Source organism: Cornus florida, unplaced genomic scaffold, assembly GCF_030987335.1.
Source record: "Cornus florida cultivar Cherokee Brave unplaced genomic scaffold, ASM3098733v1 CherokeeBrave_3.0.0_Hap2_Chr03, whole genome shotgun sequence".
NCBI lineage: Eukaryota > Viridiplantae > Streptophyta > Magnoliopsida > Cornales > Cornaceae > Cornus > Cornus florida.
Window position 1 is genome coordinate 10,128,895 of NW_026775573.1, and position 72,089 is coordinate 10,200,983.

The window sequence follows — 72,089 nt, forward strand, 5'->3', positions numbered from 1 at the left end:
CACCACACCATTATGCCTCACTTTCTTACTCGAAAACCCTAAAAAGCAAGTGATAGCATTAATCAAAATTTTGATTTGCACTACATCACCAAAGTTGTTTGACTAAAAGTTCATTTGGACTGTGAAATCAAACACTAAAACGCACATAAACTGTGTCATAATTAACAAAACAAAATGCATACCCACAGGATTTGCGGCAATAAGCTGCTTCCCAACAGCCGAAACAGCATCAATAAGAGCCCCAGCCTGGTTTGTGTGGGGAATTCGCTGCTGCGATATCACTGATCGAAGCAGCTCCGCCGTCTGCTTCGCTGTACTCTTAGAACCCTCAATTTTACTGCGTCCACATAAAGAGGGAACAAAAAATATCAAGGACGCACACAAAAACACTAATTTCACAATGTATTGAACAACAAATAACTCACCGTTTCTTGAGCTTGTTAGTGAATTCATTTACGAGGGCATGCACGTCCGGCATGGTCTCGAGAATCTCAACAATATCACCTGAAATTACATCATTCGTCAATCCTATATCAGTATTCCTCCGTTTGGATGTCAAGAAAGTGAAAGAAAACATAAAGCCTAATTTTCCATAACATTTGTAATCACCTTGGAAACAACTTAGCTGATTCAACTATCAAGCTCAGTTCACGCGTGTTTTCCAATTCCTCTAACAACAAAATCAAACTAAATTGTTACACTCGAATTCGATTTTCTAGAGAGAGAGAGATTGCGTAATTACTAATTACAGCAGAGATTGATGCGAAAGGGTTTTGGTGTGTGGTTTTTTGGGTTTTGTTTCTTGTCACCTTCGTCGGATTTGAGTCCGATTGGTTTGGGTCATGGATTAGATTCGGGAAAGTCGGATCTGATCCGATTTCATATCGCTAGAGCCCAATATATGGCCCAATTTGTCGCCCTTGGTTTTGTTCCTCTCAAATCTCAATTTGGGCCTTTTGGGTCCAAGACAAGAAGATGATCATCTCCGATTTCAGAATCACTAGAGCCCAAGACATGGTCCAAGTTGTCGTGCTCGGTTTGTTTTGTTTAGTAATTAATTAGCCTAATTAGGTAGGGGTGAATCGAACTAAGAATGGGTAAGATAGGAGCACTATGGTGTTAATAGGATAGGGTCCAACTTGTCGCCCTCGTATTTTGAAAAGTAAACCTCAAACTATTCAAGCATGTTTATTTTTTTATTATTATTATTTTTTTTTTATGGACAACATCATAAAAAATAAAAAATAAAAGTCGGATGTGCGACTCTAGATCAACTCATCATTTTCCTATTTTCACACATATTGACCATGGTAGTAATTGGCAGAGCTTCCCAACAAAAAAGTCCTTTCTAGAAGCCTAGAAGGAATTTCGTGAAAACGATTTTAGTAAAAATAGATGTTTGGGAAATTAATTTTTAAAAGTCCTTAAAATAATTAGAACAAATAATGTTAACATTACCCATTATTATCTCTATATGTTTCTTGAACTCAACCAAAATTATTCCATTAAAACTTAATCACCGCTTAGTGCTAAGCAATGAAAGCGAAGTAAAAAGATGAAAGTCTATCTATAGAAAATAATATATTTATAAAACTGATTTGATGCTGCAGCGAACGCTATTTGTTTCATAAAGTATTTTTCTTAACAGTTTTATATAAAATAAAGGGTAAAGTGCCAAAAAAAAAAAAAAAAAAAAAAACCTCAACTATGTCTAAATTTGCAAAAAATCTTCCTGAACTATGTTTTGTACATAAAACCCCCCAAACTATCGTATTTAGTTGCAAAATGTCCCATTATCTTACCTATTTTCATTAAATGACCATAATACCCTTTCTTATTGAATTACACTTGATTTATTTTTCTTGTTAAAATAAATTATAAAAAAAAATTCATACTAATTTGATGAAATATTCTCCATTAAATTTGCATAAGTTTGACTTTAATTTTTTAATTAATTATTTAAATAAAAATCTTAAATAGAAAATTTTTAAACAATTTAAGTAATTTCTTAATTTTCATGAATATATTGCATTAAAAAGAAGATATTTTTTATTTATGTAATTTATTAATTTTCATGAATATTGTTTGAAAAATAAGATATTTTTTTATACTAAATTTTTTTAAAGTGGGTATAATAAATTTTATTATAATAAGTTAATCATTTTAGAAAATGATAGTTACAAATTTATTTGTTTTTTTTCATTTTTATAATCAAATGATATTAATTAGAAAATTAAGGTAAATGGTATGATTAATATTTAAATAAGAGAAAATATAATAAAAATAATTAGTAAGAAATGACAAATTTAATAATAAAGGGTAAAATAGTCTTTTGTGATGGGTTTGTCCTTCATTGCAACAAATCAATAGTTTAGGGGGGATAATTTTTAGTTTAGGGGGTTAATTGCAAAAAGTCAATAATTCAAGAGGGTTTTTTGCACTTTACTCTAAAATAAAAATAAAAACTATTATAAATTACACCAAAATTTCAAACTACAAGCATCCACGCATAAATCTGCATTGAAAACTTTTACCAAATGGTTACGATCAAATTGGTTCTAATTTACTGATATAAGGGGAGGCTAGTACATATCAGATTCAAATGAGAAAATGTATGGATATAACTAGGTAGGTATATAGTATTACCAAATAATATAAGTTTTTTATTGTAGATAAGTTAGCAAGTGCTCACCCATTTCAGTTATATTAGAGTCAAATCCAATCCTTAATTCTATGTCACGCCAAGCGCTTAATCTGAAAAACGTCCGGGTGAGCCACCTGGGTAGACAGAGTGGCCTGAGCCGCAACGAGTGTGTTACGAGTTCAGGTGGGTATAATGTTACAATAGGAGATTTTGTCTCACATCGGATTCAGATAAAAAAATGTACAAGTATAAGTGAATGGGTATGCAGTCGATTCTTGAAGTTTCTTTTTATTTTTTTTAATTCTTGAATTTGCGTTTCATTTAACGATTCTGCGCTTAATTTTAATCATCACATTCTTGATGATTCATAGCAGTCGATTCTTGAAAGAAACTGTACCTGAAGAGCTAAGTGAGCTGTCTAGACTTGGCACATTGAACTTATCGAAGAACCACTTGACAGGAATGATACCAGAAAAGCAAAAAAACTTTGTTAATTTTTGCATTAACAACTTAAGATTCATGTCTACATTCTACTTGTATCATTAGACCTAAATTCTCTGAATCATGTTACCAAAGATTAAAGAAAAGACATGAAATGTCTAATATGCCCTAAGTTTTATTTAATCCTCCCATAAAATAACCAAACTACCCTCTGTTTATAACTATCTTTTTCAATCCCTAGTTGGCCAAAATAAAATAGATCCTTCCAAAAAGAAGTTACTACCTTAATTAGTTCCTCTAATTAAGCATAGTATATACAATAAAGCAAGGGTTAGACCTAGCGGATGACCAAATAATACAACTATAAATTTTTGTTTAGTTATGGATTTAAATTACAACAAATTATATAAAGGGGTATAAAAACTACACTACTACAACCCATTCTCTCTTCTTTTTCCGTCGTCCTAAGGTTTTCGAACCTAGGAGCTCTAATACCACCTGTGACGGTGCTGATTTTTCAAGCCAACAAGTCCTGTGATGAACCGAAGATTGACATGTTGACTATTTAAGATCCCTTAGAGATAACATATGTGAGAGAGTGTATCTTATGGATCACTTGATAGTTACATGTGACTAAGAAATAAGGCAGTTTACACAACTAAGTCCTAAATATATATTTAACAATTACATATGGTGTAATGATAAGAATAAAAAAAAAAATTTAAAAAAAAAAAGAAAAGTGAGAAAGTATCTCAAGTTATGGGCCCTCTGGGCCCACTTCCTTTGGGGCTTCCCCCCTCTACCTACGACCTTTATTTGAAAAGGACAATAGTTACAATATGATATAACAATCATAGCTATAATACGGTAGACCTCATTTTTTAAATTATGCTGAAGTAAATATTAGTATAAAACTAAAAAATGGGCATTGAAGATAATCTGTTGGCTTTCATGGTTTAAGATGCACAATGAAAATCAGTGCCTAAAAAGATAGAATCAGTTAACTAAAAACATGCATTTAAAAAATTTTCATGCCAAGTTAAGGATGATAGCCAGAACATTTTCCTAATCCCCTTTTTGACCAATCTAATGGCTGCAATTCAAACTATTATTTTTTTTTTTTTTAATCCAGAACTCCCCAAGACACGGCCCTTACAGACCCCACCCTGAAGCACCAAACTGGGGATATGGCAGCCTGCCCCACAGCTGCAATACCAGGTAAGTCGACGAAATTAGAATATGCATAGTAGTACTTTCGATCGATCAGACAAATCTTTAATCGATCTCACAGTGATTGATCCAGCCTTATCAAGATGGATCGAGCATCTTGTCCTTATCCCCAAGAATTTTCATCTTCGATCGATTTAACATCTTTTCAATCGATCGAACTTCTTCCCACTTTGCAGTTCATTCAGGTAGTACCAAGATGTATCGCAATTTGAGATGTCAATATTGGTGGAACGGGATAAGAAAGATGTTGCACAATTTGTGGCTAGATATATTATCTTTTATCTTTTCCTTTTTACATGGGTAGTTTAGTCTTTTGCCCCTTTTGTTAGGGCATATAAATACATTGAACTGTAGTAACTTGTTTAAGATTTTCAGACCTAAAACAGACCAACACTGCCCAAGCCCGAAAAATTTTGGACTAAGCTCAGGTAAATTCGGGCTGGCCCAGCCCGAGTTGCATCCCTTCAAAATTTTGAACTTCTTTAAGCGTAAGCACTGAACATCCTGGAAGGGACAGTTTTTATATATATATATATATATATACAATAGTTTAAGTTTTCTTAATAAATGGACGGAATAAATAATTTTAAGTGTTTTTGGACATTGTTGCTAGACAAAGTGAAAAAGCTTGTATTTGGTAGTACAAAACCAAAAAGTTATTACATGATCTCAGAAATATTTGTTTGGGACCAATCACCACTAAATACGTAAGTAATTGTTTCAAAAATGTGATAGACTTTTAAAACTTTTTTCAACTTTTTTATTTGCGTGATGAAGATTGATCGGGATGGAACTACCTTAATTTTTTTTTAAAAAAACACACCTTCTAATGATAGAGATTTTGGATAAACAGAGCTTTTTAATCAAAGTTCAAATTTGAAGAAATTTATTTTTTTGGAACTTGTAAGCTCAAATCTGAGATAATATTATATATATATAGAGAAAAAAAAAAAAAAAGAAATAACAATTTTAACGATGTGTTTTAGACATTATACTTTTGGTCAATATCAAAACTACCGTTTTGTTATAAAAGTGTTTTGGATAAAAATTATTAGAATTATATTGATGATATGAGTTTGAAGAAAAAAAAATTTAATATATTATGAATTATTTCAAATTAATGAGCACAAATTTAAAAATTAATATAAAATCACCAATATCATAACTCGTACCAAAACTACACCAAACGGTCCCAAGCGTCCGGGAATTCAAACTACGAGCGTGAAGGGGACGCCCAATGGATCCGCGTCGATTCACGGAGAAATTTTCCAAAAAGTCACCGAAACCGAGTATTAATGCCTTCGTCAGAATTTCCGGACGCTTGTCTTTACTCTCGCTCTCTCTTCCTCTCTCTAACTGCACGCTCTCTTGGCGCCCAGTAGTTAATATCTTTCCTCTCTCTCTAGGATGAATTCAAATTGATTCGTCAACGCACTGTATTACTTTCTAGGGTTTCGATTCGTATCGAGGAAAGCTCGCATTTTGAAAACTCCGAGAGGGAAGTACAAACTCTTTTCTTCTTGTTTGTATCTTCGACAGTGCCTACACTCCTGTCCCCCTCCTCCCCCTCTCTCTCTTTCGAAATTTGAAAATTTTCTGATTTTAGATTCTATTATTGTTTTTCGTTGGCGGGGTGTCCGATTTCAATATACAGAAGAGACTGCAAAAGTCCAACTTGTTGTCTATCTGAATGCGGATTTGATTTGTGATTGCAACGCCATTTCAAGGTAGTTTCTCTTTCTAAATCTCTATCTTCGTGGATCTGTTTGCCTTTCTGTGTTTTGATTTTTCAGTGATTGTCTAGATTTTCCGTGAGTTTCGGTGATGTTTTATTTTCCTAATCTGTTTGTTGTTGTTGTTGTTGTATTTTTATTTATTTATTTCTTAAAATCTGGACGTTTATGTGGGTTTGAGATTGAGGGTATAATTTTTTCAGTTTTATACCAATATAGATATTTAACTGTTCTGATTAGCCCGATATATTTGATTAAAATGGAGAAAGCAATGTCAAAGGGACATCAAACTTTTACTATATCTATTCCAGATTTATATAATTAGAAATACTCAACAAATGTGCTTTTATTTGCTTCATGGAATTATCATTAAGTTATGGGGTCAGTGCTAATGGTTCATGGTTGAAACGTGTTAGTTTTATATGCAATTGCATGAAAAATTTTCGGTGGAAATGCTCTAATGCAGTACTGAAAGTTGAAGTACTTCGCTGTATAATTGGTAGTGTTGAGACATTTTGGATTTTAATGGGCTAAGCTCTGGCGAAGTATAAAACTAAGAAATGGATAGTTCAAAAATATAAATCTGCTGTCTAAGTTTGATAGAATCTTTTTCATGTAATGAATTTATACGCAAAAAGCATAAGATTTCATTTTGTGATTCAGATAACTGATGAAATTTTAGATTAGAGGCTTCCCATCATATGTGAAGACAAGAATACTGTGTTTCAATGTGGACAAATAATTTTTACTTGGAAACTATCAGAATGTACAAAAGTGGCATCAAATTAATGTTATAGGACACCGTTTGTGTGCATGTCCACACGTGCGTCTCTTTGTATTGATTAACAAAACATAAGTGGTTGTATGAGGAGTTCTAATAGGTAGTTAGGTGCATATATAACAATATTGCTACTACCGTAAAAAAATATATAGAAAGATTCAAAGCAAAATTCATGGAACACTAGTTTTAAGCACACATTGATATAGATAAAGGTGGACACCTTTGTGTTCAATCCCATGACAAATGATGGGTCTGCATCAACAAGTGCGTGTGATTCTGTCCAGCCATTGATCAATTGAAAGAAGTACCGTAACACAGACAACAATGACAACCATCTTTATCTCATGGTCACCAACATTAGGATACATGATGTCTTTACTGGGTGCCAATGGCCAGTTGTTGCGATTTATTTAAATCATAGTGGGAGATGGTTAATGGTGGCCACAATGACAATCATTTTTGTTATGCAAGTTTCCTAATACATTTTTTTTGTTTTTATTTTTTGGGATTCAAATTGGTAGCTAGTCTCTCTCTCTCTTTTTCTCTAGAATGTTATTAGTTACATAGCCAAGGCATTTGTGACTATAGCTTTATTCTCCTTGACTTGATAATGCAAGCATTGCAAGCTTCTAGCTTTAGTTGACTTGACGAGATTATGTCGTGGCTAGGTGCAAGCATCTCTTTGAGAACTAGAGGCGTTCCGCTAGAACTTAATTCAGTTGATTGCTTATTTGATGTTGTTTTTCTCGTTTTCAAAGGTAAAGACGTGGACAATTTTCCAGTGAAAAAATGGACATAATGGTAGTTAAGGTACTTTGTTGTGCAATTGGTGGTATGGTCTTCTTAGTAGCCAAGATCCAAGAATTGACAATTGAATTTGTTCCAAAATGGGATCTCAGTGCTGCATTGAACGGTTGAATTCATCCTCTATGGTATTTACTGTATTTGAGTATAGATAGATGAGGATATAAATTGATTACACTACTAATACACTTGATAGAATCTTTTTGATGCGGGTAAAATTTTTATTGGAAAATATGTTTTGTCCTGCAGTAGATATCTCCATCTTGCGTGGGGGGAAGGGGATCTGTCTTGTTATGGAGTTAGTAGTTATGTTATCAAAATAGCTGGTGGATTTGTTTTTGTGCCATGAGTTAAATTTAATAAAAATTTTGCCTCCATGTTGGTGCTTTTATTTGCAAGATTTCTCTGTTGGTTTTCATCCACATCTGTTCAAGGGGATGCATGTGGTAATTGTTTCACGTGGATTGATCATTTGATGCAGTCATAATGTTTCAGTGGTTGTTACTCTCTCTTATTCAGACAAGATCAATTTCATCTATTGCTTCTTTCAATGTTACTATTCCATTATAAGTTTCGGACAACATAATGTGGTAAATCATCAAGATAAAGCCTGATATTTCAGGCCAATGGTTTTTGTTTCCCATTTTTCTAAAGATGAGTTCATCGTAATTAATGTACTCTCTATATTGGGATTTGCATTTTATGTGTGAATAAAGATGTCTACATATAAAAAAAAAAAAAAAAAAAAAAAAAAGTGTGAATAAAGAGGTCACCAATCATTCACTGTCAGCCACTTTTTTCTTATTTTTCCCCCCAAATGTAGGGACTAGGAAGGAGACTTGACTTGCATTATAAGCAACTTGATTGTGATAAATTATTATCTGAGTGTGAATAATAATTATCTGCAGTCATATTACCTAAATTTTGTCAATATCTGGTTGCACTACCAAAGTTCTAATTTTTTTACGACTAATAATTTTTGAGACTGATGTTGGGGTTTTTGAGACTGATGTTGCAAGGAACATCATTGAGAAGGGAGGAGTTTATATAACAATGGCAGCTGGCTGTGTTGTAATCTAATGAAATTTATTGAATGGTTAAAGATTATTTATGATTATCTAGTATAGGCAATGATTGCTACATTGAACTAAGTCACTACTAGCAATAAAAGCCTTTTTAGTTTTTACCTTTTGCTGATTTTTTGACCAGAAATGCACCTAAACATTAACAAACTAACTTCACAACTTTGTATAATACAATGATTCAAAAGATTATATTTAGTTAATTAATAACTTATTCATTATAGAAAATTTGAAAATAATCAGTGGAAACGAGATATACCAACAATCACTCCATATACATCAAATCATCATCATCATTTATTATCCTTTCCTTTATTCCACATGAATGGGGTCAGCCACAAGAATTTTATTTTTCCATCTTTTACATTAAACGGCATCTCACGGTCTCACCTATTATATTTGATTTTTAATAACTTCATGCTACATTAATTTTGCCGTCTATAAAAACTAATCCTCTCCTTACTAGGTCATTGTATGTGTCCGTACCATCTAAGTCTAGTTTCTCTTATTTCTCACTAATGGGTGTCACTCCTAATTTTTCTTTCACTTTCTTTAGTAACCCTATATCGTCTACTCATTCCAACCATCCATATTAAAATTCTCATATCCGTTAATGAATGCATTGTTCTTTGTTCCTTTTTTTAAAGCCTAACAGTCTGCTCTGTAATAGAATAGTTGGTCTAATAATGGTTGTTTGGATTTTTTCCTTTAAACCTATTTGGTATTCTGTTATCACTTAAAATGCCACTAGGCTGTCTCCATAAAAATATCAAAATAGCAATTTAATTTTAGGTCTCACTTGAAAAAGATTGTAAAGGGGAAAATAGTTGAAAAATAAAGCTTTGCAAGCTTTTGACTTGAAATCTATTGTTAAATTGTAGGTAATAACTCTTGAAGGCTAGGTATGATGATTTAAGAGTACATTCTTTTTGTCTTATTTGACTGTTGCCCTAGAGCAAGCCTGGGCTCTAACGGCATCTTATTTTTCCTCTTTCCGCGCTATACCTAAGAATTTTGAAATTTGGGAAAGTGAGAAAAGAATGAAAAGTCATGGTTTTATATCACTTCCAGAATTGGCCGATATGGTGCTGTTACAGTCTGCAACGGTAGTTATTGCAGGGTAGCGGCCATTACAGCCTTGAAATTTTTTCAGCAATGTTGTAACAGGGCGTATCGGATCAAACTAATAGTAGTGTTGTTATGCAACAGTAATGGCTGTTATTTAAAATCATTCTTTGGCCAAGGAAGTGTGCCCAAATGAAGGTTTTGTATCTCTCAATCAACACTTGACAGTTCTCAGAAATAGAGTATAAAACTATGAAAGTTTGGGCAACTGTTTCTAATTCCAATTAGACTTCGGAATTATCAAGGAATTAATGATTTAGCACACCGATAAATGTTGAGAAATGAACTAAGGCATGACAAGTAATCTTTTAGTGGCTAAGATGCTCGGTAGCTAGCATGTAATGGACATGATAGGTCTGTTCTAGGTTACTAGAAAGTGACAAAATTTAGAAATAATTTTTTTAGTCTGTGCGCGCACACACACACACACATTTTTGTAGATACAAATGTGTCTATCTACTCTCTACTATCTACCTATCTATAAGTACATATGAGGTTTAAATCCTTGCATATTGATCAGTTACCAAAAAATAAGTCATCTAGTATCATATAAAAGATTGTTTTGGTTAAGTGGTCAGTGGTCACTGGTATTAATTTGAGTTCCCGTGCTTGGGTTCAACTCACCTTATTTACAAGGAAGAAGAAAACAAGGACAACGAAAGCTCGATGAATCAAACAATACTGCTGATGCTGGAAACAAGAAGAAAGTGTACTAAATGGAAACAGAAATTGACAACACTGTTATATCAATTGAAGATTTAATTGGCTTGCCTCATGGGGAAATGGGATTTTATTGTTCTACATGTTACATTTGCCTATACACGATTGAAGGTCATATTATACATTTGTGGACATGGAAGGAAGTCTGACCACATTTAGCTGAATTATTATATTAATCTGATTTGTTGCATTAAGAATTTGCTTTTCTATACTGTCATATTTTGAGCCGAATATATATGTACCTATCTTAATTGCAATGCAAGTTCCATTGTGCCTTACTATTTTTAATTTTACTTTGGCATAGGTAGTGAGCAGTTGGTCTTAGTGGCGATGTCAACTGGAAATGCTTATTTTGATGACATGCGGATTAAACCTGAGGTTGTTGATCCTCCTCAAAATGAAGACATGATGGAAATTAGTGAACATGTGAATGATACTTCTCAAAATGATCCGAAACCTAATTTGGCTGTCTCTAGTGGTGTTCGTGAATTGTTGGAATGTCCTGTGTGCTTAAATGCCATGTATCCTCCTATCCATCAGGTTTGATTTGTTAAATTCGTCAGCTTGAATGGCCTTTTTTTTTTCTTGATGTTCATAATAGTTGTAATTTGATTTAATTGAAGATGATTGTTTCTAACGGATCCATTACACATGGAAAAGCTAAAAACCTTCTGTATTTGGTTGTTGATATCCCATTCAGGACTTTTCATTTTTGCTAAACCTTCTGTATTTGAAGTTTTGATTCTTCTTGAAATTAATTTAAATTACATTTTCTTGTTTAATATTGATTTTTTTTATAAAAAAAAAAAAAAATCAGGATATTGTCATTTTAAAATTGGAAAAGTTGAACTTTGCAATTTGACAGTATCTAAACAATCTTTCTGATTAATGAACTAATTTAATATCAACAGTATGGTTTCCAAAAGGTATACTTTCTTCCGGTTCTTTTAATATTTCATTTTTTGGACAAAGTTTTTGTGTTTATTATAGAAAGAATCTCATTCCCCACTCTCCACTCTCCCGGTTTTGTTCAAGACTTCTAGTGTGAGTGTGTGACCAACACATGCTTATATCTTTATCTAAGAATTTTTATTTTATTTTTACTTTTGTTTCTTTTCCACAGAGAATATCATTTTTATGGTTGCTGTTGTTTATTGCTGTTCTTGGTTGTAGTGTTCAAATGGTCACACATTGTGTTCTGGCTGCAAGCCTAGAGTGCACAACCGGTGCCCCACTTGCAGGCATGAACTTGGCAATATCAGATGTCTTGCATTGGAGAAGGTGGCTGCTTCACTTGAACTTCCCTGTAAATATCAGAGTTTCGGGTGCATGGGCATCTACCCTTACTACAGCAAGCTAAAACATGAATCCCAGTGTGTTTTCAGACCCTATACTTGCCCCTATGCTGGATCAGAGTGCACAGTCATGGGTGATATTCCTTATCTGGTAACTCATCTCAAAGATGACCACAAAGTTGACATGCATAATGGCAGTACTTTCAATCATCGTTATGTTAAGTCAAATCCACAAGAGGTTGAAAACGCTACATGGATGCTTACGGTATTGCTTTGTCTTTGTCCCATTTGATGTCATTTAATGCCAGAATTAAATTTCGACAGCTACATCATTTTTATTGATATTGATGTTTTCACAGTGCACCAAAAATGTTGTGGTGATGCTGTTTAGTCATTTTGTTGAAACCTAAAAGAATTGAAATAAAAGGTCACTAAAATTTGGCACCCTCTTTTATTTGACAGAAGGGAGTTGGACAAGTCATAAATTCCTTTTTAGAAGTCACCGATGTCTGATTATAATTTTACCAAAGTCAATGTGCATTTGAACCTTTGATCTCGTGTAAGTGATAAATGTTTGTCCTTTTCCAATCTCCAGGTATTCAGTTGTTTTGGGCAGTATTTCTGTTTGCATTTCGAAGCATTCCAGCTTGGGATGGCTCCCGTCTACATAGCATTCTTGCGGTTCATGGGCGATGATAACGAGGCAAAGAACTATAGCTACAGTCTTGAGGTTGGAGGCAATGGGAGGAAGATGGTTTGGCAAGGGGTGCCTAGAAGCATTAGGGATAGTCACCGGAAGGTTCGTGACAGTTTTGATGGTCTCATAATCCAACGCAACATGGCTCTTTTCTTTTCAGGGGGAGACCGGAAGGAACTGAAGCTTAGGGTGACCGGTAGAATTTGGAAAGAACAATGATTGGATTCACTCTCCAACTTCTCACCCATCGAGTTTACCTTAATGGCGAGTAGATTGGTATTCCATAGCAGCAGCGCATGGAGTCTTCCGATCAATGTATTCTTAGGATTGTTGGAGGCAAACTCTCTTTGCATTTCCGTCCATCAAATACATAGAATCGGAATACTTGTGATGCCTGCAATGGTTACTGTTTTTTCCATAGATTTGTTAGATTTATGTGTTAGTAGTAGTCTAAAAAGTCTGGGTCTTCGAAGTGCATGACCTGTTGTGTCGACGAGGTGTTTATGGGGAAAGAAGAACTTTTGATGTAATTTATCATTGATATATTGTTGAACCATGATAAAGTTACATCATTGTTGATTCTTGGACTTTGATTAATTGCAAGTGCAGGAGCTTTTGAGTCAACGACGTGTTTATGGGGAAAAGGAACTTTCGATGTGATTTATGATTAATATATTGTTGAACCATGATAAAGCTATATCATTGCTTTGATTGTACTCCTTTATTTGTGTTGTACGAAGCTAGTATCTCGAATTTAGGAGTTGTGAACTGTGATGCTTGTCGATTGTGATGTTTATATAGTGCATTGTATAACAACATGCACAGACGAGTTCAGACATTAAAAATTACTATGTTAAGGCATTCTCTTCCTACTTCCAAGGAAAATTTATATTCCGAGAGTGCTCACTCTTACACGTAGATGCTTTTAGCTTTTATCTCGAACTCGAACTTCAGACTAAATCATACTGCAGTAACATTGGCGAACTTATACGGCGCTCTTTATAAGGTTTAACACGGACAAAAAGTTTATGTTATTAATTAAAGTAATCCAATCAAGTTTCTCACTTTCTCTAACTTATCTTTTTCAATAGATATCATAGTCAATTCATTCAATCTTTATTATAACGTCGCTGTAGGTAAGATTTGATCAACTTCAACTTTGAAATTTTTTTCTTAATGGAACTGTAATTGATATAGTCAATAATACTCTATATGCATTTCAATCATTTGGAAAATAATAACTTTAACATTTTTATAAAATTAAATACTTCAATTGCTTTTTTTGTTCCTCCTGGTAAAATTTCTCTTAAGACTTGTAACTCAAAAAAATAATTTGGTTGTTTGGACATGGCTTAAAGGAGTGCCATGCATACACATGAGCCCAAAAAGAATATAATAATAAAATAAATCAATTTCTAAGTTTAAATATAATAATTTTTTTTCTTTAAAAGGGAAAGGATAGAAACAAATTATTGTTACCATAAAAATTATGGTCTAACATATATAAATTGATATGTTAAATATATATAAATTGATATTATAAGTACCTACGTTTATTACCACAATCTTTTTTTATTTTGAACGTTATTTATTGTCATAAATTTACATGATATATAAATATATATTGTCTTTTAATTCTGGAAATTATGACATGAATGTCGGACATATACCACTATATTTGCAATATGATCATAAAATTTGAGGCCCTAGGTGATCGCCTTACCTGGGCGGCCCTATGGTGTCAAGTCCTCATTTTGAATGTCAATTATTTTATTTTTTATTTTTATAATATACAAGTACTACTTAAAACTTAAAATGTTTAACTACTTAATTTCACCAAACAAGAAATGTCTAACTAACATAGCCATTAATTTCCTATATTTTTATTTTCTAAATCACACTTATCATAGTTTAACATATAATAATGTACATTAGAAAAAAAAAAAAAAAAAAATGATGAAGTTATTTTAATCCTTTTTTATTCTTAACGAGGAATTAATCAATTTAACATCTTCACATTAATCAATCAACACCTTCTCTAAATTGTCATGTAAACAAACTTAACAATGCATATTGCTCCAGCTATATGTCACGTAAATGTAATTAGGTAATTTTGTTGTCACTGAGGATAAATTCTTGATGACATCGAGCTGGAACAACTTGTTCTTCCTTAATCTCATGAAATTTCAAACCGTAATTTGGTTCCTGCCGTTTTCCTTGTCGCATCATAGTTCCACACACTTGAGGTGTACAAGTGAAATGCTCATATAGGATCGTTGAGATTCAAGTCGGCAGGGGCAAAATGGGTAAATGAGTTATTTACCAAAAAAAAAAAACGTTTGGATATGTGGTGTGTAATACGCGCCTAAAAAGCGCGCGGGACTAAAACCCCTCAATCATTGATATGATTTGGTGATCAACCAACCACCAAAACTTTTTTTCTTCATCATAATTGGATTTCCTTCTGGGTGTTGGCATTCACGTTTCATCATCATCACAATTCTCAATCTTTCCTCAATCTTTTAGCTCTGTTTCTTTCCATAATTCCAGCATATACAACAAAAAAAACAAACATATTCACACCCATATATATAGATATATATATTATATATTTATATGAAGTATTTTACCATGTAGATTATGCACTGTTCGATTATGGTTCTCAATCCATCCCCAACAGTACCAAACAAATTTCATCCAACATATACAAAGATGCTTTTTATCAGAGGTGGTTTTCTCTTCTCTCTATTTCTCTTTCCATCACTTTGGATCATTTTGTTACTAGTTTAATCGGTTAGAATTTCCCAAAAACACCCATTTCGTTTGATGCAGAAAAGAATCCAAAAAACATGGTTCAATTGGGATTGTAGCAGTTTCTTCAATCTGGGTATAAATTTCAGATGCCAAAATGTTCATGCAGCAAGAAAGGCCCGAATCCGACAAATTATCTGGTAATTTATTTCTCTTTGTTGAGGAAAATTATATGCCTTGTTCTTAAGTTTGAATATTGCTTTGTGTATATTTTATAGATGATTTTGTATTTATATTGAGATTAGGATTGTTGGAAGGGTAAAATGAGGTTTTGGTGCTCATGGAAATTGATTTTTTATTTTATTACCTGGATAAATACAATTTTCAAGGCTTGGAATTGTGGAGCATGGAGTGATATTGTAAACCTCAACTACACATGATGAGGAGCTATGATTGACAAAGAGATTTTGCTAAGAAAGTAATAAATCTATCCTGGGTTAGATTAGACTATTACTATCACCACCATCTTCATATGAACAAAATACTTGATAGTGAGAGAGCATTAATAGCTGTTTCACTATCACTTTATTCTCTTTTCAAATAAGACATTTTCTTGCTTGTGGAGGCGGAATTTTCATCCTCCTTTACTGAGCCAGCCTTTCAGCTAGTACAGTTTGTTGGAGAAGTTGTAACCTTATTCTGATCGGGTCAGAGGGCGTTCATAAGTAAAGCACAATCAAATCTCAGGAACTCTTGCGCTTGAAGATTTTAACCTACTATTACTTACAAATAAATAAAAAAGATTTTGAATTTGCTGCCGAAATGATTAATGTTTGGCCACCATTTGGTCTTTTGATTGTGCGGAAACAAGTTGAGGGGTAAGGGGTTATGTCTTCTGTCTAGAATCATGTGGCATATAAATTTTGGTCCGCTATAGGGCTAGAAGCATGAGGAAACGGCGAAATTAAGTTCGTTGATGAAGTTTTAAGATTTTAATCATCTATCTTTTATCCTCAGATTTTGATTGAAATTATGATCAATGCGCGGTTTTTTTATTTTTTTGACATTTTTATGTTATTTATCTCTCAGCAGAGAAATTATTAATCTATGATTAGATACTTAAACTTTCATCTGCAATTAACTGCTGTTCTCAATGGATTCCCATTGTGGAATCACCAAAATGGAGGACCTAATAAGAGTTTTGTTTGACTGGTCCTTTAGTTGTCAGAGTTTTTCGAACTCATTAGTCTTCGTTATAAACACATTTTGGGGTGCTTCCTTTAAAGGATTTAGTGGCTTTCATGCTCGTGGTTTATGCAAATGATTCAAAGATGAGTAAGCTAGAAACTAGGTTCATTACCTAGAATGGGTATAATTTTAAACTCACAATTGAGAAGGCATGGGGTTTGTCTTATGGTGAAATGGCAATGCGGAGTAAATGAGAAAACAATTGGTGGAAATAAACATGACTGAAACCACTTAGAAGACATAATGAGGCCAAAGGGCAGGGATAGAGGGCTAAAAGAAAAGGGATCCCTTTAAGTATAGCATAATAATAGCAGCCTCTCCTGCTAAATCGAAAATTTCACTAGCCTCCCCTGTCAAACAATTCCGTTGGACGGCGCTACCAAGTGTTTTGGTTATGATTTCAACACATGCCATATCCATTTTGGTTCCTCTTATCTTCTTCTGTCTACAAACTAGTCTCAGTTCTTAGTCATTAGGGTTCTTTCCCCAATCAATAAGAAATTCATTATTTTTTATATGCATGCTTGACTTGTGGTGACCACCATTCATATAATGTCATTTTTTTTTTCTTAAGAGGAAAATATTGGACATTTTTGGGATGTGTTCATATTGTGGACAAGATTATCGGACATAGCTACTCTTAGATATTTTTGTGCTGTATGAGACTTGTGTTGCATAATGTTGGCCAGGTTTCCTAAATAATGAAAATTGTATTTTAATTATGGATACGCCCATGAAGTGTCAGGCACATGTTCAAAAGTGCCCGTGAAGTGTCAGTGCTAACATGTGTCCAACACCTTCATAGAAGTGTTTGTGCTTCTGATATTATTCTACATGCATGAGGTTGATTACCTTGAGAAAGCAAGATTACGTTCCTACTATGATAGTTCTTTTACGAAAAAAAAAAACTCTGTTTTATAATGGATGTGTGACTATTTGATCATTGATGGTGCATTTAGGGTCAAGTTCTCGTCTCTACGACCTCTTGTCCGCAGAAGGCTCAACAAGTTTGAAATGCAGCAGAAGGGAAGGACAGATGAAGTCTTCCAGTATGTGAGATAAAATGTTTCAGTTTCTTGTTTGAATGTTATATTTTGTACTATGCTTCAAATTTTTATTTTTTTTGTCTCATCATGCTTATATTTACTTGCTACATTCCTCATCCCTGTCCAAATTTTTTTATTTTTATTTTTTCCCTAATTCATCTCTGTCCAATTAGTGTTAGTTTGCTTCATCTTAGAGCTAAATGATATCTGGAATACAAATAACAATCAAGACATGCAATATATAAAGGTCAGCACATTTAAAAACCAAAAAATTCTTTGATCTTTCTTGGCAGCGTGTTATTCCTGGAAGTAATTTGTTTAATCACTGCATTAGATAGCCTACTATCCTCCATATCTTTAATATCCCAGTAGAAGTACTTGTTGGATATACCTTTCCGAAACTGAAATTTGCTTCTGCTTTTTATGAGTTCTTATTTTAGTTAAAAAATATCTTTTAACCTTAAAATACAATGCATATTGTGCTGCCTAGTTTAGTGGACATAATTGGACTATAATCTTGATATGTCATACCTACCAACCAACTCTATTCATATCTGGATTGAGTTATCTTTTTCGCCAGTCATGGAAAGAAATTATTTCCCTATGTTTCTGCATATTACACCTATAGAATGCATTCGTTTTTGAGTGGAGTAACTAAGGATTAATATAAAACTAGAAATGAGTTCATAAAGAGGAAAAGTGCATTTAAAGATATGCACTTCTGGGATATAAAATTCATTAACTCCATTTTCCTATGCATGTTTATGGTTGTTTGTGTATACTTAAATTGTGATTATATCGATCTTGAATTTATCATCAACCAATTGATGAAGCCTCACAATTATAAACTGTGCTCTTGTTTAGTCTCTTTTTCATTCCCCACACGTGTATGGAAGCACATATTCAATAAAAGCAGTGGCGTAGCCACATAGGGACAAGTCGGGGCAGCTGCCCCCACTGAATTTTTAATTTTTTTAATTTTATATGGAAATATTTTTATATTTGTATAATTGTCCCCACTAAAAGTTGACATTGTATATATATATACTATGTATATATAACCAAATGACCATTCACGGTATTATAAAAAAAAAAAAGGAATATAATCTTTCCAAAAAATATGATATTTTTTTTTCCACTTTCTCAAAATATTATATTCTTTCCTACCCAAAAATACAAGATATTCTTTCACACTTTTGACTTTGTCACAAATAAATGCGTTTTTAATTTCCATCACGTTTTCAATCCTCAACATTTCTCTTTCGGTGAGTCTTCAATATTTCAAAAATTCACAAAATCCAAAAAAATACTGCAGTGCGGAGACAGGTAATCTGATATATATTTTTTTATCATCTAAATTTACTATTATTATGCCATGAACATTTTGAAAACTCGACTGTGTGCTTTCAGAATATGAAAAATATTCTTTTTATATTTAGTACTGTTTAATTTTTACATATATTATTTTGGTTCAAATAATATATATATATTGTTGTTAAAAATTGCCCCCACTAAAGGAAATTTCTGGCTACGCCACTGAATAAAAGGAGTATTCTTAAGATATTGACCAAAGCCCTGAGAGATGAACCTTTTTTATTTTTATCTTTTATAGATGGTCAATCGTCCCATTCTTGGGGTCCCTCCTTACTATAATCAACGTTTGAGTATCTTTCTTCTCTCTCTCTCTCTCTCTCTTTTCCTTCCGTTCTTTGTTTATCCTCTTTTTTCTTCTTACTCTTCCTCTTTGTCACACTCTTCCTCCTCATAGACCTTGTTTAGGAGGATTGCTCCTCCTTTATCTCTTTTATTCCATGACAAAATTGTCTTGTCTAATAAATAGTAATGAGATATTGGAAGATATTTTGTCATCTTTTTCTCTTTTTCTGACCCTCTTCAGTAGTTGATAAATGTGGTTGTATTCAATGGCATTTTGTTCATCTTATCAAAGTTGATTGTTTTCAAGTTACTGTTTCTCCCAAAGAAAATGCTAAGGTTATGACACAGAATTTTTTATATAATTCTTCACGCAGAACTTATTTGTTTATATTTTCCCAGACTTTGGTATGTCATCAGCTGAACCTTTGAACCGAGACACTAGCTGGAAAAACCATGAATCAATAATGTACTTTCCAGAAAAATCCTAGACCTCAAGACACTAACAAGTTTCAGATGCATAGTTATTCAGCTTATATTTTTCTATTTCAAAAATCTCATCTGGTGCTATAATTTAATGTGAACAAATTGCTTATGTTTCTTTTCTTTTCTTTTGGCAGGTTAGATAATTTATTACTTACATGTATAACTGTTTTTGGCAATTTTCTTCCCTTGTTTATTGCTTTTGTTCCCGTAACATCATTAGTTTAGAATTATTTTCTGCATTGGATAATTTGGAAACTCATATCTGTTCTATGGGCTTCAGGCTCAAATTGTTTTTACTTTATTGTATTTGATTTCCATATATCAAATTTTTTTTTCTTAGTTGGTACTCACACACAAAGGCCTCCATTGAGGTTTGAACCCCTGACCTCCCTTTGGGAAGTAGGAACCTGGTACCGCTAGGCCATTGTCCTGTTGTCTTGGTTATGCAAGTTCATTGTTGTCTTGTCAAACTATATATCTTCACGGGCTTGAGTTTAATTCATTCAGCTTATGTAACTCTTACATGCTTTCTGTAACTCATGTCTTCCATTACTCAGGTCCACAAGGAAGGCTGGAGAATCTTTTATGTCAATCCAGCAATAGATTCTGTGCTGATTGTGGATCTCCAGATCCAAAATGGGTGTAAGTATCCTATTTGAATACTTAAACTAGGAATTTTCACGCATTATCTTTGCTTGATCTTAATTAGAGTCAATGAAAACCCGTATCTGTTCATGACTTCCAATTAAGATGGAGGCCAATTTGCTTGTAAGTTTTGTCTTTTGTTGAAATAAAATGGACGCCAATTAGAGTGGGAGAGTTTTGGTATAGGCTTGAGCTTGTACAGAAGTTGTTCATATGCATGTAGGTGAGTGGGGAGAATCTATTGTTGCGGGAGTAGCAGCCTTTAAGTACTTTTTTTGTCTTTATAGTAACTCTGGAAGAAAGGGTGAGTTGGCACACCCATGATATTGGAAAAAAGTGTGTAATTGTGGGGGCCAATGAGCAAAATGGTCGAAACAAAGGGCAATTGGAAAGATAGTAATTTTGCCATGTGGTGTGCCATATTCTTGATTGTATTTGGTGAACGAAAACAAATCACAGTCTAGACAACAATGACCTGGAGTTTTCATGAAAACCTAGATCAACTTTTGCATATTGTACTGTAATTCTTTGTTTTATAAAACCAGTATGTTGATGTTATTCTAGATGTTATTGTTAAAACAGATGTTCAACACAAAATGGATGTGCACTGTTAATACAGATGTTTTACACAAATTGGATGTGCTGCAACATTTGCCTAAATTTCTATTATTTTGTTTATGTTTTGCATGATATTGTGTTTGAGGTGAGTTTATACGTTTCTGTAGAATGTCTAGAAATTTCAAGAATAAATTTCCACACATTCTTAATATGTCTCTGAACTTTCTTTGATAGTAGTTCACATGTGCCTAATTCTACATCTCATACATGCGTTTTTGGATTACCTTTGGTTTCTATGGTTTAGCATTTTGAATATACATTTACGAAAGAAGATTAATAGAAGTTGCTACATTTTCGCTCTTGCCCAAAAATTTCCAAATTATTCACTACATCAATGCAGGCCATATTATGACCTTTGTGGGGTAATGGATTTCACATCAAATTGAGCTTGCATCCTAGTAGTTCTCAGTCAACCTGAAAATTCTATTGCAGTTGGGTAGGCACAACACATGCCATGTAACCCCCATCAGTTCCTACATTTATTCCTCCAATATTTTGAAATTGACATTTCAAATGAACCTTCCTTGGGGTGTACATGCATTTATATGAATTTCTTTGTTATTCAGTGCTACACTGCATTATGAACATATCATTTGGTGATTACCAGATCTGTAAGTCTTGGAGCATTTATCTGTATCAAGTGTTCTGGAGTGCACAGAAGCCTTGGAGTGCATATATCAAAGGTACAGTAGCCTCACTTGCTTCTTTTCCTAGTTTCAAGGATTTTAACTTTTATCATGCATGGCTAAAGTTGAATTTTGTACTGAACTTATGTCTAAACATTGTCAAAAGAGTGTTAAAGGTGTAAGTTAAGGATAATAATTACGTCATCAATGATAGGTTCATTCTAAAAAACTTTGGATAGAGTAATAGAGAACCATTTAAGCCTTTAAACAATAGTTTGAAAAAGCATTGGATTTATGCCCATGGAGGACCATAATGAAAGTCATTTGCCTACTGAGAAGACTAATAGAAAGGTGGAGAGGAAAGAAGAAAAATTTTCTTGTGGTTTTTACTGTCATGTAGAAAGCCCATGATAGGCCTTTATAGACAAAAAGTTGTGCACTTCTAAAAAGAAAAAGCGCACAAATAGATTAATTGACATGATAAAATACATGTTTGATTAGGCCAAGAGCATAATATTAACAACTTTTAAGAGAAATAAAAAAATTCCAATATCATTGTAGTCTGAGGCTTACGTTAAGGATGGAGAATAAGTCCCCATCTTATTGTCTTTGTAATGTTTAAAGTGCAAACTTACTAGATGCATTCACGATTCTTTACTGATGACATCGTTGCAATTATTGAAAATAAAATAAGGTTAGTTGCTATAATATGAGAGTGATCCTTGGTGCAACGGTAAGGTTGCTCCATTGTGACCTGGAGGTCATGGGTTTGAAACAAGGAAATAACCTTTCCACATGCGGAGGTAAGGCTGCGTACATCTAACCCTACCCAGAACCTGCAATGGTGAGAGCCTCGTGGACCGGGTTTTCCCTTTTTTTTTTTTTTTTGCTATAAATAGTGAAGGTATGCTGGTTAGCTCAAGAACTGAAAGAAGGTAAGTTGGTCTTAAACAAAATAAAATGGGGATAAAGTGAAGACTGAAGTCCAAGAAATACCAAAGAGTGAAAAGCTTCATTACCTGGACCAGTTTTCATAAGGGAGAGAGACTGGATATGATGTTGCTCATAGAATTAATTTATTATTGGTTGAATAGAGGAGTGCCTTATGTTGTGTTATATGTCTCATATAAACATATAAAAAGTTTCTTAAAAAAAAAATTCTGTAAATAGCTATAAGATTAATTGAACGGTTTGGAATAGAATGTTGGTTGATATCAAAATAACTTCTTCATATTGCCAAACTATGGATGTTTAGATAAATGCGTACTGAAATAAAAAAAAAGTAGATGGAAGTAGCATACATTAATTAGAGAAAATCGAGTAAGATGATTTAGCCATGTGTAGCAATGACCACTTAAGTGTCTAACTGCACGTGCGAGGAAGAGTTTGATGATATATATTTGAGGGAAATGCTAGGAGAAGGGGCATATCCAGATTAATATATGTTGAGAACTTGAGACAGTAATTAAAGATTTGTGACATGTGGTTTAACTAAAGTTATGGAAAGGAATGTAACCTGCAGTCTAACTGAAGTTATGGATCTAGCATGTACAAGCACCACCTAATATGAGATTTTTTAAATCATGTTTTGTCAGGAAAAATACTCAACCCAATTAACAAATCTCACCTATTTGGGGCCAACTACATGAATTCTACTTTGCCATTCTGCTTTACCAGGTATTGCTAGGAAAATGAAAAGAAAAAAAAAAAAGAAGATAAAATGATTTATTGCATACTCAAGCTGAATGTTATTCGGGGTTAAGATGAAAGAGGTTGGTTAGGTAATTCTTACGGGCAATACAGGTGATGAGTGAGCTATTAATTCTGCAAGGCTGAATATTTTTTCCATCTATTGCATTCCAAGAGTAATAGAACAAAGATTAAGGGAGGAAACCACGATCTCCGATAGCTAATTTGGAGTTATGCCCGGGAGCTCGACAATGGAAGCTATTCACTTAATAAGACAATATTGAAGAATGTAGGAGTAGGCAAAGACATTCACATATGGTATTTATAAACTTAGAAAAAGCATATGATAGAGTTTTGAGAGATATAATTTGGTCAACTACATGAATTATATTTTGCCATTCTGCTTTACCAGGTATTGCATGAAAATGAAAAGAAATTTGATAAAAGGATTTGTAACACACTCAAGCTTAATGTTATTCGGGGTTACGATGAAAGATGTTGGTTAGGTAATTCTTACAGGCAATACAGTGATGAGTGAGCTATTAATTCTGCAAGGCTGAATATTTTTTCCCCCTATTGCATTCCAAGAGCAATAGAACAAAGTTTAAAGGAGGAAACCACGATATCCGATAACTAATTTGGATTTATGCCCGGGAGCTCAACAATGGAAGCTATTCACTTAATAAGACAACTAATTGAAGAATGTAGGAGTAAGCAAAGACATCTACATATGGTATTTATAGACTTAGAAAAAATGTATGATAGAGTTTCAAGAGAGATAATTTGGTAGACTTTACAAAGAAAATAAACTCCTATACAACTAATAAAGATTATCCAAGAAATGTACACGGACAACGAAACTAGGGTATGTTCTTCATGCGGTAAGACAAGTCAGTTCTCTATAAACGTAGGATTGCACCAAGGCTCCATGCTAAGCATATATCAATTTGAAATAGTTTTAGATGAAATCACAAAAGACATTCAAGAGGGGTGAGCTGGGTAGCCCAGTTGGTTGAGGCACTCCCCTGAGTCGTGTGGGAGCCAAGGTTCGACTCACCCCATCCTCCCCCTCCTCTTTGCCAGGTAAAAAATAAATAAATAAAAGACATTCAAGGAGATATCCCATGGTGCATGTCGTTTGCTGAAGATATATTGTCTTATCAGTCGCTTATAAAGAAACCTTAGCAATAAAACTAGAAATGTGGGGAAATGCCTTAGATAGATTAAAAATTTGTAGAGAAAAAACAGGGTATATGGAATGTTAATTTAATAAAAATTTCAATTTTGATAATATAATGATCACACTTCAAAACCAAAGGATTATTCAACATAAACTTCCGATATTTGGGATCAATATACAAGAGGACGGAGAGATAGATATTGATATAACTAGTAGAATTGGAGCATGATGGACAATATGGAGACAGGCTAGTAATGCGATAAAAGAATCACGAACAGGATAAAAGAAAAATTGTATAGAACTGTTATTAGACTAACTATTCTATATGTGGCAGGGTGTTGGGCTAAAAAAAACAACAACAATGCATTCATGCAACGGAAATGAGAATGCTAAGGTTGGTGATTGAAATGACTAGAAGAGATAAAGTCACTAATAAATGCATGAGAAAAATTAGGAGTGACACCCATTAGTAAGAAAATAAGAGTAGACTTGGATGGTATGGACACATGCAAGGAAGACCTGTAGATGTGCCGGTAAAAAGATGAAGATTATTTGCCATATAGAAGGCAAGAGACAGAGAGGACGACCTAAGTTATCGTGAGATGAAGCTATTAGAAATTATTAAAAAAAGTTAAATACCATAGGTGAGATGGCATGTAATAGAATAGAATGGAAAAAGAGAATTCATGTTGCCGACTGTATGCGTATGGGATTAAGGCAAGGATGATGATGATGACATTCCAAGAGCGGCAAGCTAACCACTATATGACAAAGTAAATAATTGAAGTAAGCAATTAAATAGTGCAAGGCTGAAGCTTTCCTTTCCCCAACAATTTCAAAGGTATGCAAAATAATGTTGTTTAACTAAAACAAGTCATTTCACCCCTCTTTCATGCAAATGCACAAAACTAGAGGTGGCACTAATCAAGGACGAGATTTGGGGAAATTGTCCTAGATGGTTCAATCATCCACATATAACAATGACCAATTTAAATGCATAAAACCTGATTTGATTCAAGTTGAAGGTGGTAAAAACACCAGGGAAGGCCAAAACACATGGAGATGATGGTGGTGTGAGAAAGGATGATACCTTTGATTCAATAGAAGTTGGCCCTAAACACAGCTGACTGGTCAAAAATTGATTTGTGTATTCAAGTGGTTGGGATTCAAGGCTCGTCCTCTCCCCAATAGTTTTATGGCAAAGGTGGATCAAGTAATGATGGAACCTATCAAAAGAAACTTTCCGATAAAACAGCTCATAAGGGGAAAGAGGTCTGAGATTATACCTCTTTAGAATTTAAAAAGTTTATCATGCTCTCCCCATCTTACTTCTGTAAAGTTTGTCAGGAATAGAAGATGGATACTGTAACGACCCGAACCCTAGGGTCTGAATCTCTAACCGGGTCCTTACCCGAACCCGAGGTCAACTAAAAACGTTACTGTCTTTTCCTATATCAATACATAATATACGTGTCATCCCAGGGTTTATAAATAATAACAATAATAATAATAATATTAAAATGAGATCATAGCTACAAAATATGTCAAACAGTCCACTAACCCATCAAAACCTATGGAGGAACGTCGTCCGCCACTTCCTTCCCGTGACTTGAAAAATGTTAAAATGATGGGGTGAGCTAAATGCTCAGTAGGAAGTGTCTAAGACACACCTCTTATGACCCCGTGAATCCACATAGAGAATAGAAAGCAAGAGAACGGGATCATATCTCGGGAGTCAAGTAAAACCACTGTATCATCAACAAACATACATATCTCAACCAATTACCAAATGCACCACGTATGCCAATGATGTGCCATACCATGCAATGTCACTCCCCGTTTCCGAAACCATACTGTTTCAACTTCCAAACTGTTAGTGTAATCCGACCCAAGGCACCTCCGAGGCGTACCATCCACAACCACAAGACACCTCCAAGGCGTCGCATCCGGCCTGGTTAGCTCAACCACACTAGGGTCTCTCCCTAGTCCCCTCTCTAGACTACACTAATACCACGGACCACTAGGCGCCTTCTTGGCGTCCGGGTTTTCACAAACACTTTTCAAAAACTTTTTCCCAAAACAATTTCATTGGCTTTTAAAAAAATACTTTTCCCCTTTTTCTTTCCCAATGGATGCATGAATACTTCATGCTTCACAATTTACCATAATTTTCATATCATCAAACCTTAACAACATTTCATACTAAAGAAGAATTTTCTCATGAATTTATAACATGCTTTAAGTAAACAAAATTTCTACAATTACTCATATTAAACAAGGACATAATCACAAAAGCATGCTTTCCATATCTAATCAACAAATCATACACACATATATTATTTACACATAACACCCATAGAGATACACATCATCTATCTAGCATCATGGCAATTTCTCAAGAAAATTTACAATAAATCTCATACATTCCATCTATATCATGATCACATTATTAAGGGAAATCCTAACATTTATTTTCATAATTTCAACATCACTTTTCTTAACAATTAAAAATACATCCATCACCTTAAATTACATACAACCACAATAACATAAGCAAAATTGCTAATATCAAACATGCTTAGAATCAAATTAAAGGGGAAAACTCACAAAAGATCAAATAAAATATGAATTAGAGCACCCCTACCTTTTGATTGTAGAAAAGCCCCAAATGGGTCCAACTTTTTGGAAATTCTATGGTTGGCCAAAGATGAAATTGCTTACATCAACTTGAAGATCTCGCCGAGCTCTCCGTTTCGCCGCAAATGGCACCAAAAATCTCTAAAAAATGAGAGTGAAATCAAGGCCTTAAGGATGTAGATATATATAGAGAGAGAGAGTTCTGGTAGTGAGAGAAAGATTGGTCACGATTTTTGGGAGAAAAATGATCAGCCTAAAGATGATATAACAATGTAATAAGTTAGTGCTTTGTGGGGCCCAGCAGAAAAAATAAAAATAAGAAATATTACAGATACCGTGTCTATAGTTATAAGATGAGCTTTTAGAGATTCCCTTCTTATTTGTTCTAATTGCCGGTTGATCTAGACATAGGTCACTAGCATCTTTAGGTACTTAGAGGTAGTTGTTCGGTCTCAAAGAGATATCGGAAGAAACCAATTTGACTTTTTAGTCTGTTGAAATCAATTAGAAGCCAATTTGTCTTCTCAAAGAAATTCCCTTAATGTGATGCCTAAGGAAATCTCTCTATCGTGACTAATGGTTTTCTGCTTTCATCATCATCATCCTTGCCTTTTTCCCAAATGAATGGGGTTGGCCACATGGATTCTCCTTATGCATTCTATTCTATTAAACACCATGTTTCCTCTAAGATTTAATGTTTTAAAACCGTTTTTAATTGCTTCATTCCATGTTAGTTTTGGCTGTCCTCGTTTTCTCTTACCATCTATGCAAACTGCTTTTCCCTTTTTAACGGGCATATCAACGGGTCTACGTTTTTTGTGTCCATACCACCTAAGTCTATTTTTTCTTATTTTGTCACCAATAGGCGCTATTCCTAGAGTCTCCCTCACATTTTGATTAGTAACTCTTAGTAGAAATATAAAAAGAACAAGGAGAGAATTGTGTAAAGGCTTGAATGAGATGAATTACTTATTCACAGCTCTAGTATTTATAGATAAAATGAGCACATGCTCATATTACAAGAAAGGAAACTAAATCAAATCAAAATCAAATCACGACTTATTCTAAAACATATTCTATGGCATATTCTATAGTATAGTCAAATCTCTGCTATTATGGTAAGTTATACCATAAAACGTGGTATCATATATGCTATTATATGTATAGTCAAATCTCTGCTATTATGGTAAGTCATACCATAAATCGTGGTATCATAAATGCTAACACTCCCCCTCAAGTTGGTGCGTGGATATCTGAACCGCCCAACTTGGACAATGCATTCTCAAACACAATCTTGCTGACGCCCTTTGTAATAATGTCTGCAAGCTGCTGAGAGCTTGTGACAAATGGAGTGCAAATTTGACCAGAGATGATCTTCTCTCGAATGAAGTGACGGTCCACCTCTATATGCTTAGTCCTGTCATGTTGAGCGGGATTTGCTGCTATGCTAATGGCAGACTTGTTGTCGCAGTAGAGTGAGAATGGAAGCGACACTGGAAGGCACAAGTCTGTCATCAAGGTTTTCAGCCAAAGCAACTCACCTACCCCAAGAGCCATAGCCCTATACTCTGCCTCTGCACTAGATCGAGAGACGACATCCTGCTTCTTATTGCGCCAAGTAACCAAGTTACCACCAATAGTGGTACAATAACCTGAAGTAGACCTCCTATTTGAAATTGATCCTGCATAATCAGCATCTGTCCAAACCTCAACACGTAAGTGACCATGATTAGCAAACAAAATACCACGGCCTGGACACCCTTTTAAGAAGCGAAGGATCCGAATAGCTGCGTCAAGGTGTGGGGCACGAGGAGAGTGCATGAATTGACTCACGACACTCACGGCATAAGCAATGTCAGGTCGAGTCATGGATAAATAGATGAGCTTCCCCACAAGTCGTTGATACTGACCAATATCTGACAACAACTCGCCCTCAGAATCAGCCAACCGATGATTTTGCTCAATCGGAGTATCAGCAGGACGAGCGCCAAGCTGACCAGAAGCAGAAAGCAAGTCAAGAACAGACTTGCGTTGAGAGATGAAAATGCCAGTCTTGGAGCGAGCCACCTCAATGCCCAAGAAGTACAGTAGGGGACCAAGATCCTTAATCTCAAACTGATGGCCAAGATAGCTCTTAACCTCATTAATTCCGGTAGTATCATCGTCGGTAAGAATAATATCATCGACATACACAATGAGAGCAACTGTCTTACCGCCTGAATGATGTAAAAACAAGGTATGATCAGCTGCACTTTGATGGAAACCAAACTTGAGCATAGCAGTGCCAAAGCGATCAGGCCAAGCTCGAGGAGATTGCTTGAGGCCATACAGAGAACGCCAAAGACGACATACCATACCAGAATGAGCAGGAGAACGAAAGCCCGGAGGAGGAACCATGTACACCTCCTCCTGCAAATCACCATTAAGAAAGGTATTCTTGACCTAACTGAAATAGAGGCCAAGATCGAATTGAAGCAACGGAAAATAATACACGGATGGTATTCATCTTGGTAACAGGGGCAAAAGTCTCCTGATAATCTATGCCATAAGTCTGAGCATAACCCTTGGCAACCAATTGGGCCTTGTAACGAGCAACTGACCCATCTGGATTATGCTTAACTGTAAACACCCAACGACAACCCCACAGCCTTTCGTCCAATAGGGAGCGGAACCATGTCCCAAGTCTGATTTTTCTCAAGTGCTTGTAGTTCTTCTGTTATAGCATCACGCCATTGAGGTTGTGCTAGTGCATCTGCAACACTAGAAGGAATAGGAACCGAGGCAACAGAAACAAGAAAACTCCGATAGGAGGGTGAGAGAGCATAATCAGAAACAAAATTAGAAATAGGGTAAGTACAAGAACGTTTATCCTTTCGAAGAGCAATGGGGCGATCATCAAGCGAAACAATAGCTTGAGAAGGCGAAGCTGGTGCCGAAAGAGCAGGGCAGTCGATCGTGGGAGTAGAAGCTTGTACCTGTTGTCTCCGACTATAAACCTGTGAAAAAGGAACAATTCCCCCTGCTGGAGGGGTATCACGAGGAGGAATCATAGAAGAAGAAACAGGTAATGGTAGAGGAGTTGAAGACGGAAGAAGGTGATCATCCATTATATTTAATAGGAACCATTCACTTTGAGTACCGACTGAACCACTATAGTATGGTGTATGCTCAAAGAAAGAAACATCCATGGATATAAACCGTCGACGATTGGGAGGATGGTAACACCTATAACTTTTTTGAGAGTGAGAATAGCCAAAAAACACACTTCAAAGCCTTGGGGTCAAGCTTTGTACGAGTTTGCCCCAACTGCTGAACAAAGCACACACACCCAAAGACTCGTGGAGAAATCAAAAAACAGAGATGAATTGGGATGTAAGATTGAGAGTGGGGCTGTAAAGTTAAGAATCCTAGAAGGAGTCCTATTAATGATGTAAATAGCGGTAAAAACTGCATCTCCCCAAAGTGACTGGGGAGCATTCATGCCAATGCAGATTGCTCTGGCTAAGTCAAGGATGTGGTGATTCTTTCTCTCAGAACGACCATTCTGTTGAGGAGTTTTAACATTAGCCGGCCGATGCTCAATCCCAAATTCTGTACATAACCGTTGGACCTCCCCATAAGTGTACTCTATACCCTAGTCAGATCGGAATTTTTTAATGGTACGACCATATTGAGTTTGAACCATTGTCATAAAATTTTTAAAAATGGTGTATACCTCATTTTTGGTTTTCATAAGATAAACCCAACTAACACGACTATGATCATCAATGAACAACACGAAATATCGAAATCCAAAACTAGAAGTAACTGGGCAATGACCCCACACATCTGAATGAACAAGATCAAAAGGTGTTAAAGCATATTTATTACTACTAGCAGGATAATTGGAACGAACATGTTTAGCCATATGACATGTTACAAAATAAGGAAGGAAATAAATGTTTCAAATAACCAAAAGAAATATATCCTAAACGCATAAGCTGGGCTTTATTAGATGAAACAATATTAGAAAATGAAGCTGAATGTGCTTGAGGTGACAAAGGAGCATCCAACAGGTATAAACCGTCCACTTCACGCCCACTGCCAATCGTCCGTTTCGACACCAGATCTTGAAAAATACAATGAGAGGGAAAGAACGTTACACTACAATTTAATTGTTTGGTAACGCTACTAACAAAAATAAGATTTGTATTAACTTTGAAACATGAAGTGTATTTGACAAAGTTAATGAAGGAGTAACTGATATGTGACCATTCCCAGCAATGGAAGATGGAGAGCCATCCACAAGGCGGACCTTGCGTTGGCCAGAGCAGATAATATAAGATTGGAAGAGTGAGGACATACCAGTCATATTGTCTGAAGCACCAGAATCAATGATCCATGGTGTTGAAGATGTAGATACGCTATGTGCAGACGCAATAGTACCTGAATGGGCATAAGTGGAGGTTGGCTGAGATGATGCCTCCATTGGTTGAAGAATTGCTTGAACTTGTCCAAATCAGCTTGAGTCAAGGTAACTATGGCAGAAGATGTAGAGGCAGGGTTGTCAGGAGTTGACAACGAAACTGGTTGTGTAACAGAATGTGCAGAGGATCGAGGCTGTTGTTTCTGTTGTGGTGGACGTCCATGTAGAGCATAACAACGAGATTTGATGTGACCAAATTTTCTGCAATGGTCACACCGTCCACGTTGTCGTCCCGAAGGAGGACCAGTGGTAGTGCTCTGAATTGACTGGGATGGTGAAGTTCCTGAAAGGTTGGGAATCCGAACTGCCATAGCAGAACGATCAACAGAAGCAACACCTAATGGATGAGTCCGGCGGCTCTTATCTGACAACACATAGGAATATGCATCCTCAAGAGTAGGGAATGAAGATAAGCCCAATAAATGAACACGGGCATACTCAAACTCGTCGTTCAACCCGGTAAGAAACTGAAACACTCGATTCTTCTCCACAATTCCTGCATATAAAACTGCATCATCTGGATCATTCCAAGAGTGGAAGGAATCATAATATGACATCTCCTCCCAAATAGCACGAAGCTTGGCGATGTAACCTGAAACTGTTAAGTCACCCTGAGAAATCCTGGTGATATCTCGCCCCAGTTGGAAAATTCGTTCATTATTCTGCCTCTGAGAATAAGTGCGTTGAACTGAATCCTAAATCTGCTTAGCAGTCTTCATAAACATATAGCCAACAACTATGTTTGGTTGTATCGAATTGATTAGCCAAGACATAACCATAGTGTTATCTGCAAACCATTGTGGATATGCCTTCTCTGACTCAGCTGGCTCTTTCTCAGAACCAATAATATAGCCAATTTTGCCTTTGCCACCAATGAACATCTTGGCAGACTGTGCCCAAATCAAATAGTTGGAACCATCCAACTTCACTGTGGTGATTTGAAGTCCTGGATTTTCTAATGAGTTGGTGGGAAAAATGGCACCACCACCCACAGAACGTGAGCCAAGAGAAATAACAGTCGAGGACCCTGAATCTGCCATAATCTGTCACACGATAATAAAAAAACTCCAAAAACACCACAAATTCTGTTAATAAATCAAAGGGTCTCCTCAGATCATAAACAATGTCTCCTCAGACCATTCCTAAAAAATCCAAATATATACCTTTTTTAAGGAGCGCTGTCCGCTTACATATAGCCAGACAGCCTCTTTCTTAATATTCGGAACCTCTTTGTAAACTAATTTTTTTTTTTACCCAAGCCCTTCTAGGTGTTGGAAACCAACTATCCCAATTTACCCAACCCTAGAAGAGTGAAAAAGAAATTGTAAAACTTAAAAATACCCGTTTTTGATCACAAAACAGCAACACAGAAAAACATGTGTAGGCAACGTCACACGATGTCACAAACAGCCTAAGGTAGCTGTCGCACAAGTAGCAAGGCTGCTGAAAGGTGTGGGAAGGTGTTGGCTCCGATACCAAGTAGAAATATAAAAAGAACAAGGAGAGAATTGTGTAAAGGCTTGAATGAGATGAATTACTCATTCACAACTCTAGTATTTATAGATAAAATGAGCACATGCTCATATTACAAGAAAGGAAACTAAATCAAATCAAAATCAAATCACAACTTATTCTAAAGCATATTCTATGGCATATTCTATAGCATAGTCAAATCTTTGCTATTATGGTAAGTCATACCATAAATCGTGGTATCATATATGTTATTATATGCATAGTCAAATCTCTGCTATTATGGTAAGTCATACCATAAATCGTGGTATCATAAATGCTAACACTCTTATCATTCTATTCACCAATAAGTGCTTTATTCTTCTTGTCCTTTATTTTATGTGACTCTACAACCAGACTTTGTTAACCCTTGTCTACTATTAAGAATTATTATCTGGCAACCCCAAATCCTTCCCCCTTTCAAAAATTAAACCCTAGCATCATAAAACTACAAAACCAGCCTAGTTACCGTTCTGAGACACTGTTCATATCCCAAGCACAATCCCAAACTTTGCATTTTTTATTTTTTATTTTTTATTTATTTTATTTTTTTGCCTAATAAAATCCCTAAAATCTTATTCCTTTTGGAAACCCTTAAAAATCCTAAAAGTCCACAATTTTTGGAACCTATAAAATTCAGTCTTAAAAGAGCGGGTTTAGCACTGTCCTATATATCAAAGTTTGTGGGAGAGTGTTTCACGCACTTGTCCTATTTCATGTATCTACTTTTTCATATAAAATAGTTTGCAGTTGTAACAAGAAAGCTTTTTTCTTGGTCCATAGAATCGTCAAGTACCCAGTTATATTACTAAACAGATACTATGGTATTTTCCTAAAGCAGACAAGGCCTCTTGAGTATGAAAGAAATTGTTAGGTGGGTAAGTGGGAAGGCGGAGTTCTGCCTTTTGTTTTATTCTCTCCTTTTTTTCTTTTTTTTTTTTCTTTTTCTTTTGGTTTTCCTTTATTTTTATTTTCTTTTTGAACATTGCAATTAGATATTACAATTTGATCGATCTTGTATCTTATTGGTGGCAGTGTGCTTATATGTGTTTATTATCAATCCAATATTTATGCTACAGGTTTTATCAGTTAAACTTGATGAATGGGCAGATGAACAAGTAGATACTTTGATAGAAATGGGTGGGAATACTGAGGTAAACTCAAAATATGAAGCTGTTATTCCAGACAATATCAGAAAACCAAAACCAGATTCCTCTATAGAGGAACGCACCGATTTCATTAGGTAATAGAAATCCGTCAGAAATCATAATTTTGTATACACAATGTATCCATTCAAAACCAGATGCCCACTTCTTTTATATGCAGGAGAAAATATGAGATGCAACAATTTTTGTATACTGACATACGGCTGTCCTGCCCATTCCCATCTCCTGCTTTGAAATCATCCTCGTCCAATTGCGGTTCTTCAGGCAATAATTCTGGTTCAGCCCCAGATAAGAAACAGTCGGAGAAGCAAACAGCTGCCAGTCGTATTCAGAGTCTTGGGAATGCATTTCGCAACAGTTGGAGGAGGAAAGAGTCCGAACAAAAGGCTCCTAAGAAGAGTAACTCTACTAACTCAATGGTAATGATCTTCTTTTATTTATTCTTTTCCTTAACACAAGACTGTTCGTGAATGTTTTGGATGCTATTTTTCATTAGCATTTGTTACACAAAGAAGTATGCACTTGTTAAATTTTCTACAATAAAAAAAATTTCTTTGTAAATTGATTTTTGGTTAAATAAAATTGAGAAAAAAACAACTTTTTAGATTTATTTATTTACTTCTCCTTGAGATTTTTTTAGGAAAGGACTTCAACTTTTTTGCAACTGTTAGAATGTTTATATATATATTGGGTTATTATGTAATTACCCATAGTTGTTGGGACCATTGTGTAATTAGGTAACTTTGTACAATTAGGTTTTTTGTTTTCCTTTATATAAGCCACTGTAGGCTTAAAGGTTGGAGAAGAGATATCAATATATACACAGCTTTGCTCTCTCTCTTTCTCTCTCATAAAATCGAACATGGTATCAGAGCAATATGAATTCATGGGTGTGGCAAAACGTCAAGTGTGTTGTTCTTGTGTAAGATCGGAATCACGATCGTGGTGTTGTTCTCTCTGCCGGAAGTTTGGTAGTCGGTCGGATTGAGAGCTCCTTGTTTGTCGTCCTCAGATCTGAAGCCTCATTCGTCGTTGGCAGATCTGAAGCTCGTGTCGTTGCCGTTTTAGTTGTCATCAAGCTCGCCGACATCTACCATCGTTATTTGTAGCGGTGAGTTCATCGATTCGTGGTTCCTTCTTGGCTGGAAGTTGAAGAGGTTCTGATTCGGTATGGCCGATTTGTCTGCTGCTTGTAATTGGGTTGCCGAAGCCTCCGCTGTGTTGTTCCCCGGCTTCCGTGAGGGTGTGAAGAAGAAGAACCGTGTTTGGTTACACAGTTATGTTATTCCAACCCCGGTTTACTAAAACCGGGATAGCTATTCCAACCCTGGTTTACTAAAACCGGGATAGCACAGATCCGATCCGTTTGACCAGGCCCGACCCGGTTGTCCAGATCCTACCTGGGTTTCCAGATCCGACCCGGATCTCGATTCTGCAATTTTTCCAGGGTTGTTTTGTTTTTGTTTTTTTTTTTTTTTACCTTCTCCATGGCTTCCAGTTCAGACTTGTTATCTTCTACCTCCTTCAATCCTCCCATGACTTCAGTCAAGCTTAATGGCAAAAATTACATTTTATGGGCCAAGTCAGTGGCCATTTTCCCGAAAGCCAAAGGCTTTGGCTCTCATTTGGTTAATGATAAACCCAAAAATAGTGATGCTGATTTCAGTTCATGGGAACAAAGGGATGCTCAGATCATCTCCTTAATGCTGAATTGTATTGAACCTCATATTAGCTCCAACTTGTTATATCTGGACACTGCCAAGGAGATATGGACCCGACTCCAACAGTTATATTCCGGTGCTGGTAATATAACCAGAATTTATGAGGTGTGTAGACAATTTTTTGACCTCCAGCAAGGGACTCACAGTTTAGAAGAATACCTTTCAAAGGCAATGGGTCTTTGTGAAGAAATGAATATGTATTAACCCTTCACCTCTGATATGAAAAGCATGCAATAACAACATGAGGAATTTAATGTTGTTCGGGTTCTCACAGGATTGTCACAAGAGTATGAACCTGTTCGTGCACAGATTTTGGGTATCCTGCACTTCCCTCTCTACCTGATATGTTATCCAGACTCCAGCGGGCCACTTTATCTAGTGGCGCTTCAGGGGGTGCTTCAAGTGGTGTCACTGCTCCTCCTAGCAGTGAACGTTCTGCCTTCATTGTGAACCGGGTGGCTTTCCGTCTTCTCGTGGCAATGGTGGTCGTTTTTCTCATGGCCGTGGTCGAGGCAGAGGTAGGGACTCAAAGCTTTGCACTCACTGCGGTCTTACTAATTACACTGTCAATTATTGTTGGGATCTTCATGGGAAACCGCCACCTTCTTCTTATGCACATCAAGTGACTTCTAATGATGGGGATTCTTCTCTCTCTGCCACACCCATTGCTTCACATATGGCTGTTGAGACTGCTATGGTCACAATTCCCCGCGATGAGTATGCTCAGTTTCTGTCTCAACAACGGCCTTCCACCTCATCTTCCATGGGGTCTTTGGCCCAATCAGGTAGTACCCCTGCATGTCTTTTGTCCTCTAGTCAGAGTCCCTGGATTCTTGACTCTGGCGCATCCGATCACATGACTGGAAGTTCTCATCTCTTCTCTGATTTTCAGTCTGTTACTTCCTCTCAGAGTGTTACTTTTGCTAATGGATCATCAACTAAAGTTTTGGGTTTGGGAACTATTCATCTTACCTCTTCTATGTCCCTTTCCTCTGTGTTATATGTTCCTCAATTCCCTTTTATCTTGTTGTCTATTAGCAAAATTACTAAATCTCTTAGTTGTTCCGTTACATTTTATCCCACATGTTGTCTTTTTCAGGATCTCAAGACGAATAAGAGGATTGGTACGGGACATGAAGTAGGTGGCTTGTATTACTTCGATCTTGCACCATCTCCCACGGCTCTTCAATCAACTTTGTCTTCTTTCCAGTGGCACTGTCGTCTCGGCCACCCATCACTATTCGTTCTGCAGCGTCAAGTCCCCAGTCTTAGTCGTATTGAGTCCATGTCTTGTGAAACATGTCAGCTTAGTAAGCATTGTCGTGTATCTTTTAAACCGAGAGCTAAGAATCGTGTTGCTAGTCCTTTTCAATTAGTTCATTCAAATGTATGGGGACCAATAAAACATATTTCTATTAATGGATTTCGTTATTTTGTGACTTTTGTGGATGATCATTCTTAGATGACTTGGTTGTTTTTAATGAAAAATCGTTCTGAGTTGTTTTATATTTTCCAAATATTTCGCAAAGAAATCAAAACTCAATTTGGGTGTTCCATTAAAGTTTTACGTTCTGACAATGCCAAAGAATATTTTTCGGACCCTTTTGAGACTTATTTTCATGCCAAAGGCATCATTCATCAATCTTCTTGTACTTATACTCCGCAACAAAACGGAGTAGCTGAACGTAAAAATCGTCATCTCCTGGAAGTCTATCGTGCACTTTTATTTCATATGCATGTTCCCAAACGATTTTGGAGTGATGCTGTTCTTACGGCATGTCATCTTATTAATCGAATGCCATCGTCAGTGTTAAAAGGTAAATCTCCTCATTCTGTTCTATTTCCCGAGTTTGTATCGTTTAGTCTGACTCCACGGGTCTTTGGCTGTGTGTGTTATGTCCATAACCTTGGACCAGTTCTTGATAAACTCGATCCTCGTGCCACTAAGTGCGTTTTTCTTGGGTATTCTCGCACTCAGAAGGGTTATCGTTGTTACAGTCCCTATTTTCAACGCTATTTCACTAGTGCTGATGTAACATTTTCTGAGTCTCTCCCATATTTTTCTGATTCTACTCCTCCTCTCGATATTACTTCTGAGCCACCTATGCTAACGGTTGCATCTCCGTTTCCTGCTTCCGCACCTCCTCGCTCTGCTGTCCCATTGTAGGTTTATACTCGACGACCTCGACCGCCTACTTCGCTCCCTCCATCTCCTTCAGAGTCTTCGGATCCAATGCCTTTACCTGATGATTTGCCTATTGCTCTCCGTAAAGGTATTCGGTCGTGTGTTACTGCACATCCCATTTCTAACTTTGTCTCCTACCGTCATATTTCATCCTCTTTATCTTGTTTTTTATCCAAAGTATCTGCTACTTTTGTTCCCAAGACTTTGCAGGATGCTCTCTCTGATTTGGGTTGGCGACAAGCCATGGTGGATGAAATGGATGCCCTTCACCGTAATGGAACATGGGATCTTGTTCCCTTGCCTCCGGGCTCCAAAACGGTTGGTTGTAAGTGGGTCTACATAGTTAAATACCTTCACGATGGGTCAATTGAGCGGTTGAAGGCTCGTTTAGTGGCAAAGGGCTACACTCAGACTTATGGTGTTGATTATAATGAGACTTTTTCCCCTGTTGCTAAGATTTCTTCTATTCGGGTTCTTATTTCCATTGCTGTCAATTGTAATTGGCCGTTGTTTCAATTGGATGTCAAAAATGCCTTCTTACATGGTGACCTGGTTGAAGAAGTTTATATGGAGCAACCTCCTGGGTTTGTTGCTCAGGGGGAGTATCGTCACACTGTTTGTCGTCTTAAAAAGGCCCTGTATGGATTGAAACAATCTCTACGGGCTTGGTTTGGCAAATTCTTTGAGGCGGCATTAGAATTTGGTCTTAACAGATGCCAGACCGATCATTCGGTATTTCACCTGCGCACTAAAGCTGGCTTCATTTTTCTTATGTTGTATGTAGATGATATTGTGATCATAGGTGGTGATTCTGCAGGCATTGCTAAGTTGAAATTGTTTCTGCAAAATCGATTCCACACTAAAGACTTGGGTAAACTTAGGTACTTCTTGGATATTGAAGTTGCTAGATCCAAGAAAGGTATAAGTTTATCTCAACGAAAATATGTGTTGGACTTGCTAGAAGAAACGGGTATGTTAGGTGGTCGTCCGGTTGATGCTCCTATGGATTCAAATACAAAACTTGTGTCTGATGAGGGTGATCTATTTAATGATCCGGGCAGATTTCGTCACCTTGTTGGGAAATTAATTTATCTCACTATCACTCGACCTGATATTTCATATGCAGTTAGTGTTGTAAGTCAGTTCATGGGAGCTCCTAGAATGCCACATTGGATTGCTGTTCTTCGGATTATCAGATATCTCAAGCAAGCTCCAGGTTTTGGGTTACTATACGAATCAAATGGTTATCTCAGGGTGGAAGGTTTTACAGATGCTGACTGGGCTGGTTCTCCTTCAGATATGAGATCTACTACAGGCTACTGTACATTTGTAGGAGGAAATCTTCTTACGTGGAAAAGTAAAAAGCAAACGATGGTAGCTCGATCTAGTGCTGAAGCTGAGTACAGGGCAATGGCCCATACCACTAGTGAGTTGACATGGATACAACATTTTCTAAAAGAACTTGGATTGACAGTTGAAGCTCCTATTCCATTGTTCTGTGATAACCAAGCAGCTTGCATCAAATCCTGTGTTTCATGAGAGGACCAAACATATTGAGGTTGATTGTCACTTCATTCGGGAAAAAATATTAGGTGGGAGCATCTTTACTCCATTTGTGAAGTTTGAAGATCAACTAGCTGATATGTTTGCCAAAGCACTAGGTCATAACCGGTTAAGGACTATCTATTCCAAGCTGGGATTATTTGATATATATTCTCCAGCTTGAGGGGGAGTGTTAGAATGTTTATATATATATTGGGTCATTATGTAATTACCCATAGTTGTTGGGACCATTGTGTAATTAGGTAACTTTGTACAATTAGGTTATTTGTTTTCCTTTAACTTTGTACAATTAGGTTAAAGGTTGGAGAAGAGATATACAATATATACACAGCTTTGCTCTCTCTCTCTCTCTCTCTCTCTCTCTCTCTCTCTCTCATAAAATCGAACAGCAACATTATAATTTCATATTGAAAATAGGGCTGCAAGAAACGAGCTGTTAATGATTAGCTTACTGTGGTTTGCTGGAAGTTTGGTTCACATTCATTCATTATATAAAAGTGTTGAGCTTGAACTCATTTCCCATTGAGACCCCTTTAATAAAAATCTGAGCCTGAAGAATATCCAGCTCTAACTCGTTTGGCCTTTTTAACAGCCCACTTAACTAAAAACCTATTATAAGCTGAATTAAACGAATATTTTGGTTTTAAATACTCAGCTTCAAAACATGTTGCATCAATCAACAAGACCTGTTAAGGCGAGCCCACCACCACGTGACACTTTAATAAAGTGACTAGGTGGTGCTTTAGAGGAAAGAGAAGGGAAATTTTCCTTAACCTATGTGATGTGGAATTAGCTTCAAGCCTTCAACACAAGTACATGTTGCAAGATTTGCAACTCCATTTATAAAAGATTGTGGTTTTACCATTGAGATTCCAGGCTATGTGGAACTAATTGAAACATAAGAACCCTCTAGGCTTCTTCAAACATTTTCCAAAAATTTGGCATTGAGCTTAACAACTATATTACAAGGAGAATCTGGTGAAGCCTCAAAGCCTCTGAAACGACTTCTTTAATTTCCTATCGCTTTTTCTAATACAGAAATGATTTCATTGAGTGCCGATTTAAAAACCTTTTAGGAAGCTAAGCTCATTGTACAGAAGAGTTGACACTGACCATTTGGCCATCAATAACTAAGTGCCTCATCAATGGAAATTATAAGTTTTGCATATGAATTATTTGACCCAGGTTTAAATTCAAAGTTTACAAAAACGTTCCATAGTTGCATAACTTGAGTTGTATTTTCCTTCACCATAATCTTATTTTTATCTAATTGAAGATTTCTTGTTCTGTATTTTTGCCAACCAACTCAATGAACTGTCTTCTTCACTTAGTGTGCCATCTCTCCATTTGCATGAAGCCTGAAGCCAACTTAACTGCCAACCATCGACCATATATGACCTGATCTGAAACCTTAATTATCCTGCAGAAAGAAAAATGCAATAATCATTAAAAATTAAAGATCATACTGATTTAGCAATAGGTTTGCAAGCTATGATCAATAAGTTTGTTTTGTCCTCTAACCGGAATACAATCTAAAAGGCAGCCAGCTTACTGAAAAATGAAAAATGCACCAACTCGAAAGCTTTTTGTCAGACTGTCAGAGTATGCATGGTTATTTAGACCTAGAGGGGAGGTGAATATGTCTAATGGATGTTAATTGGAAACTATCTTCTCGAATTACTGTTAATCCTTATCTAAAATTTAGTTTCTTAGTCAGTCATGTGTTTCAATTGCAACCACACAAACTATAAAGCAACCACACAAACTATAAAGCAATAATTAAAATGAAACAGAGAATAATTTTTACGTGAAAAGCCCTAGGAATGGATTAACCATGAACCTAGTCCTGCCGTGAACTCTAGAATCCCCTAGTTACCTCTTGACACATACCGACACTTGTTGGGTTTATTTCCTTCTATATGGAGGAAAGCCCAAGTGGATTTTATTAAAAGCCCAAAGCCTAGCCTTTAGGGTGAATAACCCTAAGGAAGTCAGTAAGAAAAAAGCAAAGGAGATCAGCCACAGTTTTCTTAAGAGAGAAAAAAACGCAGCTTTTATCATATACTGCCCAGATTTCATCAAAACTCCGATCCCGCTTCGTCCGTGGTCCGATCGAGCTGAAATTTGGAGGAGAGGTTCACGACTCAATGAGTTACAATCTGAACGGTGGAAATCAGATTTTGAGCTAGGGAGTTGGGGTTTGTGCCCGTGAACAGTAACCGGGTTTTTGATATATTCTCTCCAATTCTCTTTGTTTTTTGCCAAGATTGGTGATATCTTGATGAGATGTATTGTAGCCTCTAATTGCGATTAGAGAAGACTTTGTGTATCCATTATTTGGTTGATAGTGGAGATTTCAACTGGACTAGGTCTCGTGGTTTTTCTTCCTTACACTGAGGAAATTTTCCACGTAAAAAATTGCTTGTGTTCTTGTGGCTTGGTGTGATTGATTTTCTTTTCTATTATTTTCAGCACATATAAAAGTAGAGATACACTATATTTGCTTGCATATAGGGAGAAGAGTTATTCTGCTGTATTTGTTTATTGTTATTTCTCCCAACAAAGTGGTATCAGAGCCAGGTTGACAGATTGCAAGGTTGGCAGTTTGAGTTATGGAAACAAATACGAGTAGAATGATTAATCTCAATGGTTCAAATTATCACACATGGAAAGGAAAAATGGAGGATCTTCTTTATGTGAAAGATTATTACCTACCGGTGTTTAGTGCTGAAAAATCAGAAAACAAGTCTGATGTGGAATGGACTTCGTTACATCGACAGGTGTGTGGGTATCAGGCAGTGGGTAGATGATAATGTTTTAAACCATATTAGTGGAGAGACAAATGCACGTTCTCTATGGAGTAAGCTTGAACAGCTATATGCTAGAAAGATTGGAAATAATAAATTGTTTCTGATTAAGTAGATGATGGCTTTGAGATACCAGGACGGGACTCCTTTATTTGATCACCTGAATACATTAATTATTAATCAGCTGGCTGGAATGGGTGTTAAGTTTGATGATGAGATACAAGGGTTATGGTTACTTGGTTCATTACCGGACTCGTGGGAGACGCTTAGAACTTCATTGTCTAACTTCGCCCTAGAAGGTGTAATCACAATGGATATGGCCAAGAGTTGTTTGCTAAATGAAGAGATGAGAAGAAAAACACAGGGATCCTCTTCACAGTCAGAGATCTTGGTTACAGAAAAGAGGGGGAGAAGTAAGAGCAGAGGTTCGAAGAACAGAGATAACGACAAAAGCAAGTCCAACAAGTTTGCAAATGTTGAGTGTCATCATTGCGGGAAAAAGGGACACATTAAGAAATATTGAAGACAATTGAAGAAAGAAAACAAGAATGAGAAAGGGAAAGGAACGAAGAATGGAGATGACAAAGCTGGTGATAACAGAGTTGCTACCACCACTCCTGCAGACTTCCTCATTGTTTATGATGATGAGACGATAAATGTTGCATACCATGAGACCAGTTGGGTGATTGACAGTGGTGCCTCCATTCATGCTACATCTCGGAAGGATTTCTTTACATCTTATAAATCTGATGATTTTGGAATAGTAAAGATGGGCAACGATGGCTTGGTTAAAGTCATTGGAATTGGGGATGTGTATCTGAAGATGAATAATGGGACGAGGTTAGTTCTCAGAGATGTGAAGCATATTCCTGACATTCGCTTGAATTTGATTTCTGCAGGTAAACTTGATGATGAAGGGTATTGCAACACTTTCAGTGATGGCCAGTGGAAGCTCACTAGGGGTGCTATGGTTGTGGCTCGAGGCATGAAGTACTCTGCACTGTACGTTCTGCAAACATAGATCTCCAACGACATTGTTAATGCGATGGAGGATAATGATACAATAGAATTGTGGCACAAGAGACTGGCTCACATGAGTGAGAAAGGATTAGCTCTACTAGGGAAGAAAAGTCTACTATGTGGACTGAAAAGTACACTTCTGAAAAGATGTACTCATTGTTTGTCAGGGAAGCAGAGCAGAGTCTCCTTCAAGAATTCCCCTCATTCGAGAAAGTCAGAGATACTGGATTTGGTACATTCAGATGTGTGTGGCCCAATGAAGACGAGAACACTTGGTGGCTCCAGATACTTTGTGACCTTCATAGATGACCATTCAAGGAAGTTGTGGGTATATATCTTGAATTCAAAACCAAGTGTTGGCAGTATTCAAGCAATTCCAAGCCCTAGTTGAGAGACAGACTGGGAATAAACTGAGATGCATTCGTACTGATAACGGCGGAGAGTATTCTGGTCCTTTTGATGAGTATTGTAGACAGCAGGGTATCCGACATCAAAAGACAACTCCGAAAACTCCTCAGTTGAATGGCGTAGCAGAAAGGATAAACAGGACACTGGTTGAGAGAGTGAGATGTTTGCTTTCACAAGCCCAGTTGCCAAAATCCTTTTGGGGGGAGGCATTGAGCATAATTGTTCATGTGTTGGATCTTACACCCTGTGTTCCTCTACAGTTTGATGTGCCAGACCGAGTTTAGACAGGTAAGGATGTTTCCTATAATCATCTGCGTGTTTTTGGGTCCAAAGCATTTGTGCATATTCCAAAAGATGAAAGGTCCAAACTTGATGTGAAAACGCGACAGTGTATATTCCTTGGCTATGGCCAAGATGAGTTTGGGTACAAGCTTTATGATCCAGTTGAGAAGAAAATTGTGAGAAACAGAAATGTCGTGTTTGTAGAAGATCAAACGATTCAGGATATTGAGAAAGCAGGGAAATCTATGTCTCAACAAGGTGATATCTTGACTGATATGGATCCAGCTCCTCTGAAGAATCTGCCATCTTAGGTTGAGAATGATGTTCAGGATGACCACCAGTGTACAGGTGATGTGGATGTTCCCCTACAGGTTCAGGGAGATGTTGAGACTGATAAGCAGTTGACAGCGCCAGAGATTCCACCAGAGATTCCATCCAGGAAGTCTCCCAGAGACCGACATTCTTCCACTTGGTATTCAGCAGAGCAGTATGTGTTATTAACTGATGGGGGAGAGCCCCAGTGTTTTGTAGAAGCCATAAAAGATGAACACAAGATAGAGTGGGTTGAGGCTATGCAAAATGAGATGCAGTCATTGCATAATAACCACACTTTTGAGTTAGTAAAGCTACCTAAAGGAAAAGGGGCTTTGGCAAACAAGTGGATTTACAGGAAGAAGCCAAATGGGTTCTCTTCACGGCCACGGTACAAAGCTAGATTGGTTGTCAAAGGGTTCGGTTAGAGAAAAGGTATTGACTTTGATGAGATCTTCTCTCCAGTCGTAAAGATGTCATCGATCTGTATAGCACTCGGCCTAGCAGCTAGTCTTGACTTGGAAGTTGAGCAGATGGATGTGAAAACTGCCTTCCTTCATGGTGATTTGGAGGAAGAGATTTATATGAAGCAGCCAGAGGGTTTCAAAGTGAAAGGGAAAGAGGATTATGTGTGCAAGCTGAAGAAAAGCCTATATGATTTGAAACAAGCACCGAGACAGTGGTATAAGAAGTTTGAGTTTGTTATGGGGGAGCAAGGCTGCAAGAAGACAACTTCTGATCACTGTGTATTTGTTCAAAAATTCTCTGATGATAATTTTATTATTTTACTGCTTTATGTGGATGACATATTGATTGTTGGCAGGAATGCTTTAAGGATTGACCAGTTGAAGAAGCAATTGAGTAAGTCATTTGCTATGAAGGATTTGGGGCCAGCAAAGAAAATTCTTGGCATAAGAATCAGTTGTGATAGAAGTGTCAAGAAGTTATATTTGTCACAGGAAGAGTACATTGAAAAAGTGCTTCAGAGGTTCACTATGGACAACACTAAAGTGGTTAGCTCTCCTCTTGCTACCCACTTTAGACTGAGTACAAAACAATGTCCTTCTATAGATAAGGAAAAGGAAGACATGGAAAGAGTTCCTTACGCCTCTGCAGTAGAAAGTTTGATGTATGCAATGATTTGCACAAGACCAGATATAGCCCATGCAGTTGGTGTAGTTAGCCGATTCTTGTCAAATCTGAGAAGAAAGCATTGGAATGCAATGAAGTGGATCATGAGGTATCTTCGAGGCACTTCCCGTTTGAGACTTGGTTTGGGAAACGGACAACCATTGTTAGTTGGCTACATAGATGTAGATATGGCAGGGGATCTGGATACTCGTAAGTCTACTTCGGGTTATTTGATCACTTTTGCAGGTAGGGCTGTAGGTTGGCAATCAAGACTTCAGAAATGTATTGCTCTTTCTACGACAGAGGCATAGTTTATTGTAGCAACGAAAGCAACTAAAGAGTTGCTATGGGCAAAGAAGTTCTTGAGAGAACTTGGTTTCAAGTAGCAGAGGTATGTGTTGTTTTGTGATAGCCAAAGTGCTATTCATCTTGCTAAGAATTCCAGTTTTCATGCAAGATCTAAGCACATTGATGTACGATACCATTGGATCAGAGATGCGTTGAACAATAAGTTACTTGAACTTGAGAAGGTTCACACTGATGATAATGGTTCTGATATGTTGACAAAGACCCTACCAAGAGAGAAGTTTGAAGTTTGTTGTTCGATCGCCGGGATGGCGATTCCCTCCACATAGTCGGAAAGGGGGAGATTTGTTGGGTTTATTTCCTTCTATATGGAGGAAAGCCTAAGTGGGTTTTATTAAAAGCCCAAAGCCCATCCTATAGGGTAAATAACCCTAAGGAAGTCAGTAAGAAAAAAACAAAGGAGATCAGCCACAGTTTTTTTAAGAGAGAGAGAAAAACGCAGCTTTTATCATATACTGCTCAGGTTTCATCAAAACTCCGATCCCGCTTTGTCCGTGGTCCGATCGAGCTGAAATTTGGAGGAGAGGTTCACGACTCAATGAGTTACAATCTAACGGTGGAGATCAGATTTTGAGCTAGGGAGTTGGGGTTCGTGCCCGTGAACAGTAACCGGGTTTTTAGTATATTCTCTCCAATTCTCTTTGTTTTTTTGCCAAGATTGGTGATATCTTGATGAGATGTATTGTAGTCTCTAATTGCGATTAGAGAAGACTTTGTGTACCCATTATTTGGTTGATAGTGGAGATTTCAACTGGACTAGGTCCCGTGGTTTTTCTTCCTTACACTGGGGAAATTTTCCACGTAAAAAATTGCTTGTATTCTTGTGGCTTGGTGTGATTGATTTTCTTTTCTATTATTTTCAGCACATATAAAAGTAGAGATACACTATATTTGCTTGCATATAGGGAGAAGAGTTATTCTGTTGTATTTGTTTATTGTTCTCTCTCCCAATAAAGTGGTATCACTGACGCCAAACTCTCCACTAAAGTCTCCAGGTTCTCAGCTCGGTCAACAGACCCACTCTTCATGCTATCCGCTTCTCCATGGATGTCTAATCCTCCAGATTCGAGCTTTTCCTCAGTTGAATTGCTCTTCTTTTATTCTTTGAGAAACTCCTTGCTTTGTATCTCTTAATCATATATAATTACCGAAAAAAAAAAATCTCTTAATCAGATATGACTGAATCTCTCAATTCCACTGATTGAGCTATTTTGGGCTTTAAAAATAATTTTACTGAAAACTGTTAATTGATAGAACCTATATTGTTTTTGCAAATATCCCTTGTTTAAGAACTCATTTGAATTTCATGTGAAGACTTAGGATAAAATCCCCAATTTCGGAAAACATGTTTTGAAATAATTTTGAGCCAATTGATAATTAAAATCTTGGTCAAACAAGGTCTGTAAGGTCTCATTTACCTTTATCCTAGATACATGTTTTTGAGGTTTGAGAGATTTACAATGTGTTTCTTGCTGATCTCCATCTCCATCTCCATCACCTTTATGTGGTTGTCGACAAACAACTTAAGACTTTGAGACGCATTATAGCCCAACTGTTGAGTAGGAATTTGTTAATACACAACTCATTAACCAAACATTAGGATATGTTAATTTAAGAGATGTGCTCTTGTTTAATTTGCCGTGATAAAATATGTATTCTTTCTAAATTTTTTTGGTTAATGCTAGTTGAGAAATAATATTTTTCATATTTATTCATTTACTTTTCCTCGAGGGCGAGCCTTGGCGGAACGGTAATGTTGCTCCATTGTGACCCAGAGGTCACGGGTTTGAAACAAGGAAACACTCTCTCTGCATGCAGAGGTAAGGCTGTGTATATCTAACCCTCCCCAGACCGCACAATGGCGGGAGCCTCGTGCACTAGGTTTGCCCCTCCCAGACCGCACAATGGCGGTAGCCTCGTGCACTAGGTTTGCCCCTTTTTTTTATTCACTTACTTTTCCTCAGCCCTTTACTAGGAAAGGGTTTTAGGTTTTTGATAACATTATAACCGTAAATTGGAAAGAAGTTTTATAGGTTATTAAAAAAGATTCTTTATGCCTTTTGGGGTGAATGTGTTTTATGAACATGTGGCAGTGGCACTATCAGCATTAATGCAATAATGCCATTACAGGTTTGCTAAAAATACCATTTCACCACCATGTTCGTTTTTTCGGTTGGATACCGATGCCTGGATCTTATTACTCTAAATAATATGTGTAGGCAGGTATGGTCGAATTTGTCGGACTGATAAAAGTCAATGTGGTCAGAGGCACCAACCTAGCTGTCCGAGATATGATGACCAGTGATCCTTATGTCATCCTTTCTTTGGGACACCAAGTAAGCGTCTTTTCCTGATGAACTCTTTTCCATTATTATTATGCATAACTGAAAGGTGGGAAAGACGCAAGTAACAAGCCTTCTTTGTAAATTTGTTGCAGTCGGTGAAGACACGTGTCATAAAGAACAATCTGAACCCAGTCTGGAATGAAAAGCTAATGTTATCAATACCAGAACATATTCCTCCTCTTAAGCTGGTAAGTCATTTATCTAAAGTATCAAATAAGTATGCAATTTAAAGGAAACAATATTTAATAAACACGCATTAAATAAATAGTAGTTTCTGGGGGTATTTTGCATTATATAATAAATGGAATTCTGAGTTAGAACATATCATGGCATCTAACATTCAAGGCTGTCAATGTATAAAACAGATGTGAGATGCAGTGCAAAAGGGTTTGCAAAGTATAGATTGATGAAAGGATTTCTGAAGCTTATTTCTTGCTTGCATGTGTTGAGTTTGCATCTTTCGTTTCATTTCATCCATATGTTATATTTTAACTAATTGGATATGTTATATTTTAGCAATTCGGAGCATTGTGTTGAACAACCTAATGAAGTAAGAAGTTGTTAGAAACTACATACTGCATATAGGCATTTCTAGCGTTCCAACATTATCAATTATGATGTTTACAAGTGTCACCTTGAAAGTAAGAACTTTTGGAATGGTTCTTTACAGGCCGTGTATGACAAAGATACATTCTCAACTGATGATTTTATGGGGGAGGCCGAGATCGACATTCAACCGTTGCTCTCTGCTGCTAAAGCCTCCGAGAATTCGGAAATCAAAACCATGCATCTTGGAAAGTGGGTAGCGTGCAAAGATAACACCCTGGTAAGAGATGGTATCATCAGCCTCGTAGATGGGAAAGTAAAGCAGGATATTGCTCTCAAGCTGCAGAATGTTGAAAGGGGAGTGCTAGATATTGAGCTTGAATGCGTTCCTCTCATTCAATAGGAAAAAGTTGAAGAAATTGTAGTCAGATTGGTTTTCGTTTTCTGTTTGATTAGAGATTCCCTTTTGTTTGACAGCTGCATTCTAGGATGCATCATCTTGTTCGTGCCAAGTGTGTTCACTCGGTTATCTGCTTGTATTTCTTCAGATTCTGGATAGGCGAAGACATGTTCAATTAAAGGAAATTAGTGGATCCAGTTTTAAACCTTAGACCTGAATGGTATCATTTTAGACATTACTGCAGTCTGCTTGTATGCAGGCACTCATGATTTGTAAAGAAAATTACATTCATTCGGCCAAGTTCGGATAAACTCAACTTAGTTGAAAAGTTCTTGCCGGCCTACTTTGTATCTTACATGAAAACTGAGATGTCTGTGGATTATCATTTCATAGAAGCAAATGCAATACCAGTAACATAGTTTATCATCAGAACTTTGCAGCAAACAAGGTAGGACCCTCTGACCAGGCCTCTTTCTCTTTGTAGCAAAAGAGCATTTCAGAGCAAAATGACCTGACCTAAACAATTTGTATTCTGTAATTAAAGCCCTGCTAGCCCTACTTAGAAGCAATTTGGATCAGTCTCTTAGCAATTTTATAGAGCACCATATATATATTATGGCGTGGCATGTTTTGTCGTGTGATTGGAAATATTGTTCTATCATTTGGGATTTGCAAACTAGCACCAAGCCACCAACACTTCTCCACTAATGAGGTTTCTCATCTTCAACTCAATCCAAACTTCTTAGGGTTTTCATATATAAATTAGACCTTTGTATGGGGTTGAAGTTGGAAGTGGTCACATATAATAGGGAAAGAGAAACAAAGCATGAAACTGAGAAAAATGCTGAATTAGGAGCTATACCCTTTTAAACAATAATTTCAGGCCAACAACTCAAAACCAAACAATAAAAGCACCCCTGAAAAAAAAAAAAAAAAAAAAAAAAAAAAAAAAAAAAAAAAAAAAATCCCTCAAGTCCAAGTATTCTCCTTGTACATTTTACCTATTCAAATCAGCCTTGTATGCAATTCAACAGTCCAAGAGCTAGAAGATCAGAGCTACCAAAAACGTACCTGAAGTCCATGATTTTCAGAATTTGCAGACATTAACATCAAGTTCAAAGCAGTAGGCAGCACCAGTTCAGCAACCAGCTTGTAAACAAAATAGCCTCACCAACAACTAGTGTACAACCCGATACTAAAGTTCTAGTTTCCATCCTTCTTCACTGTAAATTAGATCCAGGATGAGGAAGCGTAAAGCAACACACATAAATCACTTAATGCGGATGAATTTTGGTTTCTACAGTAGATTTTTACTTGGAATAAGAAACAAAGATAAAGAACAGATTCATAAGAAGTCCAAAAGATCTCCCTGAAGCGAAATGCCACAAGTTTACTGCCAAAACCACCCGCACCACAATTCAAAATTTTAAATCTGGTAAGATTACTCTTGGCACCTTTGAGGCTTTTCACAACCCTCCCAAGTCTGCAACCATAACTATAGCACAAAGATCCCATAAGTGTTATACCACAAAAGAATTCTGTAACACCTTGTCAGACAGCATTATTGAGGATTCGTTACTGAACATAATAAATACCAATGATAAGATGAAAGCATTCAAGTGAATGTGACCCAAATTTGAACATGTATTACGTATAATTTGGGTTCAAAGGGAAAAAATCAAACTGTTTTTAAGCAATTAAAGGACAGATAAGAATAATGTCCTAAAATAATATCATAATTCTTAACAAATTCAATCATAAAATGGATGCAGTGTGCTGATTAACAAACTCCATCATAATTTGATAGACTGCATCTCTTTCTCAGGATTAAAGAAATGCCAGCTGGAATCGTGAAAAGCTCGAAAATAATCATCTGAAGGTGTCTCTATTCCAAACTCTTTTGTGAAGCTCCTAACAGCCAATATATGCTTCCTCAAATCAACAATAGTTGAGTTTTTTATGATGGAAACATGTTGCTCATATGTCTCAAAGCTGTTCCCAAACAGCACTATATGATTCAATAGATCCACTCTCCAATTTGCCTGTAGCAGATTGTCATACAACTCCGCCTCACAGTGTGGCATGTAGAACAGCATTGGTTTTAAAGCTTGTCGTCGACCTTGTTCATTGACTGATAGAACAGAACAACCAAGAGCTTTCAAAACCCTAGATTCTGTTACAGAAATGATTGGATCAAACACCTCTATTTCTCCAACCCAACGGAACTTTCTCTTCATCAAGATCGCAAGGCAAAGCTGCAATCGAGGGGGTTCATATGATTCAATGCTACCTATACCATATATCACCATTTGCATATTTGGCTCAGAGCCCATAACCCTAAAAATGCTATCCAAGATTTGAGGAGTCTGAATTTGATTTATAAAAGTGCAGTAAAACGGAGAGCTCTCCACTCTTTTCATATAGCTTTGCATCTTCTTCATCAATTTCGCTTCTCTATCAGGATCAGACATGACGTCGGGTGGAACCCAAGGCTGTTGTTGTTCAAGGTTTTTAATTTTGGAGAAATTCCTTCTCTGCCTACCACGACGAGGCAAAACAATTGTCCAGTCACCAGTTGACTTTGGCTTTTCAAGAGTGAGAATTTTTGCAGAAGCAGCCATTGCACCAAGCAAACTCTGCCCCCCAATTACAATTTAATACAAATTGTGTATTTGACTATTAGCGTATATGAAATCAATAACATGCTATGCCAAATTATGCAGCAACGATGTACGAGGGCTCGTTTGTTCATCAAATGCACGATAAACTGATCCAAACTTGATATTTTCCACCTGTTATTCACAGCAATGTAATTTCATTACTTCATTAAAAAACAATATACATGTATATTTATATTTATACATACATACACATCTAGTGTGTGTATATATATATATATATATATATATATATAGAGAGAGAGAGAGAGAGAGAGAGAGAGAGAGAGAGAGAGAGAGCGAGAATAGCACAATAGATACGTCAGGTTCCAACATTCCAGTTACTCCCCCCAACTCTTTCGGTCCTTCCCCTTCTTCTCATGATGCAACAGGAAACTACACATATTAAAAAACCTAAGAAGCTGAAGGTGTCAGCTAGGCCTATATAGTCTCACTAGAGACCTGTGATTGATTACCCATCCTCATCCAAATTGAATAATTATCGCAAAAAACTGCTACCTCCATTATGTAACCAAATATTTACGAGAGAGAAAAAAAAAAAAAGCCAAAAAGCTGAAAATGCACTTGAAAAAGATATGCATAAACATATCCAAACAAATCAAGGTTTAAGATGAAGTGATACATGCCAACACTTTGGACCTTGCGTTCATCTAGTTCTATAATATGGTTTGAATGCTCAAGCATAATGTTAATTAAATGTTGCTTAACAGTATACTTTGATTCTGTTTTCCATGAGAGTAGTAAATGGGAAGCAGTAGCAATGTAGCATGCTTTTATCAGTAGTTCTTGTTTCCTTTGCTTAAAGAAAAAATTACAACATAGAATTACCAAGATGTTGCATTTCGAAGCACTGAATGGAAACTTGGAACTGGAATTGGAAAAAATTTAGTTCAAATTACCAAATCAGCACCTTAGAATTGGAATTGGAAGATATTTAGTTCAAAGCTGGCAGGCTTGATAGATGAAGGCGAGGTGTCAAGTGGAGCCCTATAGGTCTTTAAGGGGTTTTCGTGCTTCCTTCCCCTTAGGACCATAGCTAGAATGTAATTCCAAACAGATTTCATAATGATTTGATTTTCGTGCACTGCCCCTTCCACTGGGTTTCGAAGAGAAAATTTCTTTATTGGCTCATAAGCTGACCTAGGTAAATCTAGGAACTCAATTCGATTATTCCTTCTTATTCTTACTAAGAATCTGAACCATGAATTGTATTCTTATGACTCATCAATCAGACAGATGAATTTTTTGAAAGGACTGTTCAAGGAACAACTCCCCTCGCGCTACCAGTTGATCCTAAAATCTATCCCTTATTCCATCAACTAATCTTATTTTATTCTTGGATCTTGTTCGTGAGATTGAAAAAAAAAAAAACTATAAATATCTTATATACTTGCTTTCGTCGCTAGCTCTATATGTGCTTGTTTAACTGAGCCTCCCCTTGCTTTGATTGCACTACGCTATCTTATAGCCGACTTACCCTTCCTCTCTATTTTTCTTCCTCCACTTCTTCTTGAGAGGGTAGTTGAGTTGGCTGCATTCTTCGAGTTCGTCGATTTGATTCCCAACACCTTTTTTTTTTTTGTTGGTATAGAAATGATGCTATTCAACAAAGACTCTGTGAGGGCCATACCTCTATTCAGACTTGGGGCCCCCATTCTCTTCGTTCGTTAGGCATCGGAGAAAACTCCTAATCCTTGATAGAGTTTTGAAGCCTTCGCAAGTAAATGAATCATATTTCCCTTTATCCTTCGTAAAGTTCCTAAGCCAGACCATAGGCAAGCTGGATTACCCTTTCACTCTTTCTTAAGCTCTGCCTTACCACTGGAGACTCAAAACAAGAAGAAACAGCAAGATTAAAGCGCCCTAGTTATAAAGCGCTAAGCAAGCGTAAGACTGTAATGCCACAGGAATCAATGGTAGAATGCCAAATTGCTCAACTATACTCTCAAGAAAAAGAAAGCGAGGATTTCATAGAGAGGTGAAAGTCACGATTAAAGGATGCAGCCCCATCCACTATCAATATTCATGAAGTTCATTCACTGTCTGCTGACCTGAACCGTAGCCAAAAGACGTTTTACTAAGGGGGTGGAATCTGATAGTTATTCCTCTAAGAGGTAGTAGAAGCGTGGAGTTCGGAAAGGGGGGCACGACTGACTTTTTGCAGAAAACCACTCCCTTAATGCAAAAGAGTGTACGATGCGATGCCAGGGGGCACCGACTTTTGACTGATAGAAAGCCCTCAAAGCAGATGATCCTTTATGGAGAAATAGGTAGTGAAGAAACACTTCAAGAGCTCTTGCTCTGCGTGTCCTACTACTTCATTCATTTATTCGAGGACTACATATAGTGGTGAACATATGGGATATAGCAAGCCTTGATTGCCAGGGCAATAACGATGAAGGAATTCCACAGCACCAGGACCAATACCTAGTTTTTGACGTCTAAGTTCCAAATGAAATCCGAGGAATGGAGTTCAAATTCAAATTTCATTTCAGTTTGAATTTTAATATCTAAGCTTAACCAGAACCAGCTAAAATTGCAAACTTTAGTTTAAAATATGATCCAAAAACGCTTACTTTAAAAAAAAAAAAAAAAAAAAAAAAAAAAAAAAAAATGAACTCAAAACTCAAAATGGACTTCCGCAGGCAGCAAGAAAAGGGTGGAAAATAAAGCAAAAGCAAACTCATTTCCTTTCCCCCAGTTTGGAACTGAAGAAAAAGAATTTCATTAGGTGGAATTTAAACCGCCCATTCCAAAACTTAATCATATTCATGAATTCCAAAAAAAAAAACCACTATTACTCTTAATCACAAAGAAAAAAGTTCAATAATTTTAAGCCAAACAACCAAAATACCCTATATTTTATAGAACCCATCTACGGTCTCATTCGCGATTTGTGCTCAATGGCGCGTAAATCAATTTCTTACCAAAGAGAAGAACTGGGATTGGGGTCCTGAATTTCAATATCAGTTATTGTAAATAAGATAAAAGAATGCAAGAAACAGAAATGACCAAACACGTACCCTAATTCTTTCGATTGTCCGAGAGACACATATCTTAGTTGGAAGAGTGACCGAGCTAAACCAGACGTTCTGGTGAAAAATGATCGGATGGATGAAAGAGAAGTGATGCGGCGGCGACACGGCGGAAGGAGAGTGCTGGACCGGTGGCGGTCGGCGGCGGCGGCGGCGGCGGCGGCGGCACCCTTATTCCTCTCGACCAAATGCGTCGGGAGCAAACGATAAAAATAAGGATCACGTGACTGCATGTGACTTTTAAGATTTCTCTGCGAACCAGAATCGAATCCGAGCTTGTGGGCCCAAACGGCGACACTTGTCCTGGTCCGTTTGGTTCCATGGGTTAGCTTTTATTGGGCCAGAAGTAATTTGTTTTGTTCGGCCTTGGGCCTCTGCTTCAGCTGAAGCTGAAGGCTTGTAATTTTTTCTCATCTCCACAATTTATTTAACCTTCCGAGAAAACAAAAATATGAAGTGGTTATTTTTAATTTTAAATTAAAATACTAATTTATTATTAATTAACTAAATCTTGTCACATATAAGACCTCAGTAACATAATTAATCAATTAAAATTTTATCATAAAAAAATATGAACACCATGTCATCTTATGATATTTTCTCTTTCCAAAGTGAAAAGTAGATAAATTTAAAATCTTTCATTAAGAATCCACTCAAAACGTGTAATTAATTTAACAATATTTATTAAACACTACATATCAAAATTTACTTGGTTTTTTTTTTTTTTTTTTTTTTTTTTTTTTTTTTTTTTTTTTTGCACAATTATTGTAGTGTTTACTTTATTGATTGTTTGATTTTCATTGTGTATAAGTTTAGTATATTTTCAGTCTTTTTTTTCAGGTATCAAAATCTACTAAGTGGCAAACTAATGATCAAATAAAATGCTAATATTATTAATAACAAAAGTTGTAGTTGGGTTAAGTGGTGCAAAAAAAAAAAAAAATAAAAAAAAAAAATAAAAAAAAAAATAAAAAATCCGTTTCGAACATGACTAAAAACATAGATTATTATGCTTGAAAATTTGAAACACATTTGCTTCATCCAATCTGAAGAAAAATGGTACCCTAAAATTTACCTCCTCCATTCAATATTGAAGAAGCATTTTCGGACCCCATAAAACAAGCTAAGTCTAGATGATTCAATTAGTGTTCAAAACCAAATAATCAACACACCATAAGCATTAAAAATACATACATAGAGTAATTAAACAACTAAAACATACATCAGTTTTCAACTTCAATTGTTATCACACATGATTGAATCTTGCACAACCCTCCAATCAATCCACAACCCCACACCCCAAAACCAAAACATAGTTTGGATACACATGTTTTACTACAACATGCCAAATTTAACACACAAATATAAAATATATATAAACCACAAAAGCACGTGGCTTAGTAGTATTTTCGGTATTTTCTATCCTTCAAAATGAAAGGTAGATAGTGGGAGTTATTTATCAATAATGAGCATTAACATAGACATAATGTTGCTGCTTCGTCCCCATTGGGTACAACCACAGTCAAGGCATTGCTCTTCATTGACATATCTGCAAGTAAGAATTACTCTTGAATTAATAAAAATTTCATAAATGAAAAATACAAAAAAAGTCTCATGTTACGTTCAGGAGCATTAAATTGGTGCTTTTAAAATTGAAATTGAAAGAAGTTTAATTCAAACAAAATCATCGCATTGGAATTGAAATTTAGAGATAATTTAGTTCAAAGTCGAACTATTAAAATTTTGTTTTCCCCTCAATGTCAAGATGTTGATTCGATGCTCCCAACCATAACACCATTAATTTAAAAAATGAAGTTGAAGAAAGACTCAACTGAGCGGAGTATCAGCTTTGTGCTTCTGAGTAGGTGAGGATGAGGAGGACCAATTTAACAATGAAGCTGAAGGAAGAATTTCAAGATTCGGATGCACTTCTCTAGCCTTTGCCTGATGAGCTGAAAGACCATATTACCACCCCCATGAAGAAAACTTATATTAGAGGTCTGGTTTATGAACTAGGAAAAGCACTCACAGACACATAAAGAAGACACAATGTTAATCCTGTAAATTTGTAGAACCTTGTGGCTAAGTATTAAAGAAGGAACTTAATCTAAACAAAAAATATTACTGTATTTTTTTTTTTTTGTCGAAAGTTCACCCACCCACCCACTATATACTGAGCAAAATTTATTTTAAGGAAAGTGATTTATACCATGCCTAGAGTAAATTATACTAATCCTTTTCTCTTCTCTTCCAAAATTTTGCATACTTTTTTCCAACAATTAAGAGAATTATAATTCATTTTCCACTGTGATGGATGGAGATTTTTTGAAAAATGGATGTTAAATTATTAAAATCATATCTAATCTAATAAAATACCTCACCTTTGAGATTAAATAATAGGAATATGAAGAAGACGAAGAAGAAGAAGACTGTAAGCTAATCCAATGACGTACTGATCAAGCTACCCCGGAACACAAGCGTGCACAAAATGAAAATTCAACATTTCCTGAGAAGGTAAAAATGGAAAAATAAGATAATTGAAAAGGCCAATCTCAATAGTATAAGATATGGAGTTATCAAAAAGGATGGATTTACCTTGTATGTATGTCACTACCATATAGAAACGTGGGGGATGTCAGCAATCTTTGGCCAATCTTCCCCAGTCTCTTTCTGGCATCTATGTATTAACTCTTCAGAACCAGATCCAATTGTGAGATGTTGTAACGCAGTGAGCTGATGCATGCCATCGGGCAGTGATGTCAATTTGGGGCAGGAATCAATGCTCAGCCGTTGAAGTGAAGTGAGGCTTAGAAACGACTCCTCTGGGAGAGTAACTAGATCGTCAATTATGGATAAATTCAGAGACTTTAAATTGGAAAGAGGAGGAAAAAGCAAAGAAGAAGATGAGGAAGAGGTTGCGAGTGTATCTGTTGGTGGGGTTGGGGACACCAATGTCATCTTTAACTCTTCTTCTACTACCTACTTGCTGACTTCATGGAGATCTAGTTGTTCAAGACATGGTTGCAGAATAGGCATTGATGCCAGATTAGGGCACCATCGGATGGATAATTGGGAAAGAGAAGGAAATGATGGGAGCTTGTTCAAATGTTGTTGTTGTTGGTCCTGTAAAGTTGTTGTTGCTTCTTCTTCTGCTTGGCTCCTCCACCATCCCTTCAATTTAGGCAATTTCCAGAGGTCAAGTGTTTTGAGGGATGGGAAGAATGTTGGTGTTGGTGCTCCTCCTCCACTGGATGAAGATGAAGAGCACAGAGAATCCTCACTACTACTCTTGTCCTCCATGTACTCCAAGGAATTCATAAACAAAAGACGAAGAAATTGGAGAGAAGGAAGTTGCCCAAATAGTGGAAGATGTTTGCTGTGACAATTGGACATATTAATTCTGACTAGATTTGGGAGAAATGAAGAGAATAAGCCAATTTTGTCAACCATCATCCAACTTGGCTGGAAACTCACTCCCCCATATCTATCTATTCCCAGCTCCTTCAGATTCGGGTGTGGACGTAGGGATTCCAACAAAACCCCATTATCTTCATCCCTATCAAATTGTAACACCAGCATCTTCAGGTATTGTTTGGCCTCCAAGTAGTTTGTAACTCCCTCTGCCGCTGTTGCGTCCTTTAAACACCACCACCTGCTATTACTACATGAGTGCCCACGAGGACGACCAAACATTTTAATGCTTAACCTTCCCCGTAAATTGTTTAGATTTTGTAGTTCACTCAACCCGCTGCTATTTAAATCCGCTACAAACCTTGTTAATGTCAAAAGAGACCTCAATTGTCCCAATCCAACTGGCATGCCAATCAAGTCCAAACACTCGTCAAGCTCAACATGATTAAGGTTTACCAATTTCTTAAAATCTCTGGGCAACTCTTTAAGACAGTGACAGCTATTGAGTTTCAGAGTTTGCAAATTTTGCAACTTGGTTATTGAACTTGGCAGATATTTGATGAGATAGCTGCTAAGATCAAGATACCTTAAATGTTTCAACTTGCTTATGTAATTCGGCACGGTCTTGATCTTCATATTGGGCAAATCCAATAAGCGTAAACATTTATGAGTTGAAACAATCCTTTTGAAATCCTTTTTTTCTAATCTTTGATCCTTCAAAATCAATGTTCGTAACTTGTTACCTCTCACCAATTGGGTTGAAATGTAATAAGCAAATGACACATGGCGAGTTCTTTCGGTAACATTTTTTGTATCTGAATTTGAGTACTCAAACCTTGTCACTAATTGTGCTACGTCGTGGATAAGATCATGCATTTTGCACCATCTTATATCACCCCTTTCATCTCTTTGTACATCTTGAAAAAGGGACCTCCTCAATAAATCCATAAAATACAAATCACCTACATCTTCCAATTGTTGATTTTCATGCAGTAACGGAATGAATCCATTTGCAATCCACATTTGAATTAATTCATGCTTATCAATTTCTTGATCTTTCACGTATAAGGAACAAAATGCAAAACATTTTTTCAAATTGGAAGGCAAGTGATCATAACTTAACTTTAGTATCGGTAAAACATCATCTTTTTGAGCTATTTTTGACAAATCATTATTTTTGAAAGCCACCCATTCATTATCTGTATCCGTAGAGTATAGTAGGCTTCCTATAACCCTAATGACAAGGGGAACTCCCTTAGACTTTTGTCAATTTCCTCCCCAATTGTTACTCGACATGTATTCTCCAAGTCCTCCACATGTTTGAATGCCATTTGCTTAAATAAAGACCATGACTCCTTCTTAGACAAGCCTTCTAAGATATATGGTGAATTTGCGCTTGTAACATTTGCAACTAATTCACTACGAGTTGTTACTAAAATCTTACTTCCCTTTGAAGCACCTTGCAACAAAACTCTTAGTTTTAGCCATCTTTCGCGATCCTCATTCCACACATCGTCCAACACAAGCAAATATTTCTTTCCGTGAATTTCTTTCCTAAGGGTTTCTTGCAAGTTATCCATGGAAAGGTCTTTTTCAGGCTTTTTGGATGTTGCAGACTCTATGATCTTTTCAACAATGAGTTTCACATCGAAGTCATCAGACACACACACCCACATCTTAAGCTCAAAATGTTTAGTAACACTCTCGTCATTGTATACTAATTGTGCAAGTGTGGTCTTTCCTAGTCCCCCAATCCCAACTATTACAACAACGGACACATTCTCTTGAACATTACCGTCCAATAAAAGTTGGCTAACTTCCATTTTATCACCATCCCTCCCAATAACAGATTCTGCCTGAACGAAAGAGTGAGTCTCCTCCCTCTGAACTATAGTATTTTCTATAGTCCGTTCCGTGAGGTGAAACTTTCTCCTATCTTCTGCAATTGCATCTAGTCTCTCCCTGAAGGCCTTAATATCATGAGCCATCTTAATACTGAACGCAAGCTGGTTTAAGCTTGAGAAGAAAATGCGTACCTGCTTTAGGCTTTTGTTCTGAGTCATAACCTGGCGACGGAGAAGTTCAGTAGAGAAGTCGTCGAGCAAGTCATCAGCATCATAAAATGCATCGTTGAGCTTTTGGAGCCAATCTTCTATCTCAGGATTTGAGGCTCGCTGCTGCTCTGCATGAACAAGTACAGCTCCGATTGTAGAAACTGTGTTTTTGAGTTTGTCAAATTCATTCCCGACCCCTGATACAAGCCCGATCTCCTGGACAACCAACGAACCCAACTTCTTTAGGATTTCAGTGACAGTGTAATAAATAACTGATTCAGCCATTTTCTTCAGATCGTATACAGATTGTTTGTGACTCTTGTGAAAGTGTTTGTTGGAGGAGGTTTTATTATTGATTATGAAGTAAAGGCAATAGAAGCTGTGCAAATAATGGAGGTGGTCTAAATCTCCTCAAGTGGGTCCTCATTGATTGCAAATTGCAAGACATAGAAAAATATGCGTCATCAAAGCCCCTTGCATTTCAGGTTGTACTGGATACTCGTACAAGGTTTGACAAAGATGTGTGAATACTAATTAACGAATGTATATTCCATCTATAGAATTTTTTGTGAACCTTATTATGTCTGAATCGGTTGGATGAGTATGATGGAAAGGAAAGGAAATATGATGATTCAGAAAAATAAAAATTGGACCGACAGAATTATGTGAAGAGTCGCAGTCAGTCTGGTCCCTCGTTGATTGCAAAATGAAAGGTCACATTCAAGTAGGTGCGAACAAGTAGGTGCATTAAGTGCACTTTTGTCAAAAAAAAAAGAAAAAAGTGTGACTTCTGTGTGGAAAAATTCCATTGACCTTTTCCTTCTCTCTAGAAACCTCCACCGATTCACTTTTCGGTCGGCTTCCACTTTGCCTTTCTCATCTAGTTTTTAAAAGAATTGTTCTGGGTTTGGGTGATTTTTTACTTGTCGGAGGCGTTTTGTGGATCTTATTTCGGAATTGTTACCTTAAAGAAGACTTGATCTATGTGTCACTTTCATTGTTGCTTGTTTCATATAGTGGTGTCCATTATTTTTTTCAGTGAATTTGGACCTTGGTTTTCATTTTTCTTATTTTGTTTTTTTATAACTTGCCTTTGTTGCATTTGCTGTATGGCTATTTTTATTGCCAGGAAAAAAAAAAAAAAATTTCTTGAAGTTGGACTTGCCGGAAAATCAATTAAGTCGTGAAATTTTTTTTTTGCCCCATTACTCCTTTTCTCCACCCTTAACTTCTCGAGTAATTTAGTAGAATGACCATTACCTTCTCGAGTAATTTAGTAGAACGAATTTCACTTTTTTATTTTGTTTTATTTTCTATCCATATTTGGAGAGAAATGTACTAGAAGAAATTTAATTATTTTTGTTGTAATGGCATATTATAGGAGTGGGCAAATAATACATAAATCCGCGAATCTAATTCAATCCTTTTCATTCGTGCAGATCGGATCGAATTGCTACACCCATGGATTAGTGATGTATTCAAAAAAATCGAATTCATAGTTCACGGATCGAATCACGAATTGAACTGTTAAAAGTCCGATCCGATTCGTGAAATTTATATATATAAATATTTAAATAATTTAGTAGAACGAATTTCACTTTTTTATTTTGTTTTATTTTCTATCCATATTTGGAGAGAAATGTACTAGAAGAAATTTAATTATTTTTGTTGTAATGGCATATTATAGGAGTGGGCAAATAATACATAAATCCGCGAATCTAATTCAATCCTTTTCATTCGTACAGATCGGATCGAATTGCTACACCCATGGATTAGTGATGTATTCAAAAAAATCGAATTCGTAGTTCACGGATCAAATCACGAATTGAACTGTTAAAAGTCCGATCCGATTCGTAAAATTTATATATATAAATATTTAAATAAATAATATTAATTATAAAAATAATATTATAATTAAATATTATAATATTAATAAATTAAAATTTTATTATTAGGTTATGGTTAAAAGATAAATAAATAATATTAATTATAAAAATAATAATAAATAATTTAGATAAAACTCAATCCGTAGATCTAATCTGTTTTTACACGGATAGCCCCACCTATTTTTACAATGGGGAGAACCATGCAAATAATTGAAGACTTAAGTTCCACAAGTGCGTCTTCATTGATTGCAAATTGCATAACAATGAGAAATATCTTAGATATTGTGGATTGGTATTGATGGCAAATTAGGACATCATTTGTTTTGATATAAAATATTTTTTTTTAGATAAAATATTTTATTATTATTATTATTTGTTTTTGGTGTTTGAGTATTATGATTGAAGCTAGAGTACACATGCCTTCCTGACTTCCTCACCAACCGGCTTTGAAAGATTGCTTCTCTGCTCACCTGATAACAGGATTTATTAGACTGATATTTGCCACTTATATGCACTTTGACTTTCAGAGTGAATCTCAGCCGTTGGTTGGATTTCTGCAGATGGGGTTTTAGTATAATAGTTGGATAGATGACACCATCAGACCCATCACCATCATTTTTTAAATTTTTGTATGGAAGAATTGCAATTTTGACTTGTGACTTAGCTACCTAGTAACCTAACAACTTTGACTCAGCTATTTACAAAAGTTGACAAAAGAATGAAACTAATTACAAAGGCCCCCTTTGGTAAACAGTTCATTGCACTTGAAAAGATGCATAATTTATGTTTTTATGTATTTATTTGTATAATGAGCAGATCATAAAAATTCTTGCTAATTTTTTCTTGTGAAAACGACCACTAATAATCTGTTATAAATAAAAGAATTAAGTATCAAAGATATTTCCACCATCCACATTAGTGAAAGAGATTAAAAAAAAAAAAAAAAGAAAAAAAAAAAAGAAGAAGAGTGTGATTAGCAAAAAAATCCCACACTCGGAGCAATTGAGCCCTCACCTTCATTTTTCAAAGTTAAGAGTAGATACCACTAGACTATAACCCTTGGCAAAGAAATTTTTAATTGAATCAATGATAAGTGATAGAGGAAAGCGAAACCTTAATGGTTTTTTAACTTTTTTTAAGCTTGTTCACATCGGTGGGATTGGAACATGGATCGATATCGGAGTCCACGCGGCCCTATTACGTTTCTGATTTTCCCCATTTTTCATTTTTTCGGGAATTTTGTTGTTGTAAGGGCATTTTTGTCTTTTCACATCTTGCGTACTGGATACCGTGGGGTATACCGGATGTGTCAAAGAGTTGTTTGGGGCATTTTATTAAGTTCAGAGCTCTTTGAAATGTAAGGGTTGCCGTTTCAGTATTTTTCCATTTTTCGGGCCGGACGGTCCCGTGTGGGACCCGTTACCGGTATTGTCTCGTACGGGAATTTTAGTTGGGTCCATTTGCATATCATATATTTTATTTTATGTGCATCATGTGTTTTATGTGGTATGTGTATAATTGTTGTATATTTACATGTGTGGTGGAAAAAGAAAAGTCAAAAATTAAAAATGTTGGTGGTGGGACCCACCACTCACATATTTAGTGGCCTAGAGACCACATTTGGTCTCTCACTCTCTCTCTCCCCGTAACTCACTCTCTCCTCCTCTAGTTCTTTACTTTTTTTTTTTTTTTTGGAAGCAAACTTCAAGTTTTGATTCCTCCTTCATTACTTGGAATTTTTGGAAACCGTTTGCAGTGTAGCGAAGAGCACGGTGAGAACTTCACATCCGTATAAGCAATTTCAGTTTTAGTGCACTCTAGGGATTCCGGTTTTTGGACCATTTTGGGGGGTTTTCATCCTCCTTGAGGTAGGGGTTTCTAATCCATGCATTCTTGTGCTTATGTGAGTTAAATTCTTGTTATTTGTTGTTGATATGCTAGATTGTGTTGATTTTGTTTTAAAATGTCTTAAATGTATATATGAAGCATGTTATTATGTGTATTACTTTCTTTGGATGGAAAACATGTTTAAGTGTTAATTTTCTATACTCATTTTATTGTTAATTTGCTAAAAATATTATGTGAGAGCATGTGAAATTTTCTTGTGTAGTTTAAGTTGAAGAATGATAAATACATATGTATGGCATGACATGTCCATGCATGAGCATTGGGAGGGAAAAAAATGGGAATGGCTTGTTGGAAATAAAAAGGGGAATTTTTGGGAAGAAATTTTGATTAAAATGTTTTATAAAAACCTGGTCGCCGCGGAGTCACCAAAGGGCCGTGGTGTTAATATAGCCTAGAGAGAACTAGGGAGAGTACCCTAGCGTAGTTGAGTTATCTGGGCCCCAAATGACGCTGCGGGTGTACTAAGGGTCAGGAACAGTAGCCAATCCTTCTCTCGTGTCGCTGCGGAGTCACCAAAAGACGAGTTATATTAACAGTTTGAAAAGTGATGGATTTGGATTTTGAAGATGGGGAGCGACATACATGGCATTGCATTTCATGGCACGGCATTGTTCACTTTGGATTTTGAAATTGATGTTGTATTCTTTCCCAGCGTAGTATGACCCCTATCCTCTATTCATATTCATTATTTGGATTCACGAGGTTACAAGAGGTGTATCTTAAGCACCACATACTGAGCAATTTGCTCACTCCTTCATATTTAACGTTTTTCAGGTCATGGGAATGAAATGGCAGATGACAATCCACCGTAAGCTTGAGGGTGCTAGAAGTCCATTTTGTTAACTTTTGTATCTTAGAGCCATTCTTTTGTAAAAGCATATTTTGGGATGTAATTAAACTTGCTATCATGGCCTAGTGCTTCAACTATGTGCTTTAGCACCATTTTGATGTAAACTAAATAAAATGTAATGACTATGATGAATCTTTATTTAAAAGCACTTTGATGATGTTGTGTCTTGTTAGAATGTTGATGCTCACAACGATGGAATATGGTTTTAGCACTTAAAATGTTTTGAGATCAAGTCTAGAGCATTTTAAAAAGGGTCTCTTCATTATTATTCCATTTTAGCATTTTCCAGTAGCAGGTGTGGCACGCAGAGCTATTTCGGTCGACCGAAATGCTTGCTTTGATTGACCGGTTCGTCCAGAGACTTCAGTGGCTGTTAAAGTTACATTTCGGTCGACCGAAATACCTGTTTCGGTCGACCGGTTTTCAAGGAAGTTGTTTCGGCCGACCGAAGCTCTACTTCGGCTGACCGAAGTGCATCTGCCCTGCACATTTTGTTCTTCTCTTCAATGTAATTAATCCTAAGCCATGGAGATTCATTTTGAGCCGTTGTGGAAGCCTAATGATGATCCTAAAGGTGATTTTTTGACACTAACAATGACAGGTTTGACATAGATGACCTCGGGTTCGAGTAAGGACCCGGTTAATGGTTCGGACCTCTGGGTTCGGGTCGTTACAAAATGGTATCAGAGTCTCGGTTCGAAAACCATTAGGACAACGGGTAGAGACCTACATAGAGATGCATGGGAGGGTATTTGCATTGGTTATGAGATTACTCTCTAAAGTTTTTTACTATTTGGAAAACATACTTAATTGACTACTTGCTTATGTACTTACGTGCTTATATATGCTTACGTTGATGGTACTTGTTACATAGCTTTGCATGCTAAGTGTTAATAGGGTATCATTTGTGTTGAGTCGTCCTCTGTTGGACCTTAGTGTCATTGGTATTGAACCGTTTTCTCATTTTATAGCACGATGCCACCGCGTAAGGAACCAAGGGAAGTTGGCCCTAGGCCAACAAGGGGTGATGTTAGAGAGAGCTCTAGCTCCAATCTAGCGGAACAGGTTAAAGAGGATACGCTTCTTAGGGACTTGATTCCCCCTAGAGGTGTTCCCACAAGAAGGGATAACGTTTAAGCACCAGTTGAAGAGGGTAAAGGTTCAGCGAAACTAGCATTAAACTGCTTATTGCAGAGTGCCTTGAGGGCTATGATTACTACTCTTCCGCAGCTGGTACCACAACCAGTAGTTCAAGTTGAGGAGACACCAGTACAGAAACATCTCAAGTTGATTTCAGGGTTTTCAAAGTTGATGCCAGTAATATTTAAGGGTGGTGTAGATCCAATGGTAGCTGACGATTACATGGATTAAGTTGAAACCCAATTAACTTCTATGGACCTTAGTGTCATTGGTATTGAACCGTTTTCTCGTTTTATAGCACAATGCCACCGCGTAAGGAACCAAGGGAAGTTGGCCCTAGGCCAACAAGGGGTGATGTTGGAGAGAACTCTAGCTCCAATCCAGCGGAGCAGGTTGAAGAGGATAAGCTTCTTAGGGACTTGATTCCCCCTAGAGGTGTTCCCACAAGAAGGGATAACGTTTAAGCACCAGTTGAAGAGGGTGAAGGTTCAGCGGAACTAGCATTAAACCGCTTATTGCAGAGTGCCTTGAGGGCTACGATTACTACTCTTCCGCAGCTGGTACCATAACCAGTAGTTCAAGTTGAGGAGACGCCAGTACAGAAACGTCTGAAGTTGATTTCAGGGTTTTCAAAGTTGATGCCAGTAATGTTTAAGGGTGGTGCAGATCCAATGGTAGCTGACGACTATATGGATTAAGTTGAAACCCAATTAACTTCTATGGATGTGATGGATGATTATGTGAAAATCATCCTAGCCACTTACAAGTTTTCTAAGGGCGCTAAACTTTGGTGGAATTCGGTCACAAATCGACATAAAATTGAAGAGATGAGTTGGGATACGTTCAAGAAGCTGTTCTATAAGAAGTATTTCCCGCTATCCAAGAGATGGAAGCTAAGGGAATAGTTTAATGGCTTTATCCAAGGCAATATGTTGGTGACAGAATACAAGAACAAATTCATGTCTCTTTCTCGCTTTGCTCCAGAGATGGTGAGAGATGAAGTTGATAAGACTCGAAAGTTTGTTTTCGGTCTTTATTACAAAATGAGGTTGTTGATAACGGCACAGTACATCAAAGTTTACTCGAAGTCAGTGGAAAGAGCATTGATGTTAGAGGCGGAGGCCAAAGATAGAAATGCAGGAAAGGAACAGTGGAAATAGAAGAGGAATGCAAGACTATCTTCAGAGGGGCAGTCATGGAAGAGGAACAGAGGTGGCTCGTCTCAGTTTCAGGGGCAGCAGTCTACACAATTTGCTCTTCCAGGGGCGTATCTTTGCACTTGCTCAGACTGATGCATCTTCTGGTCCATCAGTTCTCCAAGGTATCTTTCTAGTGTTTGGTTCTTGGGCCCGAGTTTTGTTTGACTCTAGTGCATCTCATTCCTTTATTTCATCATTATTTGCACTTGCATCCCGATTAGAGGTCAATTTCATGGATCGGGCGTGTCCTTGAGCTTAGTTGTGAGAGATTATTTCATCGTGATAGCCGGGCGGACTTTTGTGTTTGACCTTATCCTCCTGGAGATGACTAGTTTTGATTTCATTCTTGGAATGGATTGGTTAGTTTCATTTCATGCTACGATCGATTGTTTCAAAGGAAGAGTCACAGTTTGCACTCCCGAGGGGGATTGCTTCTTTTTTGTGGGAGATCGAAGTAATTCCCAACCTTCATCATTGTATGGGATTCATGGACGAGGTTGTAATGATTACTTCTTGGCTAGTCTCTTAGCCAAAGAAGATGATGTTGTGGAAGAGGATTATCATGCAGTTGTTCGTGATTTTCTGGATGTGATTCCGAAGGATTTGACAGAGTTGCCTCCACATCGAGAGATGAAGTTTACCATTAATTTGATGCCCGGTACCGCGCCGATTTCTATGGCACCAGTGGAATTAGAAGAATTAAAGAAGTAGCTTAATGAATTGAGGATGAAGGGTTTCATCCAACCGAGTGTGTCACCATGGGGGACACCGGTCTTTTGCTAAGAAGAAAGATGGTTATTTGAGGTTGTGCATTGATTACTGGAAGTTGAATCATGCCACCATCAAGAACAAGTATCATTTGCCAATGATAGATGATTTGTTTGACCAATTAAAGGGAACTAGTTGCTTCTTAAAGATTGACTTGAGGTCAGGCTATTATCAGTTGCGGGTTAGGGATAAGGATTTCCCGAAGACAGCGTTCCATACACGATATGGACATTATGAGTTCCTTGTTATGCCTTTTGGCTTGACGAATGCGCCAGCAGCATTCATAGACTTAATGAACCGTGTCTTTCACGATTACTTGGACTAATTTATGGTAGTTTTCGTAGATGACATTCTTGTGTATTTACGGACCCAAAAGGAGCACGAGGTCCATTTGAGTATTGTGTTGCAGATTTTGCGGGAGCACTGATTGTATGCCAAATACGAAAAATGTAAGTTTTGGCTACAAGAAGTGAAATTTTTGGGGCATGTTGTTTCGGAAGGTGGAGTGTAGGTTGATCCATCAAAGATAGAAATGGTTTTGACTTGGGAGCAACCCAAAAATGTTTTTGAGATCTGGAGTTTTCTTGATTTAGCGGGTTATTACCAAAGATTCGTGAAGGATTTTTCCCGTTTGGCTGCACCAATGACTCGCTTGACCCGAAAAGGGATCAAGTTTATTTGGGATGAAGCCTGTGAGTCATCCTTTTAAGAATTAAAGACAAGGTTGACTACAACTTCAGTGTTGGTGATACCCGAGCGTGGCTTCGGTTATGTAATTTATTGTGATGCTTCACGTGATGGTTTGGGTAGTGTGCTGATGTAGAGTGGTAGAGTAGTGGCTTATGGATCTCGATAGTTGAAGACTCATGAGTATAACTACCTAATTACGACTTGGAGTTAGCAGCCGTTGTTTTTGCCCTGAAGAGTTGGACACACTACTTATATGGTGAAAGATTCGAGGTGTTCTCGGATCACAAGAGTCTCAAGTACCTTTTCTCCCAAAAGGACTTGAATAACAGATAAAGGTGATGGGTTGAGTTCTTGGAAGATTACAATTTTGATTTACACTATCATCCGGGTAAGGTAAATATGGTAGCAGATGCCTTAAGCCGGAACTCTCGTGGAACTTTGGCTAGTTTGGCTATTTGAAAATGAAAGATGCTTGAAGATATGGCAGAGATGGGATTGCAGTGTTTTGATGATGACGCTTATAGTGAATCGATATTCTTGTTCAGTCTTGTAGCTCAGCCTACTCTTATCGAACGAGTGATTGAGTCACAAAGATAAGATCCGAATTTAGAGGCCATTCACACTTTGATCTCGAGTGGTAAGACAGTGGAGGATTGGGCCTTGCATACAGATGGAGGTCTACGGTTCAGAGGTTTGTTAGTTGTTCCCATTGTTTTGAAGACGTTCTTCGGGAGTATCATACTTCCCGCTTTGCAGTTCATCCAGGTGGTACCAAGATGTATCACAATTTGAGACGTTAGTATTTGTGGAATGGGATGAAGAAAAATGTTGCACAGTTTATGGGTAAGTGTCTTACCTGTTAACAGGTGAAGGTCGAGCATCAAAAACCAGCCGGTTTATTGCAGCCATTGCCTGTAGTACAGTGGAAATGGGAACAGATTGCTATGGACTTTGTGACAGGTCTTCCAAGGTTACGGAGGGGCAATGAGGTCGTATGGGTCATCATTGACAGATTGACTAAGATGGCTCACTTTTTGCCTATTAAGGCAACAGATGACGCAGAGGCACTTGGTGTAAAGGAGATTGTAAAATTGCATGGAGTTCTAGTAACCATTGTTTCGGATAGGGATGCCAAGTTCACTTCGAAGTTCTAGGAAGGACTTCAGGAGCGTTTAGTTCATCATTGTACCTTAGTACGGCATTCTATCCACAAACGGACAGCCAGTCGGAGCGTACCATCCAAGTTTTAGAGGATATACTTCGAGCATGCGTGCTTGATTTGGGAGGTAGTTGGGAGGATCACCTTCCACTTATTGAGTTTTCCTATAACAACAGTTATCAGACGAGATGGCTCCATTTGAGGCATTATATGGCAAACCTTGTTGGTCTCCTGTTTATTGGACTGAGGTAAGTGAGACAACTGCCTTAGGACCCGACATAGTACTCGAGACTACTGAGAAGATTAAGCTAATCAGACAGAAGTTGCTCACAGCTCAGAGCCGACAGAAGAGCTATGTGGACAAGCGGAGACGACCGCTATCTTTTGAAATGGGAAACCACGTTTTTCTACGGGTTTCTCCACGGAAGGGTTTGATGAGGTTTAGGAAAAGTGGCAAGTTGTCGCCAAGATTCATTGGATCATTTGAGAATTTGGATCGCGTAGGTGAGGTTGCCTACAGACTTGCTTTACCACCACAGATGGATAGAGTTCATAATATTTTTCATGTATCGATGTTACGGAAGTATGAATCGGATCCATCTCATGTTCTGGATTAGGTTGATGTGGACATTAACGAGGACGTCTCCTATGAAGAAAGACCAGTTCAGATCCTTGACACGCGGTATAAGGTGTTAAGGGATAAGACGATACCACTAGTGAAGATTCTTTGGAGGCACCACGGAGTTGAGAAGGCTACTTGGGAGCTCGAATAGGAGGTTCGCTCCAAGTACCCGGCATTGTTCTCTTCCCCAAGTATGGCATGATTTTGGGGACGAAATTCTTTTAAGTTGGGGAGATTGTAACGTTTCCAATTTTCTCTATTTTTCATTTTTTTGGGAATTTTGTCATTGCAAGGGCATTTTCATCTTTTCACATCTTGCGTACCGGACACCGTGGAGTGTGCCGAATATGTCAGAGAGTTGTTTGGGGCATTTTATTAAGTTCATAGCCCTTTGAAATGTAAAGGCTGCCATTTTGGTAATTTTTTATTTTTCGGGCCGGGCGATCCCGTGTGGGACCTGCCACCAGTATTGTCACTTACGGGAATTTTAGTTGGGTCCATTTGCATATCATATATTTTATTTATATGCATCATGTGTTTTATGTGGTATGTGTATAATTATTGCATATTTACATATGTGGTAGAAAAAAAAAAAGTCAAAAATTAAAAATATTGGTGGTGGGACCCACCACTCACATACTTAGTGGCTTAGAGACCACATTTGGTCTCTCACTTTCTCTCTCCCCGTAACTCACCCTCTCCTCCTCTAGTTCTTCACTTTTTCTTTTTCTTTTTGGAAGCAAACTTTAAGTTTTGATTCCTCCTTCATTACTTGAAATTTTTGGAAGCCGTTTGAGGCGTAGCGGAGAGCACGGCGAGATTTTCACATCCATATTAGCAATTTCAATTTTAGTGCACTCTAGGGATTCCGGTTATGGGACCCATTTCGGGGGTTTTTCATCTTCCTTGAGGTAGGGGTTTCTAATCCATGCATTCTTGTGCTTATATGAGTAAAATTATTGTTATTTGTTATTGATATGCTAGATTGTGTTGATTTTGTTTTAAAATGGCTTAAATGTGTATATGAAGCATGTAATTATGTGTATTACTTTATTTGGATGGAAAACATGTTTAAGTGTTAATTTTATATGCTCATTTTGTTGTTAATTTGCTAAAAATGTTATGTGAGAGCATGTGAAATTTTCTTATGTAGTTTAAGTTGAAGAATGATGAATGCATATGTATGGCATAACATGTCCATGCGTGAGCATTGGGAAGAAAAAAAATGGGAATGGCTTGTTGGAAATAAAAAAGGGAAATTTTTGGGAAGAAATTTTGATTAAAATGTTTTATGAAAACCTGATCGCCGCTGAGTCACCAAAGGGTCGTGGT

At 36.8% G+C, this 72,089-nt stretch overlaps 5 protein-coding genes across 10 annotated transcripts in view; 2 read left to right on the plus strand and 3 right to left on the minus strand.

The window, feature by feature from the left end:
• Positions 1-781, minus strand: part of LOC132299411 (uncharacterized) — a 16,473-nt gene extending 15,692 nt beyond the window's left edge. The window contains exons 1-3 of the mRNA XM_059795995.1: positions 610-781; positions 426-504; positions 183-337 (exon numbers count right to left, since the gene is read on the minus strand). Coding sequence (XP_059651978.1) covers positions 183-337; positions 426-478 — 208 coding nt within the window. The 5' untranslated portion in view covers positions 479-504; positions 610-781. The remainder of the gene's footprint in view (positions 1-182; positions 338-425; positions 505-609) is intronic.
• Positions 782-5,632: 4,851 nt separating this feature from the next.
• On the plus strand, positions 5,633-13,223 carry LOC132299413 (E3 ubiquitin-protein ligase DIS1-like). The gene is made up of 4 exons (XM_059795997.1): positions 5,633-6,042; positions 10,865-11,100; positions 11,734-12,120; positions 12,451-13,223. Exons 2-4 carry the CDS (start codon positions 10,891-10,893, stop codon positions 12,769-12,771), a joined length of 918 nt encoding a protein of 305 aa, XP_059651980.1. The 5' UTR covers positions 5,633-6,042; positions 10,865-10,890; the 3' UTR covers positions 12,772-13,223.
• A 1,729-nt stretch (positions 13,224-14,952) lies between these two features.
• Positions 14,953-49,789, plus strand: LOC132299414 (probable ADP-ribosylation factor GTPase-activating protein AGD11). Of its 2 annotated transcripts, XM_059795999.1 has the most exons (10): positions 14,956-15,280; positions 15,385-15,503; positions 17,511-17,600; positions 20,294-20,378; positions 21,607-21,682; positions 34,185-34,348; positions 34,432-34,690; positions 48,286-48,402; positions 48,504-48,599; positions 49,082-49,789. In XM_059795999.1, exons 2-10 carry the CDS (start codon positions 15,461-15,463, stop codon positions 49,358-49,360), a joined length of 1,209 nt encoding a protein of 402 aa, XP_059651982.1. In that variant the 5' UTR covers positions 14,956-15,280; positions 15,385-15,460; the 3' UTR covers positions 49,361-49,789. The 2 variants fall into 2 exon arrangements, with proteins under 2 accessions (XP_059651983.1, XP_059651982.1); XM_059796000.1 differs by lacking the exons at positions 48,286-48,402; positions 48,504-48,599 and having other exon boundaries at positions 14,953-15,280.
• Positions 49,790-50,983: 1,194 nt separating this feature from the next.
• On the minus strand, positions 50,984-55,270 carry LOC132299415 (protein SENSITIVITY TO RED LIGHT REDUCED 1). Its single transcript, XM_059796001.1, has 2 exons — positions 55,059-55,270; positions 50,984-52,149 (listed from the first exon to the last, which is right to left on the minus strand). Exon 2 carries the CDS (start codon positions 51,976-51,978, stop codon positions 51,151-51,153), a length of 828 nt encoding a protein of 275 aa, XP_059651984.1. The 5' UTR covers positions 51,979-52,149; positions 55,059-55,270; the 3' UTR covers positions 50,984-51,150.
• Positions 55,271-56,230: 960 nt separating this feature from the next.
• LOC132299416 (disease resistance protein RGA2-like) lies at positions 56,231-60,882 on the minus strand. Of its 5 annotated transcripts, none has more exons than XM_059796006.1 (4): positions 57,666-60,882; positions 57,452-57,576; positions 56,903-57,022; positions 56,231-56,619 (listed from the first exon to the last, which is right to left on the minus strand). In XM_059796006.1, the coding sequence occupies exon 1, from the start codon at positions 60,818-60,820 to the stop codon at positions 59,708-59,710; it is 1,113 nt and encodes a 370-aa protein (XP_059651989.1). In that variant the 5' UTR covers positions 60,821-60,882; the 3' UTR covers positions 56,231-56,619; positions 56,903-57,022; positions 57,452-57,576; positions 57,666-59,707. The 5 variants fall into 5 exon arrangements, with proteins under 5 accessions (XP_059651989.1, XP_059651985.1, XP_059651986.1 ...); XM_059796002.1 differs by having other exon boundaries at positions 57,666-59,712; XM_059796003.1 differs by lacking the exon at positions 57,452-57,576 and having other exon boundaries at positions 57,666-59,712.
• Between the last annotated feature and the right edge of the window lie 11,207 nt (positions 60,883-72,089).

Coding starts and splice junctions, on each gene's coding strand:
- LOC132299414 (XM_059795999.1), top strand. CDS start 15,461: ATGTTCATGCAGCAAGAAAGGCCCGAATCCGACAAATTATCTG. Junction 17,601..20,293: donor AGGACAGATGAAGTCTTCCA/GTATGTGAGATA, acceptor TCCATTACTCAG/GTCCACAAGGAAGGCTGGAG. Junction 34,349..34,431: donor GAACGCACCGATTTCATTAG/GTAATAGAAATC, acceptor TTTTATATGCAG/GAGAAAATATGAGATGCAAC.
- LOC132299415 (XM_059796001.1), bottom strand. CDS start 51,978: ATGGCTGCTTCTGCAAAAATTCTCACTCTTGAAAAGCCAAAGTCAACT.
- LOC132299416 (XM_059796005.1), bottom strand. CDS start 59,504: ATGTGGATTGCAAATGGATTCATTCCGTTACTGCATGAAAATCAACAA.
- LOC132299413 (XM_059795997.1), top strand. CDS start 10,891: ATGTCAACTGGAAATGCTTATTTTGATGACATGCGGATTAAACCTGAG. Junction 11,101..11,733: donor TGTATCCTCCTATCCATCAG/GTTTGATTTGTT, acceptor TCTTGGTTGTAG/TGTTCAAATGGTCACACATT. Junction 12,121..12,450: donor ACGCTACATGGATGCTTACG/GTATTGCTTTGT, acceptor TCCAATCTCCAG/GTATTCAGTTGTTTTGGGCA.